At 31.0% G+C, this 72,089-nt stretch overlaps 5 protein-coding genes and 1 pseudogene across 5 annotated transcripts; 2 read left to right on the top strand and 4 right to left on the bottom strand.

The window, feature by feature from the left end:
• Positions 1-14,396: 14,396 nt before the first annotated feature.
• Positions 14,397-16,188, bottom strand: DREBA (DREBa transcription factor). Its single transcript, NM_001358347.1, has 2 exons — positions 16,078-16,188; positions 14,397-15,435 (listed from the first exon to the last, which is right to left on the bottom strand). Exon 2 carries the CDS (start codon positions 15,373-15,375, stop codon positions 14,740-14,742), a length of 636 nt encoding a protein of 211 aa, NP_001345276.1. The 5' UTR covers positions 15,376-15,435; positions 16,078-16,188; the 3' UTR covers positions 14,397-14,739.
• A 12,004-nt stretch (positions 16,189-28,192) lies between these two features.
• LOC100787580 (beta-amylase) lies at positions 28,193-31,058 on the top strand. Its single transcript, XM_003539834.5, has 7 exons — positions 28,193-28,360; positions 28,458-28,856; positions 29,425-29,589; positions 29,686-29,949; positions 30,026-30,235; positions 30,349-30,588; positions 30,690-31,058. The coding sequence occupies exons 1-7, from the start codon at positions 28,301-28,303 to the stop codon at positions 30,840-30,842; spliced, it is 1,491 nt and encodes a 496-aa protein (XP_003539882.1). The 5' UTR covers positions 28,193-28,300; the 3' UTR covers positions 30,843-31,058.
• Positions 31,059-32,332: 1,274 nt separating this feature from the next.
• On the bottom strand, positions 32,333-34,935 carry LOC100817006 (putative pentatricopeptide repeat-containing protein At3g11460, mitochondrial). The gene is made up of 2 exons (XM_041007486.1): positions 32,561-34,935; positions 32,333-32,477 (listed from the first exon to the last, which is right to left on the bottom strand). Exon 1 carries the CDS (start codon positions 34,737-34,739, stop codon positions 32,634-32,636), a length of 2,106 nt encoding a protein of 701 aa, XP_040863420.1. The 5' UTR covers positions 34,740-34,935; the 3' UTR covers positions 32,333-32,477; positions 32,561-32,633.
• A 13,106-nt stretch (positions 34,936-48,041) lies between these two features.
• On the top strand, positions 48,042-53,739 carry LOC100816477 (formin-like protein 3). The gene is made up of 6 exons (XM_041007189.1): positions 48,042-48,197; positions 48,725-49,270; positions 49,898-50,430; positions 50,549-50,745; positions 51,265-51,500; positions 52,248-53,739. Exons 1-6 carry the CDS (start codon positions 48,042-48,044, stop codon positions 53,112-53,114), a joined length of 2,535 nt encoding a protein of 844 aa, XP_040863123.1. The 3' UTR covers positions 53,115-53,739.
• Positions 53,740-55,292: 1,553 nt separating this feature from the next.
• LOC100787042 (uncharacterized) lies at positions 55,293-56,696 on the bottom strand. Its single transcript, XM_003539833.5, has 3 exons — positions 56,425-56,696; positions 56,092-56,297; positions 55,293-55,800 (listed from the first exon to the last, which is right to left on the bottom strand). Exons 1-3 carry the CDS (start codon positions 56,521-56,523, stop codon positions 55,623-55,625), a joined length of 483 nt encoding a protein of 160 aa, XP_003539881.1. The 5' UTR covers positions 56,524-56,696; the 3' UTR covers positions 55,293-55,622.
• A 10,225-nt stretch (positions 56,697-66,921) lies between these two features.
• On the bottom strand, positions 66,922-68,617 carry LOC100815947 (uncharacterized; annotated as a pseudogene).
• Positions 68,618-72,089: the final 3,472 nt, after the last annotated feature.

Genomic DNA, 72,089 nt, shown 5'->3' with positions numbered 1-72,089 from the left:
TACTTATCTTGATTGAGTCTTCTCTTGATTCTTGAATCTTGATTCTTTACTTGAATCTTGAATCTTGATCTTGATTCTTGAAACTTGTTTGACTCTTGATTCTTTGGAACTTACTTGACTCTTGATTCTTTGGTATCATCAAAATAATCTTGGAAGACATTGTTTCCACAATCTCCCCCTTTTTTATGATGACAATCTTGAAATCAAGAGAATACATACAAGTTTTGTTCTATCGTTCGCTCATCTCTTTCTCCCATTTTCTTTTTGAATTTATGCTTAATTTTAAAGCTTTTGAAAATATAATATCTTGATTTCTAAAATACTCATTTGCTCTCCCTCTTTGGCAACATCAAAAAGGCCAAAGTGCGTAAAATAAAACATACATGAATAATTCTAAAACATACATACAACACAATACCAAATGTAATTACATACCACTAGACATTTATATCAACAAAAAATAATTAAGTTTAACACTCATAACCATAAACAACCAAAAGCAAGTGAATATAATCATCATGTTCAGTCATACTAAGCAAATATAAGAAATACTAAGTGTTCAAATGTCATAAACATATAGCCAAATACAAGGCTTTAGAAACAAAATATAATAATTTAAATCTATGAGGATGGTGGTGGAAGGTCAAAGCACTGACGAACATAACTAGCATCCTCCTCAAGTTTTGTGATACATGTGTCCATCCCTGCAAATCGTGCATCCATGGCATCAATACGACTATCCAACGAGTCAAAGCGCTCTCCGACGAAAGTGTGGAGTCCATCCAACCTGTCAAGTATGTTATGCATAAGAGATGAAGAATCATCTCTCTGAGGAGGTGGTGATGGAGAGTGGTCTTCTGCGGCCTGTACTGGAGCGTCTTTCTTCATCCAAGACCCATCCCTCTCTTTGCGGTATCCAAAAGAGGAGACTACATTCGCACCGATAGAGAATGATTTCTTGACTTTGACAAAGGGCTCAGAGTCAAGAGGGACATTAAAATATTGTAGAAACAAGGTGATCAGATGGGGATATGGGAGTGGAGCATTTGATCGCAATGCCTTATGCATGCGATATCTCACAAGATGGGCCCAGTCGATTTGACGAACGGTTAAGAAAACCCACATGATTATCAAATCTTCCTCAAAAACCTGTGCAAGGTTGGAAGATCTAGGGAGTAGGATGCGCACAATCAAGTAGTGCATGATGCGGCATTCGAATACCAATGATCCGGCAAGAAGCCTTCCGGTCATATCCGCTTGGTTGGTACAAACCATCAGGTGGGCATCAGAAATAGAAAAATCAAACTTCCACTCATCATCAAGTGTACCCTCAAATGGTACACCATCATTGGATAATTGAGTGAGTTCAAAGAAAAGGGACTGGTCTATGACCATCTTAATCCCATAAACTTCGGAAATCAAGGAATCTTCTTGAATTTGCAAGTTAGAATAAAAGGTTTTAACCAATTCAGGGTAAAAAGGAAGTTTCATGGAGATAAACTGAATTAAACCAGAATTTTGAAATGCTTGAAAGCAATCGAACACTTCATCATCAAAGAAAGATAAGTCTACAAACTTAGGGTCAATAATGGAACGAGAAGAGAAAAGGGAATTGTATCGGATACGTTGTTCTTCCGAGGAAAACAACGTATGAGATGATATGGAGGGAGGAATTTGGCTTGTATGTGCTTTGGATGCTCCTTGGCTTCAAGTTTCAGTGACTACGGATGAAGTCAAAACGCATTTTCGCTTTTTCGATGGTTTTGACATTTGAAGGATTTTCTGGAAGTTTTGATCAGTGGAGATGAAAGAGAATGAAAAATGATGAATTTTGGGCTTTGTGGGATGTGATTTGGTTGAGAAATGAAGAAGTTATGTGATTTTGAAATTTGGGAAAAAAGGGTTCGTCGCGGAGAAGAAATCGCAAATGGCTGCGTTTCTGACGTTTTGAATTTATAGAGGGAGAAGTGCTGTAATCGATTACATAGATCCTGTAATCGATTACCAAAACTAAAACTTTTCATGTAATCGATTACAAGAAGTATGTTCTTCTGTAATCGATTACACATACTGGTAATCGATTACCAGAGAACTATCCACTAAAAAATCTAAGTAAAACTCATCAACACATATCATGGATAATACTTTCTTAATTAAACTATTTTGCATACAAGTATAATTCTTATCAAAAAATTCAATCATGTCAAATTATGCATAATTATTTCAAACATAATCATTAAAAATATATCAAATAAGAATTAATCAAGGATTGAAGAATATAGAACATAGGCATTATTAAACATTAAAAAAACTTTATCTTTGAGAAAGAAAATTAACTCAATCAAACATATAAGCATAAATTCACAATAGTAATCAATCAAGACAAACAAATAAAATTTTGTTAGTCATCATATAAACAAGTTAATTGAAGGAAAGTTTTAACCAACTTAAATTAAAAGAGAATGACTTTGATGTTACCTTTTTCACGATTTAAGTGCCTAGATCTTTAAAGACGGAAGTCAGACTTTTGTTTCTTTTTTTTTTTTTTTTTGCTTAATCTTCTTGAAAGATGTTCTCATCGCTTTCATAGTCCTTGGATAGAAGGTTGATCTCCTTCTCTGAACCATCGGATGAGTCATTGTCATCCCAAGCAATATACGCCTTCTTGGATCTTCTTTCTTCATGGCTTTTCTTCTCATTCTTTTCTGGCCATGATTCATTTGTGGGGTAGTGTACCTTTATGTGACCGGGTCGATTACACTTATAGCATTTAAGTGTTGAGGAACCTTCTTGAGATCTCTTCCCATTGTCGAAGTTATGGCGTCTCTTCATTCTTCTATTTTTGACGAATTTATGAAACTTCTTCACAAAGAGTGAGAAGTCCTCTTCATCATTAGATTCTTCTTCTTCTTCTTCTTCTTCTTACATTGAGGAGGAGGCTTTGAGTGCTATGCTTCTTTTCCTTTTGTCGGTCTCTTCATTTTGGTTGAGACGTTGAAGTTCCATTTCATGTTCTTGCAGTTTGCCAAAAAGAGTGGCAAGAGACATAGAAGAAAGATCTTTACTTTCAGAAATGGCAGTTACCTTGGGCTGTCATTCCCTACTTAAGCATCTCAAAACTTTGTTAATTAAATCTTCATTAGGAAAGGTTTTTCCTAAGGAGGCAAGGTGATTGACTATGTGTGTGAATCTTTTCTGCATGCTTTGGATGTTCTCATTAGTGTTCATCTTAAATAATTCATATTCATGTGTAAGGGTGTTGACTCTAGATCTTTTCACATCAGTGGTGCCTTCATGTGTAAGTTGGAGAGTATCCCACATCTCATTTGCATTTGAACATTTTGACACTCTAAAATATTCATCTATTCCTAAGGCAGAATTAATAATGTTTTTGGCTTTAAGATTATATTGGATTATTCATCTATCCTCTTCAGTCCATTTATCTCTAGGCTTTTCTGTTGTTGTACTTGTGCTTGCATCTACTATGGTGGGTACATAAGGTCCTATTTCTATTGCTTCCCAAATGTTTAAATCTATGGCTTCAATAAAGATTTGCATTCGGGTTTTCTAATAGTGGTAACCCTCACCATTAAAGATAGGTGGCCTATGGATGGAGTTTCCTTCGGGAAACAGAGAATTTGAGGAGGCCATGAATCTTGAAGTTGTGAAACTTTTCTCAAGATACGTGCTCTGATACCACTTGTTGGATCAAGTGGTCTCGGAATAATTAAGAAGGGGGGAGGGGTTGAATTAATTATGAACGTGTCTTGACTAATTAAAAATTTATCCTTCTTAATGTTACTAGATTCAATTAGGCTTTACTACTAAGTTATGAGAAAGTAAAGAACAAAAACAATAACTTAGACAAAAGTAAAGCGGAAATAAAAAAATACACAATAGAAATTAAAGAGTGTAGGGAAGAAGAAGACAAACACAAGATTTATACTGGTTCGGCAACAACCCGTGCCTACATCCAGTCCCCAAGCAATCACCGGTTCTTGAGATTTCCAATAACCTTGTAAAATCTTTTACAAGCAAAGATCCACAAGGGATGTACCCTCCCTTGTTCTCTTTGAACAACCAAGTGGATGTACACTCCACTTGAACTGATCCACAAGAGATGTACCCTCTCTTGTTCTCAGTATCACAACCCAAGTAGATGTACGCTCTACTTGTACCACAAAGGATGTACGCTCCAATGTGTTAAGATAAAGAATTCTTAGGCGGTTAGTCCCTTGAATCTTTGTAAGGGGAAACAAAAGATATCTCAGGCGATTAGTCCTTTGAAATATTTTATTTAAAGGGAAAGGGAAAAAGATATCTCAAGCGGTTAGTCCTTTGAAATCTTTTGTAAGAAACAAAAGATATCTCAGGCAGTTAGTCCTTTGAAATCTTTTTTCAAGAGGGAGAAGGGAAGAAGAAAAAGAATAGCACAAGTTTTTGGTCAATGAACTTTTCTTGAAAGAGAAAGTATTGAACAAAAACTTTTAGAAAGATGAAAAGAAATGAATGAAAGAAATCAGTCTTCTGAAATTTGTGCCATGGTCACATATTTATAATCATTTGATGACTCAAGTTAAAGTTTGTGACTCTTGGCAATTTCTTTAAAACTAATCACTTTTAAAAGTTGACTCTTTTGAAAACTAGCCACTTTAAAAATTGTGACTCTTTTTTGAAAACTAGTCACTTAAAGATTGTGACTTTGGAAAAACTCTTCAGAAACAAGTCACTTTAAGAATTGTGACTTTTGGTAATTTATTTTTCGAAATCAGTCACTGGTAATCGATTACCATCATAGTATAACTGATTAAACATCAACAGATGTGACTCTTCATGTTTAAATTTGAAAATTAAAACGTTTAGAAACACTGGTAATCGATTAGAAGTATTGTGTAATCGATTACACAAGTTCAAAATGATTTGAAAATGTTTTATCACAAGTTGTGACTCTTGAAATTTGAAATCTAACGTTTTAAAACATTGGTAATAGATTACAACTTTATAAATCAGTTTTAAAACAAAGTTGGCTACTGGTAATCAATTACTACCTTCTGGTAATCGATTACCTGAGAGTAAAACTCTTTGGTAAAAGATTTTTCTTTTTGAAAAAATCTTATGCTATTCAATGTTTTGAAAAAATCTTTTAATACTTATCTTGATTGAGTCTTCTCTTGATTCTTGAATCTTGAATCTTGATCTTGATTCTTTAAACTTGTTTGACTCTTCATTCTTTGGAACTTGCTTGACTCTTGATTCTTTGGTATCATCAAAATAATCTTGGAAGACATTGCTTCCACAACTCCGATTTTGCAGGATGTCCAAATAGTATATCCTTCACGTTAGGATACATCTTTAACCTTGGTAGTGGAGTTAATATCTTTGCTACAAGGCATCAAACCACAAGTTATGACTGAAATTTTTGTCACTAAATTGCTTGTTGTTTCCAACATTTAAGAGGTCACGAGGTATTTATTGTGACAACAACTCAACAGTGTTATACTCCAACAATAGTAGGAGTTCAACTGAGTCAAAGGTTATTGACATACAATTTTGGTTGTTAAAGAAAGAATTAAAAAAATACAAATATTTATAAAAACATATATAGGAAAAGATAGTATGCTACTTGACCCATTAACTAATGATTGACACTTTAAGCATGAGCATGTTGCTCATACATTGTTATTTTAGTTGTTGTCTTGATTTAGTGAGAATCTTTATGTTCTATGTTTGGATTTAAATTTCATGTATTTGAATTTCTGCTAAAATAAGGATTATGGGTTACAAGTTTATTATTCAACTTATTTATTTATGTGCCAAATTTAAATTACACTTAAGAACTTCGGTTGATCTTATTAAAGATTTAAGTTGGACTAGTTGGAAATAAGCATGTTTGAGATCAAATTGCATGTAATTTTCATGCTGCTCGTCCATATTGATCATTGAGTGTACTGATGTGGTGGTCATTGGGGTCTAGTCACATTTGTTGTGATGACAAAAGTCACGATGATTCCATTATTGATACATGAGATAAACTGGATTATTAAAGTGGAAGTCTAAAGATAAATAACTTACAAATGCGTGCCCAAGAAATTGTGATATAATTGTTACAATATGTAGTCCAACTGAGAGATTATTGGAATTTTATATTTCAATAATTAGTGTGAGCTAATATTATAAGACAATTATATTAACTATTTATCATTATTAGACTTTATTTTATGTGGTCAAATTAAGCGAGTCTATTAGATATAAGGTGATATGAGCTTAAATGACTAGATGTCGGTGTTGCCCCATTGAGGGATAATGAAAATCCTATTAAGTTAACACGCTCTAAGAATGATATGATTCCTAATATATCGAGTCATCTCACATAATTTTTCTTCTCTTTATCTAAAGAGTTACAAATATCCTATTATTGTGTAATAATGCGGCTCTAGTTATGGAAGAACCATAAAGCCATCAACTACATTATTCAATGATGGTGAAAAATGCTTTGATTAGAAGTCAATTATGAATTCAGATATTTTATTCTAACCCTTAATAATCAAATGTCATGTAGATCCAAGACCTATGATTTTTTTGGTTTCCACATATAAAATAAAAAATACCAAAATAAGAATTAAAGATTAAAAATTTTCAACAAACCTCACCAAGTCCTTTAAAATTGACAAATTTTCTCTGATATTTAATCCACTGAAACTTTAATTAAATTGTAGGCGGTTGTTTTTCATAGAAATTGGATGGTTGCCTTTTTCTTTCAGTGAGATGGCTTCTCGTGAGAAAATTTGTGAAGGTTTCAAACTTTTAATGGTGGAAATTGGCTATAGCTTGCTTAGCCTGGACGAAAAGCATTTCCTTGTATGATTTGTGTAGCCTTTGTTTCAATGCTTTGTGGGTGGTACAGAAGTTTGAGAGAGGAGAGAGAGAAAGAAATTACTTTTTTTAATTAAATATTAAATAATAAATTTACCAAAACAAACGAATTGATTGGATTTCTTATTCATTCAAATATTATGATGATGGTAGCTAATGTACTCATATTAAAAATCTAAAAGTGTATTAAAAAATTAAACCATATATATATATATATATATATATATATATATATAATATCATATGAAAGGAAATATTTTAATAAAGAAAAAAGTAATTAAATTTTTATCATTTATATTTAATTATATAATCTAAATTTAACTATTTTACTTTTATATAAAATACTTTTTTTATATAACATGTCTTTTATTTATATATAGATATATGTGGGAGAGAGAGTTTAACACAGACAGTTAACGGATATATTATGATAAGACGGGTTGATGTTTATTTACTTTCTAAAACCATAGTATGACCAAAACTCAAAGGCGGTACCTTCATTCATCACCAATGTGTTATGGTCTATTCAGACCAAAAAATGTTATAAAACTAATAATAATCTTTAAGAAAAACTTGCACCGGATTATGTGAACATTTTGACAGAAGTTTATTTGTATAAATTCATTTTTCTTTTTTATCGAGTGAGGATGTTGACCGACAGCTGATGGTTTCATTCAATTAAACGTGGTACTTTCGAAAATACTTCAAGATAAGACAGAGATGCTTTGTTCAGTAAAACCCATTTTTATGTGTAAATGATTAAATTAGATACGAGTCACATTAAATGCTTGTTCTCTTTAGATATGTTATTGTTTAAATTTTTTTTTAAAGTAAAAATTAAGCATAAATATAAAATAATTTATAACTAATTCACAATTTATTTAATCAATATAGAGCATTTGATGTGTGAAAAGTTAATATTTTTTTTGGTCGGCTGTGAAAAGTTAATATTAACTATATGTAAATGATTAAAATGCTTTAATTCAAAAAATCAAACTTAAAACAAACATTTAATTCATCAAATTTTCATTTAATAGTTATAAATGCTTTGATCTTATGAATGTGTGAAAAATCAACTACATCAATTTCGGTACCCTCTTGGCTCTTGCATCTCTTGCATAATGTATTTCATCTTATGTTGGAAATCACAGGTTCATTAATTATTCCTGATATAATCAAAATAGTGTATACAAATAAGAGATAATTTTCATGAGTTAATTTATGAAATGAAATTAAACTTAAATCTAAATTTTAATTAAAAATCAAAATTTATCTTACCAGTTGTTAGAGTTATATATTTAGTTTTAATTGTTGGGCCATTATTAAACCACTCAAATGTCAAATCTTATAAACTTTATGTCTAAAATCTTCATTCCTTAACATGAGATTATGAGTATTTTTTTTCATCAGTATATCTTTAATCGAAAGTTATGGATTAATCTCTTAAAATATTAAGATTCATTTAAAAAATTATTCTCTTTCAATATATATTTTTTCTTAAGAACGACCAGCTAAGGATTAAACCCATGATTACACACTTAAGGGATAAAATTATGTATCAATCTTTCATGTTAATTAATGATATGATTAAAATAATATATATAAATAAAAGATAACTCTCTTTCTCACAAGTTTACCTCGAGTTAAAGTGAGAAGTAACAGCGGTTTAGGGGAAGCCTGGTTGGATTGGAAATAATGTATAGATTTCTATTTACTGATGCATTTTTTGTTGATTTCTTGACGTAGAATGAATAGGTATATATATATATATATATATATATATATATAGGTCCCTTTTCCTAATATCCCTTTCTGTGTGGGTTTGGAAGAAAACGAAAGGAGCAGTTGGCATGGCACTATATAAGTAGTATATATGGCTGGAAATTAGCAGGTGGCAGACAGGTGTATCCGTGCATGCATGGGTTTCATCTCCTATCACTTTCATCGTAGCATATAATTTAATCGATTCCATCCCTTAGGCATTAGTGCATTACATTAAACTCTCCAATAAGGCTCTTAAGCTATAGCTGTGAACCTGTAGTTATCAATGTAAGTCAGACTAAAATAGTAACTACACATTAGTCTTGTTGTTTTCCCATACCATACGACCTGACCTGGCTATGCGAAATTCCTTGATCACTAACTTGCTTAATTAGAGAATATAGTTCGGTAGTAGCTAGAAACAATTAATACATAAAATATCATATAGCACAATGAATGAAAAAAATAAAAATAAAATAACAGCTACAAGATTATTTATCAATAGACAAGCAAATCAAGTCACTTCTCTCGTTAGGACGTTTACATTGTTTGTTAGTCTATCCACAAGTCTTTAATTCAGTTCCTCAATATATTCTGTAAGTTCTTATGGTTGAATTAATATGAGATGTTTTCCTTCAAAAATAAAGAATAACAACTACAAAAGTTTAATTACAGTACAATTTAACAGTAACAGTACCAATCCTAAAAATTAATAAATGGCCACAAATACAAGTTGACATAAATGGTTAAATATATGAAGTTAATTCCTATTTTTCTATCCATGAATGCAGGTTTGATACCTCCTAAATCCATTATAATCATGTTTAATGGATAATCCTCTTCATAGAGATCCCTTGTCTAGTGACTATAATTGAATAGTCGCGAGTTTAGGGGCAAAATTGTTTGCAATTTAGATCTTGCAATAACTTTTTAGGTAGACCTCTATTAATAGTCTTAACATGTCGTTAGGGTTACTGTTTGTAGTAATGGAAATATTTCCTTCTACCATTTCTTGTAAAATAAAAAAGGCCACAACACTAGTACTTTGATCCCGTAATTAAGGAAAGGTGGATCTTGAGTCTTGCCACTATGTAAAATAGTGAGTACCATGGTGATCATGATCCTCCACTAAGAAAAACTTTAAATACAAAACCGACAACGTAAGTTTCTATACTGCATGCCTTCGGTAAAAAAAAAATAGGGGAAATAATTTTTTTAGAAGAAATTAGGGGAAATTCTAATCAGTATTATTAGCTAGGGTACTAATTAAATATTTAGAAACATAAAATATTGAATGAAAAATTGTTTGAAAGTTTTAATTTAATTATTAAACATTATTTTTATTAAAGATTTTTTTCACAAGAGCTCTGTACTTCTTAATTAATACATCCCAATTCTAAAATTTACCAAACAGGACAAGTCAAAGAAGAGACGCAATGTTCAAATAGGCCTGACTTTAGATCACTTGCATCGTTTTAAGCTTTAGTTTACAGCTCATTATATGCAGGAAACCCACTTTGAGAAATAAAATGTCTTGTTCCCAGGACGCGGGAAAGTTATAGTATATATATTATGAACTCAATAGTTGCTAATGATATAGATTCATGCTGCAGACATATAAATTATTAACAAAAAAAGCGTCATGTGTATTAAGAAACAATATGGTAACTTGTGTTTATTTCAAAATTTGTTCTGGCCATAATGTCATTCCTAATATTTTTTTTTCGACAAATAATTAAATTATCATAATATAATATAAAAAGATGAAATCTTGACCAACTTGCATTCATCAATCCTCCTGCCCCTCCACTCTAAATTTTCAAACAAATTGGGTGGTGCTAAACATCATGGATTCTACCAAGCAAAAAAAAAAACGCATAACATAATCCCGTGGCGGTAGGATAAGAAACAAAACCATACATGCATGCCTTACACAATCTATGGTTAATTGATGCCGGTTGTTGGGATATACAGAAATGATGCATATAAACTGAATTATGTGTTCTTATTATATTAGTATTTTGACAATTTTCCATTTGGGTATGTATATAATGTTTATACCTTAAAAAATGCATATAATGTTTGTGAAATTTAATTATAAGACAAAAATCACGATTCAATTTTTCTTACAAACAAAAAAAAACTAATAAATTATTAATTATTATTTTTCGATAAAATAAAAATGAGACAAAAGTTGATAAATAAGATGTGAAAAAAGGAACCACGAATTAGCGTAATAGCAATGTCTTAAGTACATTTTATATATAATATGTCGGTCCTAAAATGTGTGACACATATGCGGGAGTAAAAGTACATAGTATAAATTCTTTAATGGAGTGGAGCCTTTGTGTTTTGATTAAATTGTTGTGGCGGCAGGAGAGTACTTTCTTGTCATATGACTAAGGCATGGTCCCAAGATTGAAATGAAGATTGTGGACTTTTATCGGAGTCCAAAGAATCAGGGACCTCTCACCTTTCTTATTGTTGACAAATGCTGGTACAAGTTTAAAAAACTAAAATAAAATATTTACATGAAGAATGGTGTATTTTTTATATATAGGAATCAAAAAGAAATATACGAGGATTTACTATAACTGATATATTTTACTTAATTATCTGAGAAAGATTTCTTGACACATGAAGAATGATGTATTTATTATATTTGAATTATAAGTTTTTTAAATATTTAGAAGCATCTGACAGAATATGTTTAATTTTGTACTAAGTATATTTAAGACACTTGTTAGAAAGGACTTTTATTCTTTACTTCTCCTATTTCTTTCTCTATTTTTTCTATTATATTTCGATTTTAAGATAAAATTAATTACTATATTTTATAATTATGTTTTTTTGTCTAATTTTCGAATACTACTGGTATTATCTTATATCTTATTTTCATATAATATCGCTTTAAGTATTTTAGTTTGTCTCAAAAATATTTTTCAATTTAACTTACAAAGAAAATGCTAATTATTTTTTCTAATGATATTTTCATTTATTAGTATCTCATTTAAACATTTAAATGGGTTTACAATTATATTTTAACTTTTATAATAAAGATATTTGGTTGGAGAATATCATTTCATAGTCATAATTTGTTTTAAAAAAATTATATGATTGCGCAATGAAATTTGAACTTAGAATCTCATATAAATTATATACTTTTTTTTTATCACCGAACCAACCTAATAGACTTGTATAATTAAATATTTTTTAGAAAGTGAAGGGTGTGACTATGTGAGTGAAATTTGTTTAAAATATTACATATTTCTTAATTATAAACTATTTTAAAAAAATAGAAATTGAGGAAATAAAAATGAATGCACTTCATCATATCTTAATTTACTATACTAAGAAAAATCGGCAGTGAATGTTGACTGGTCTAACATATTTCTAGGCTTTTCCACATAAAAAGCAATGTATTGCGCACCGAAAACAAATAAATAAACAAAAATTCCAATATTGTTTTCTTACACATTTGACATACTTAATCACTTAGCTCCTGGAAGCATTGAAAGACTCAAAGATGATTGCTGAGATTCTGAGGATTACATCGAACTCAATCCTTGACAGGTGGCATGGTTGGTGCTCCACATGTTTTTGTGTTGTAACTCGAGCTTGAGACATGTGCCTTCAACTAAAGGTTATTAGAAACACGTTACTGCCCCCATTGGATTCAAGTGGGCTTTCAATCACTGGGCCCAGTTGTTTTCGCTTGTCAGTAGAAGCCCAAGCAAGCAACTCCATAGTATCCTTTCACTGTTTCAGCTCATAGCACATTGGGCTATGCTCAAAACCATAGTGTTGAAGTGGTTGTTGTGGTGTCTTGTTAGACTGTGACTGTGTCCTCTTCGTGCTGTGTGACTTGGAAATTGGTTTCTCATCGGTGGTTGAAGAGATAACACTTGCAAGTGACACCGTTGTGGGAATCAAGTTTTGTTGATTAGAGGTTTAGTTTTTGGTCCTACTACTAGTACTATCTCGAGTGTTTCTGCTTGCAAATTAGCCAAGCCCAAGTGTTTCTTGAGATAAATTGCATGATTGTTTAATTTATACATTAAATCAATAGACAGGGAATATTTACTTGTTTTTGGTTAGTGTAATAATGGAATGGATTGTTTTTAGTAATCACCATAATTTGGATCACAGACTTTTTGGTGGGACTTCGAGATATTCTTACAATTATAAGTTTTGATCATTTAGGTTAATTATGAGATTAATTATCTATCTAAAATTTAGTTATACTTTAAGTTTATCATTTCTTCCTAATAATATATGTTACTGGAATCAAACTTGAATTTTCTATCTCAAACTTAAACTTAAGTATGTTATGAATTGAACTACACATATTAGATAGGGGATTGTTAATATGTGCGGCAAGATTGCACGTATAGAAAAGCCGTTATTAAATGTAAATAAAAACTAATTAATTAAGTATTAAATTTGGAATTATTTTGGACATATTAAATCTTTTGGGGTTAAATTGGGATATTTCTCAGTTGAGAATCAAAACTAATCTGTTTAAAAGGTCAACCTCTCCGGAGAATTGTACATTTGCGTTGTGGTAAAAAACTAGGTGTTGTGTATCATGACTAGGCGCAAATGCACAACATGTGGCACAAGCATGTGCGTTGAGCATGCATGCTTGACAGATGCTGTAAAAGGGCAAGTGCATTAGCTGTTTCAAGTAGTGAATAAGGACTGAATTCAATTACAAATCTCTAAAGAGCTCAATAATTATGATGAAAAGTTTAATAAGTCAAAAACTGTTAGGATATGAGTTCATCCGACTTTTATCCCACTAACTTAAATTTTAATTATGTCCTAGATATGTAGCTGAAGATTTAATTTACTATTGTAATAAACAGTTTTTTTTTTTTCATTGAATAACACTTTTTACCAACTGAGAACCCTAAATCCTTATACATTCCTAATTAAGACAGCACTAGGTTCATGAATCCTAAAATCTCATAATTATTGATCTCCAATCTTAGAGTATCTCTAATCACATTGCTTTATCTCAATTCAGACTCCTATTCCAATTTTTCAATTATTATTAAATATCTATTATCAACTATAAGCGGCCAGCTTATAGAGACATTAAGATTGGAGACAGGCAATTAATTTAAAACAAATGAACTTGAACTAGAGATTAAATTCAAATTACGTCAAGTTAGGTTGAGATTTCTTATCTCCTAATTACACAGATTTAATTGCACATAATGGAAAGAAAAGAGCTTTATTCATGGAAGTATCCTTTTCTTATATAGAAAATCTCATATAACAAGTGCATACCAACAAGAATAAGCTTTGTTAAGGGGATTGATTAAGTAGAATATGATAGAGTCATGCATAACATAGCTTATAGGTTTGAGTCTCGACTTATCTTTTTGGAATGAGTTAAATTAGTGTAAGTTCTTACATAAAGTACTCTGTAAACATCAACACGTTTCTTTCAACGGCATTGGAAGAATCCAAAACACAAATATTTCATATCTTGCTTTGTGCCTACATTCAGGCAATTGAAGACTAATTTCAAACTTCCACATGGGCTACCAATCTGTATAAACCAATGTTTTAAATTGCAGTTGTTGCAATTATGTCATAATCCTTGATATTGCAAAAAACTGCAGATAAATATGACTAATGTAGCTACAATTGTGAAAACTCAATGCAGCTGCAAAGACTAAATCTTGATGTTGTGACTGCAATTGGGTTGCCAATCCTGGCATAACCTAACCATCCATGGCTAATCCAAAGCGCTGGAAATAGAAATTTATATTAGCAAGGAAAGTAGTAGAAAATCAATAACCCACACTAGCAGGGAAACAAAGACTAGATAACATTATCCAATGTAAAATAGACACAATAAACTAGTCATCTATCATGCAAGGCAAAATACATTTCACATCTTACAACTTGACTGGATATCCAGATTGCATTAGGTCAATTCCTGAAGAATGGAACACTTCTCAACCAAGTCAATTTTACAACAGCTAATCTCCAGGTACTAATATCAAGATTCGTTCATCCTAAGCTAATCATCCACCTCTATGAAGGCTATGATTTCCAGCCACGGCCAAATCAGAGTATGCAAACCATACATCAAGACAATGAAAGATAGGAAGAACTGGTCCCTGATTCATCCTCCCCTTCCTCATGTTTCACACTTAAGGATAAGGAAAGGTCTTCCATGCCATCATCCTCTGCTGCATCTCCACCAGAATTGTTCCACAACATCATGCACTCAGACCTCTCTAATATCACCAACGCAGAACCGGATTCTTTAGCAGATGGAGAATTTCTTGACTGGTAAGCAGCAGCTGGAGAATTTCTAGACGGTTCCTCGGAAAAAGTTGAAACTTGAACATTGGGAAAGTTGAGGCGTGCACAGAAACCATACATTGCCATCGCTGCTTCATCATAAGCAAGAGCAGCGCTAATGGCAGTGGGAAAAGTACCCAACCAGAGCCTACTTCCTCTGTTTGGCTCTCGGATTTCAGCAACCCATTTTCCCCATGTCCTTTGCCTAACTCCTCTGTAATTACAGCGCAAGTTCTCAGGTCCTCCTTTGCCTTTCATACATCCTTTCTTTGATCCCTTGGCAGGGACCTTCCTAACCGGCTTCTCAGCTTCATTGTTAGACTCCAGCCAGGCATTATATTCTTTCCATTTCGCCAGTGTATCGGCCAGGGACTTAGATCCATCCCCCTTATTGTGGTTTTTCACTAACATGTGCATGCAAGTTGACCCTTACCGTCCAGGTAAAAAAAAATGCTAAAATAGCACTTGAATCACAACCTGCAAAATTAGAAACAAAACCAAAGGTTTGTACATGCAATATACCAATATTCATTTCAGAAGAGCACCTCCAATAAATAAGTTTAATTTTCATACACTACCAATGTAAAAAATTTTATATGCTCAATCAATCATAATTCATTATCTAAGTGATGATTTTTAAAATAGTTACTATAAAAGTTAACAAATTTACCATTATGTGACAGAATAACTTGTGATTGCGGGACAGTATCAAAAAACATACACTTTCTCAGCATCCTGATTGCATTCTAAACAGATAACCAAAATTGCTAATCTAAACATGATGTTGATTAGTAAGGCATGCATAATTAAACACCACTTCAAAGCCATTTCCATGTGTTAATATTATCAATATTCAATCCACTCATGATGTTTCACCTATGCAATTCTAGAGGTTCATCAATCCTAAAATGCAAATTTAAAGAAACATCACATGCAATGCAAACAACTGTAAGTTAATGTAGTCTCAAGGAAGTCAAAGGTTGAAACAAGTGACATTATTTTACCCAAAAAAAAGTAACCAAACAGAAAATCCTTTTTGAAAGTGTGCATAGAAATATAAGTTCTAGTTTGATAAATAAAAACAAAAAAGAAGGTGGAATTATCAAGTGAATAAGTAACCTCACTGGCGACCGAAATCTTCGTAATCTGGATAGAAAGAAGAGCGACCCAGAAGGCATTTGAGGAAGAAGTTTCTGTTTTTGCATTCAATTTGGAAACTTTGCGATACCCAGTTGGGGTTTGGAGGAGAGGGACCAATTAATAAGGGCACCGTCAATCATGGCATAATTCAATTGTGCCAAACCAAAGTAGGGTTCACCTGCATATATGCCAAAGGGGCAGGTCGGGTGCCGGTATTGTCTCCCCAATTCCTTACCCCACTTCTCAACATATTCCCATACCCATACCCGATACCCGATGGGTTTGAGTTTATTGTCTCATCCCCGTACCCGTCGGGTATCGGGTATCTCCAACCCCGTTCCACACACCATTTAAAAAAATATTTTTTTTGTAAAAAAATATTAAAAATTTGATTTTAGAAAAAAAATAAATTGATTGTTAAACATTTATTTTTAACTACTTATATATCAATAAATTTATTATAACGCGTGTGTCTACATAAATAGTTAAAAAAATAATATTAAATTATGTAAAAATTCTAAAATAAAATTAACTAATAATAAAAATTATATGTCTTTTGATTAAATTATGCAAAAATTCTAAAGATTTTAAGTGGCGGGACGGGTTTGGGTTCAGGGTCGAAATGGGTCTAATAATCCTATACCCGTACCCATACCCGACTTTTGGTTATCGAGGAAAACTCGAACCCGAACCCATACCCAGTCAACACAGGTATTACTCATCAAAGTCAAGACAGATTCGGGCGGGTACCGACAGGTACGGATTTTCTTGCGATGTCTATTCACCTGCCGTTGAATTTGCTAAACATTCTACGGCGATTCAAACAATAAACATCAAAACCTCTATAAAGCATCAGCTTGGGGTCAGGTATTTTTATATGGATATTTTTTAAAAAATCTTCTAGCACTTGATTTTCTGATGGTAGTTGTAAAAATTTGTATACTATCCATTAATAAGAAATTAAATCTAGAAGAAAAATACTCATGACCTCAACGTAGATTAGTTATTATTTTTAGCATAACTACTCCATACCAATATAGTTAGTAAAAAAATAAAAAAAATAATATTAAATTTAATTTTTAAATGATTATCAGAAAAATTAATAAATTTATTATATATAAAAATTTGTAAGTGAAAAATTTAAATATAAAACAACAATGAAATATTTACTAAAAGAATATTAAAACGAATAATCTTTTACTAAATAAAAGAAATAACCGAGTGTTTTCAAAATTATTAAAATAGGTCATTCATATTGAAATTTTATTCAAATATTTAAATTTAGGTTTAATTATTCATTTAATTCTTATATTTGTCTTTATTTTATGCTTTATTTTTATACTTGCAAATTCTACATTTAGTCTTTTTACAAGTAATTGTTTTCTTTTACTAAGTTGCGATATAATACTATTAAAATTTGTGTGATGTGGCTATATGGGTTCTAGTTGTTTTTCATGTTGGCTTGCTAAGGTGACTAGGTCGAAAACATAATTACTCTTTTAGTTCCTACTAAGGGTGAGCATCAGATGCTTTGGGTTAAAAAATTCAATATTGAAACAACCAGAGAAAGAAATAATTTGGTCCAATTTCGCCCAAGAAGGATGGAAAATATAATAAGAGGACATGTGCTCTTTCACATGTGGTTAATATGTGTGCTATTTTACTGATAACCAACGATGATTTACCATAAGTAACAATCAAGATAGTGAGTGATCCTTTCTTAAAAAACGTGATACCAAAGCTAAATAGGAATTCCCTTTCACATCCATTGTTTAGTGTTGTAAAAGGTTTTTGTGGCATAAAGGGAAGCTAGTTTGGCCTTCCAAGTAAGCAAGAAATCCTATTATATTAGAAGAATTTCATTATTCCCCATGGAAATGGAATTTTGGAGTAATGAAAACTTACAAAAGGGTGATCAATGTTTTCTGTTAGGATGGGATGCAAAAGGACATTGAAGAGTATGTGTAGAAGTGTAAAGTATGTTAAAGGAATAAGTATCAAACACTGAAACCAGTGGGGTTACTATAACCCATTCCAAACCAAGTATGGGAAGAGTTGTTTATGGATTTCCATTCTCGTTCCAAACCAAGTAAAGGAAGAGTCGTTTATGGATTTCATAGGCAGCTACTTACCAAAGTCAAAAGGCAAGGACACTATCCTGATGATGGTGGACAAACTTTCAAAGTAACACATTTTATCCCTCTATGTCATCCATATTCATCTAAGGGTGTGGCTAAAACATTCACTAGAGAAGTCACAAAGGCTCCCATGGGTTCCTCACTACATCATTGCTAACCAAGAGGTCTTCATGAGCAACTTTTAGAGATAATTGCTGAAGATGGAAGACATCAAGATGATGTACAAGTACAACATTGCTTATCATCCATAAACTCATGGGCAAAAAGAGGTAACTAATCACATAACTGAGACATGTCTTAGGTACTTCATTAATGACCATCCTAAGCAATGGTATAAGTGGAAGCTTGGGCAGAATTATGGTTTAATTCCTCTTATAAGTAATGCTTCTATTTGACTTGGGCCTTTTAAAAAGCTTAATGTATGTATGAGGCACCAACTGTTATCAAGTATCAAAAGGAGGGATCAATAATGTAGGAGGCAGATTAGATGTTGATGGAAAAGAAATACTATTTTAGAAAAGTTGGAAAGCTTATCAATCTATGTAAAAGCCCAAAATAATACTGCCTTTAGTTTGATATATAAAAAACAAATTGTGGTATTTTTTATTCTAATTATAAGAAATATATAAGCACTTTCAAATATATTAATAACTAATTTTTTTATAATCTTAATTTATTATGAACTCTATTAACGATATAACACCCATGTTTCATGAATAAATTATTCCTTGAATTATAAGTCTATCACTTAAACCCATTGCTTCATTGCGTAATTTTGGATTAAAATTTAAACTTATCTAATATTAACAATCACTTATTTTGGTAATATTAATTAAAATTAACTAATGTAATCAATTTTATTGTCCTGAATTTATTATTTTATATATATATATATAACCAAAGTTAATATGAAAATGCAGGTCAATAAAGAAATTAGAATTTCAAGTTGGTGAAAATGGTGTATTTGAAAATGCAACCTTATAAATCAAAATCATTGGCTAATTGTCATAATGAGAAGCTGATTTTGGGATTCCATGAGCCTTTGAGATCAAGGAAAATATTTGGAGTGCAACTTATCGATTAGAGTTATCAATTTTTTTTTATGACTCACAATAGTAACAACCCATTGCTTACGGATGACAATGAGACAAGGTAAACACGGCTACTAGCTACACGTTACCTGCCTTGTCAGATAAAAAATTTGCCTATATTATTCTTGTTACATGTCAGGTACTATTGTTTATAAAATTATCCACGAATTTTTATGTTCTTTTTCTTCCATAATATATGAGTATATAAGCTTTGTCATATGTTTAGGTAAATTAAATTATTCAATTAGAGAGGATATCTTAAAAAAAAAGTGTGTTACAGAATGTATTTCTACCACTTGTAAAATTATACAAATAATTTTAAAAACTACTTTCTATGACGTATAAATTCAAATAAAAACATATTTCAAAGCATAAATTCTTTATAAGCATATTTATATTATAAATTTTAATTATAATATAATTTATATATTAAAACATTTATTCACAACAAATGTTAAATTATATATATTAATAATACATGTGAAATACACATTAAAATACTAGTTATATTTGATGAAACCGAAATAATAAAACAAGAAAAAAAAACACAGATCTATAATGCCGAGAAGTAGAAGCAAGCCACCAATTTCCAATTAATCAAACCGACATTCTTCCTATGCAGACAAACAAACTTGGAGAAATCAGACGAAAACAAAATATCATCCTACACTACGCAGGATATGACGGAGGAGGAGTCGATTGCGGCGGTGGCGGTGGCGGTGGCGGTGGCGGCGGCGGTGGATAGGGGTTGGAGTCAGCTGGAAGCGTAGTAATGGGGCTGAGGGGAGGAGAAATGTTGTTGCAGGCAGCATCGGAGCATTTGGCAGCGTTGTTATGGTGGTGGTTACGGCGCATGAGGCTGAATCCAAAGACGATGCCGACAACGACGAGGACGGTGACGATGAAGATGAAGATCTTTGTTGCTTTCCCCACGTAACACATTTTCTGAGATTGTAACGGCCTTTTTTGCTTTTTCTAGCACCGTCTTGCTTCAGCTACGAGTGGGTCTCCTTGCTTCTTTTTTGTCTTCTTCTATGCCTTCTTGGGGGAAGCACCCACGCCTTCACATCAATTCATTATTTATTTCAATTTTGGATAAACACACACTTTGGTTTTCAAAACTGTAATAGAATCCACATTTTATTCAGAAATACTCAAGTGTCATATGGGTTTTTTCAATCTTTGGAGTGCACTTTATACACTTGTCAGATAATGTCACTCCATATCAATTTAAGATGAAATTTAATATAATATTAGAATAGATTTTGATTCTAAAACCTTGTCTTTACTTTGATGTTGCGACGAGTACTTATCATTTATGATTCACGCACCAAATCCAATAAATACTGACAGTGAAGGGAATATATTATATAACACCTTTATTTTACTCAATCAAACTATTAAAATTAAAAGAAAATTTATCTATTACTTTAATGTTACGGTTGAAAGATTTTCCTTAAAGTTAATGTGTTTACTTGCGTGACATATTGTCTATACGTATACGTTGTAGTGTCATGCGATAACTTAGAATTTTTAATAATTTTAATTTGATATAAATAAGTATTAAGTTTACAAGTTGTGTTTAAATACCTACATACGATAGTATTATATTTGCAACGGATGGATCAGAGGATACTAAATAAATATCAAGTTCCAAAAAACATTTAAAATCAAGTTAATGTTTTGTGTATGTTATTCTGTTTGTAAAACATGTTCGAATATTCTTCATAAAATGTGTCGAAATGAAAAAAGTGAGAGAATAATTAAAATCAATCTCTCTTTTCTCATTAAAAAAAAAACGTGTCAATTGTTATATCCATTGTAATCAAACCTCTTTTATTCTAAAGATATTGTAACTACTACTAAGTTAATTGTAAAAGTGTTGTTTAGAACACCAATTACTTGTTGAAGAAAAATATAAATATCAGAAACTTTAAAAAGTTAAACTTGGAAGAACATAATCAATTTGAAATTCTTATTCTTTTAATAAATAAATTAAATTTATGTTAAAAATAATGTAATGAAAATTTAATTTTTTAGTCAAGGTTTTTTATCAGCCAAAAATAAAGAATACATTAGAAAGAGTTAAAATTATTTTTTTAATTAACATATAAATTTATAGAATTTATTTATTTATTTTACTTATTCTTTCGATTATCTAAATAAATGATGACAACTTTTTCTACTTTTTTTCTTTCTTTTTTTCATTTTTATCTATTCATTCAATGCATTTTGTTATTCTATTTTTTTTTTAGTTTTACCCTTCTTATCTATTCAGTTCTCTTTCAGTAATTTCATTCCTCTTATAACCACTGGAAAAAAGTTGGACCACTAACCTTTAGCACATGCACAGCCATCATGATTCATGAAGCAGCGACATGAAAAAGCTTCAGATATTTGCGTAATTAAGTAATTTAGACTTGGTTTGGTTTCCTACCATTAATGCACTGTGCAGCTAGGAAAAGAATGAAAGAAGATACTTGTATAAATCCCACGTGTATTTTGTCTTCTTTCCCTTTTTAATTGCAATCGTGAATGGCCAAGTGATCTTAAATCAATCTCATTTCACCTCATCCAAAAACACCCAATGATCCAAATCAATTTCATCTCATCTCATCCAAATATACGATGCCTAGAATAATTATTGCACGATCCGGATTACTATGGTCCAATAATTTTCATATATAAGAAAAAACATCATTTTCATATACAACATAATTGATTTTTATTAATTCTGCCATCACCATTGTTAAGAATGGCAAACAAAATATTATATTCATAGATATCTATTGATAATACCTGCCATAGTTTGAAAATGAATAATTAAATAAATAGATAATTATTAACAGGATTTTTAGAATATAATAGATATGACTTAATTCTACAAAATTATCTATAAGACAAGGAATGTTTCTCTTTTTCTTTTCTTGGTGAACAACATTGGCTAGGCCCCTGGAACAAAAACAACTAAAACGCTCTAGGAAAAATAATATTGACTACATCAGCCAACAAAACTGATATATTATAGAAAAATCATATTTTACAAGCATATTTGCCACTTGATTAGGTTTGTTGAAAACATGCATCCTAACCAGTAAATTCCATTTATATTCTCTATCTTAATATTATTTTTAATGAATGTGAAACTTAATTTTTTTTAATATATTTTTCATATCAATATTTTTGAACTTAGTGCATGAATAATATGATAGATATGCCATTTAATAGCTTTATGATAGAATCTAATATCTTATTAAAATATAAGTTATTGATTTATCTCAATTCTATAAAATCGATGTCTGAAGTATATTGATACTTTTTCTAATCAATATTAAACTCGAGTATGTAGAGATGAAAAAGATTAGCAAAATATTCGTATTTGCAAGTATTCTCATACTTTAAAGTTATTCAAATATTTTTAATTATATATAAAATAAATATTTCTAATTTATTTTAGTGTGTATATATATATATATATATATATATATATATATATATATATATATATATATATATTAAATTACTGGTTTATAATACAAATATATGTAACAAAATTATCCTTTTAGTGTATATATATGTTACAAATATTCAAAAATATAAGGCACCTTTTGTTCAAATTTATATTTTACAAATATCTATAGATACCTGTAGATATATAAAATTAGAAGAAGAAAAAAAAGTATTCAACCCGCTTGAACTTTATCCATTTTACAAATAGACATCTTAAACCTTAATTTTGTACCAATTGATACTTAAATTTTTTTTTTTCAAATAGACATCATAAATTTTAATTTTATTTTAATTAATTATTAAACTTTACCTCTTTTTGCACGTAGACACGAATTTTAAATTTTAGTTTTTTCTTAATTAATTCTTAAAAACTTACCCATTTATAAATAATATACGTCTTATATTAAATTGGGATTAAATTACTAAAAAAGAAGAAATCTCAAATTGACAAAAAAAATTATTATTTGTAAAAAGGATGAATTTTAAACATCAATTAAAATCCAATTAAAGTTCAAGGTATCTATTTATAAAAATAAAATAAAAAGTGTAAAGATAAGTGATGATAAATTCAAAGTCATGGTGTCTATTTGAAAAAAAATAAATTATAAGAATTAATTGAAACAAAATTAAAGTTAAAAATATCTATTAACAAAAGAATTAAAGTTTAGAGGGTTGAATAATCTTTTTTATAAGGTCATCAAAGTTTACAAAAGAAATTTTATTAAATCAGTGAGGTAAAATAACATCATGCAATTAAAATAAAAACTCATCTCCAATATCATATCCTATGAGATGTTCGAACATCCAATCATACTAAGACACACCACACAATATGTATAAACAGTCCAAATATACATAGTGTAAGAAGGGAGCACAATGACAAATCTACATAACCCAAGATATAGGACCTTCATCTCTTGCTTTGAAAGATTATATCACAAAATAGTATATAAACACATAAGTCAAAGCTATTCCAAACAATATGAGACTTGACCTTTTGTGATATCTTTCAAAATACAACAATATTTTCTAGCATAAGCACTATCTTATAAATTAAAAATCAACTACATATCACACAAATATTAATGGGACAATTCTTAAAAGAATATATTAACAAACGATGAATATATACTTAGAGAGTAATAACTTGGTATCATTTAATAATTACTTCAAATTTTTGACATCTAATTTTATTTTCTCTTATCTATTAAAGATGTCTAACTCATTTAGTTCAATATGATATTTGAGTCCTTCTATATTTTTAATATTTGTCTTTAATTTTTATGGTTAGAAAAAAAAATTCTCTTACCTTTGAACATTGGTACACGTAACACCTTTATCGTACTCTCCCTTCCCCATCAATCCTTCTTAATCGCAATGTATGGGTCCATTAAAATTTGTCATAATTGTTTGTCACAATGATCGTTAATTGTGGTTCTAGTCCATTTGAAAATAAAAATTAGCTAGAATAAATATATTTTACACTAACATAAAAAATGCAAGAGAAGAGGGAAAAATCTACGACCGTAAGAAATGAAGGTGGGTCTAGGTTTGCTTGCATTGAAATGAAAACCGATAGAGAAAATGGAAGGCGACAATGGGTGTTTTCAGTGACGGAGACTTGCGTGAAGCTAATAATGGTGATCTTACGGTGAAAGAAAGGACACGAGTAAAGTTGGTATATGTTGTAGTAAGGTTACCTTTATGTCCATTGATTTTTATTTAACTTTGTTTTGAAATGTGACTTTCAAAATTAAAAAGAAAGATAAAGGAGTTAGAGTTACTATAAGACATAGCAATGGACCTGGATGGTCTACATTTTCTAAGAACTATACACGATCTCTATACCTTTAAACATCATTTGTTTTGGAGCAAGAGTTTTGCTTACCAATGTTAGGTTTTATGAAATAGATTTAGTGATTTTATAATTTTGTAATACGTTGATCTTATGAGAAACTAATTTAATAAATAAATCGTTTAGATATGATGACTAATTGATGATATAATCTTTGGTAGTCTAAGTATAAAGAGTTTACGTGCTATAAAAAAAAGTACAAAGAGTTTACTTCATTAAAAAAAAGAAGTAAAAAGTTTACTCTCAATTAAGCTGGTGAATTAATAACTAATATGTCCATGAATAGTTAACTACATGGCTTGCATGCTTACAATAATAATAATAATTACCAAATGCTCACGTACTGCATAATCCTTCACTGAAACTCTAACCCAATATTGTTACTGTTGATGCTTTGTTTATTTCAGTGAAAATGGAAAACAACTTCATGATATTTAGTTTAACCATCCTTTGGAAAAACATGAGGGGAAAACAAATGGAAGCTTGCATGGGAGTCTCGTGTCAACTTCATGTTGCGAGTTGTACAGAAAAATAAAAGAAAAAGATTGTATATAAAGAGACTCTTATTTAAATCACATTTTATTCTTTATTTAAGATATTTATATTATTTTATACATATATTTTATTTCCTTCCACTTTAATTTCTATATAACTAAATAAAAGAAAAAAAGTGTCCTTAATTTGCTTTTATTTTCTTCTTTATTCAACAACTTAGAAAAAATCTCATTTTTTTAAAAAAATTCTTCCTTGTCTTTCTTTTTTTACTTCGTTCCATAAATTAAACTAAACATATCTTAAAGTCAGCCGTATATGTAAACTTTTTTTTTCTTAGCTCAATCAATCAAAGGTTGATTAAAAGAAGTGAGGACACGTCTAGTATCTAGTATCAAATTGAGAGCCCTATAAGTTAATTGTTACACGTGACATTTTTGGTTTCTTAACATGATGATTGAAGTGATATTTTTTTTATTTTTATATGTAGATAATCTTATTTTATATAGTCCAATCATAAGGTCTTGAGAATATCTCATGTCTAAGTTAAAAAGCCACGTCCATTTGGTACGGTGTCCACATATTTTTTTTTAGCTTATTACATCATTTAACCTATAAGTCCGCGCGGCACACACACACACATATAAATAATATAAAAATTATCATTAGTTAAAATAGTCTTAATTATATTATGTTATAAATTATTTGTCATAAATTCAAAATATAATTTATATATATATATATATATATATATATATATATATATCTCAAAATAACTCAAAATATTTATTTTAATTATAAAGTAATTTATATATTTAAAAGTATTTATTTTTTTTACAAGTTTTAGTTATATGAAATAAATATTTATCTTATATTTATATATTGTACAAGACAAAATAATATATATATTATATGTATAAATTAATTGTTAATAATTTTTTTTGAAAAGAATTAATCGTTAATGATTAAAATGTGTAAATAACATTTTTATAATTATTACGAAAAACAATAGTTAAATGGAAAAACTTCATTGACAAGTGTTTAGCCAAAAATCATTCTATAATATGGATTTTATGTGATAATAATGTTACAATATATAGAGAAAAATCTCATAGAAGCTAAACTCTCCTTACTTGAATATATTTGGTAGATTTGTTGTGGGAGAAGGAAAAAAAAAAGCAATAAATTCGTTGATAGATTATCTATGCAATTTATCTTAAATTAGATACACTAATATATAAATATATCGTGTGAGAGATAGATAAAATATAGATGCATACAGATGATGTATCCTCATTGTGATGTCATCCTTTGCTCCATCCAACCTCCACTACCTCTTTCTTTCCTCATTCATTTTTCGAGGATAGCCGCGTTGCGAACAATGTCGCTGTCAACCACCATGGTAACGCCTTTAACGATGATGTGGAGGGTGAAGAGTATGACCATGAGGATCCATGATGGCCTTCACATTGTTCATAGGTGGAGGATGAAGAGTATCACTATGAAGATCAGATAAATTCAATGGTGAATTAAATAAATACTATTTATTCTTAATAATAAATAGCATTTACTGAATTTTTAAACTCTTTATAAATTTTAGGTAAAATTCTATTTTTTTCAGTTTTTAATTTTGATTTTAATATTCTTTTAAATTTATTAACGAATTTAGTCCCTCATGTCAAATCTTATAAATATGATCCGTAAGTCAAAATTTAAACGTTGACTATGAGGTAATAGAGTCAACGTTTCTTTCTCTCAGACAATGTTTAAATCTGGACTTGAGACTACATTTATAGATTTGATATAATTAAATGACTAAATTTGTGAACAAATTTAAAGTGAAACTAAAATCGAAATTAAAGACAATTAAAGGATAAAATTATAATTTTACCTAAATTTTAAAAACTCCATATAATGTACAAGAATCTTGTCAATATTATTATTTTAAATAATGCTTTGTGATGGGTTGAAATTTATTAAAAATAATAAAATTATCGTTAATTTTTACAAAAAAAAAAAACAAAATTTATGTGGTTTTGAAAATCTAAAAAAAATAATTAACCAAAAAATTATAATTAAGAGAGATAATCAAATGTGCCAAAGTTCATGTAAAATGCACTGCACACCAAGCTCGGGCACTTGCTTGGCATGCCTGTAGACCTGCATGCGCATCATTTTGACTATATCGTTGGCAAATCTGCAGACCAATTAGGGGGCATATGAGTGGCCTATCTAAATATATAATATATAATATATAAAGTAAAAATAAAACTCATATAAATATAAGTATTTTAATTTATGTGAAAATAAATTTTATATATTATATTTTAAAATATAATATATAAGATTATAAAGTTATAAAGTTATAATAAATTAAAACAATAAATTTTTAATTTTTAATTATTTTCATATAAAATTTATATTAATATTATATTTTACATCAAATATTTAAATGAATATTTGAGTGTAATGGTAAAAAATGCTTCTTATTTTAAGAATCATGGTTTTAGTTCTTTCTTAAACATTTTTGTAAGTTCTTATTTTTAAAGAAAATATTGATTAACTTTCTAATTTAGTCAATGTTTAAAATTTAACAGTCAACATGTTAAAAAGAGATGAGATAGTATATTTTGAAATATAGGATACTCAAATAGTGAACTAAGATATAAGAGAACTGATTTAGTGTAATATGCAAAATAAGAGGATTTGATTTTATAATTAAGCCTTTCTTTTATAGATACTTCCATTTTATTTTTTATATATACAATTATATAAAGTATATGCACTAAAATCAAAGGCAACAATGTTTTTTTTCATTAAAAAAATGTTTTTTTTCATAGCATAACGCCTCACGAACCCACTGTCATGTTTGTTAAATATTGTGCTAGGGGCAAAAAATGCAGTTAGCAACGGCTAGTTCCCTATTACTATTACGTTATACTTTTCTCTTTTTTTAGGTCTACAATTATTCTTTCTTTTTCATCTATAAAAAGCCCCTTGTATCGTGACTTCAAACAAGCAGCAACTTCTTCGTAGTATCTCCTTTTCCATCTTTCTAGATATCAGAGAACTTTGGAGCTCGCTTAGGTTTAAAAAAACACCACGCAAACGGCAAGATGGCCACTTCCGACAGAAACATGTTACTAAATTATGTTCCAGTTTATGTGATGCTCCCAGTAAGTCATGCACATAAGACATAAAAACTAATAACTTCACTTGTATCTACACATGCTGATCATCTTGCTTTGTTGTTTTTCTTTCAAACTACTTTAGCTCGGAGTTGTCACTGTTGACAATGTTTTTGAAGACCCAGATGGCCTTAAAGAACAGCTCTTGCAGCTTCGAGCCGCAGGTGTTGATGGGGTTATGGTTGATGTGTGGTGGGGGATCATAGAACTGAAGGGGCCTAAGCAGTATGATTGGAGTGCCTACAGGAGTTTGTTTCAGTTGGTTCAGGAATGTGGCTTGACACTCCAAGCTATTATGTCATTCCATCAATGTGGAGGGAACGTAGGAGATGTAGTTAACATCCCAATTCCCCAGTGGGTGCTTGACATTGGAGAATCAAATCCTGATATCTTCTACACCAACCGCTCAGGATTCAGGAATAAGGAATATCTAACTGTTGGTGTGGACAACGAGCCTATATTCCATGGAAGAACAGCCATTGAGGTGAACTATATAAATCATAATTAACTTTTGTATAACTAATGTTTATTTTTTCAACTCGATTTCCAAGCAAAAAATGACCACACTATTGAACGTATCATCTGTAGATTTGCCTTCCTTAAATGCATGTGACCATAAGGTGCTGATCTTATCTGCCTCATAATCCAGTTTTCGCCAACATGCTGCATTACAACTTAGAAGGATAGTATTATTGATATTAATATACTAAATAAACTAGAGAAACTGATTCAGTCTATCAGGTAGATCGTGTCAGGTGTAGGTTTAACTTCAATAATCCTACCCCAAAAAGATGCTAACTAAATCAGCCTTGTTACATAACCCTCTCTTCATCAATATATCACATCAATCACATGTATTAAGTATAATATCAAATATCAAATAATAAAACAAGAAACAGATTCAGTATCATATAGTAAAACATGAGAAACAGATTCATTCTGAGTCATTGAACAACCATTTACTGTGTAACATGTTACAAACTTCAACATGTACACTACAAGAAGAATGATCTTGGTTACTAAAGCATGTTTAAATTTGTTGCTGTATGCAGATATACAGTGACTACATGAAGAGTTTCAGAGAAAACATGTCAGATTTTTTAGACTCTGGACTTATTATAGACATTGAAGTTGGGCTTGGCCCAGCTGGAGAGCTCAGATACCCCTCTTATCCACAAAGCCAAGGATGGGAATTTCCTGGTATTGGAGAATTTCAGGTGAGTCTGGTCTCAGCTTTCAAACAATTGTTTCTCATCCAAACTGGGATTTGATTATTTGAATACCTAAAGGATCATAAAAATGAAATTCTGCAGTGCTATGACAAATATTTGAAGGCAGATTTCAAAGCAGCTGTAGCAAGGGCTGGCCATCCTGAATGGGAACTGCCAGATGACGCAGGCAAGTACAATGATGTCCCAGAATCTACTGGATTCTTCAAATCAAATGGCACTTATGTCACTGAAAAAGGGAAGTTCTTCTTGACCTGGTATTCTAACAAATTGCTGAACCATGGTGATCAAATACTAGATGAAGCTAACAAAGCCTTCCTGAGCTGTAAAGTCAAATTAGCAATCAAAGTAAACTTCATAACACCTCAATCAACAGTCCCCTTCATTTTCTGTCAGATGATTAGCCTCTAACCATGATCAACAGGTATCTGGAATTCACTGGTGGTACAAAGTTGAAAATCATGCTGCTGAGCTTACAGCTGGATATTACAACCTTAATAATAGAGACGGATACCGTCCCATTGCAAGATTGCTGTCTCGCCATCATGCCATTTTGAACTTTACATGTCTTGAGATGAGGGACTCAGAACAACCCTCAGATGCCAAAAGTGGACCACAGGAGCTTGTTCAGCAGGTAATGCATTACAATTTTCTCTAGTTTAAAGCTTGCTCTGCTTGTTAAAGATGATGCCAAGTGTAAAGGCTGTATTATAGCGGTTAAATTGCCAAACATGAACACACACACAGGTATTGAGTGGAGGTTGGAGAGAAGACATCCAAGTTGCTGGAGAAAATGCACTTCCAAGGTATGATGCTACAGCTTACAACCAAATCATACTGAATGCAAGACCACAAGGTGTCAACAACAATGGCCCTCCAAAACTAAGCATGTTTGGAGTAACATACCTTCGTCTATCAGATGATCTACTGCAAAAATCAAATTTTAATATGTTCAAAAAATTTGTGCTAAAGATGCATGCAGATCAGGTGAGCAGCCGTGATGCATGCACATGAAAAGATAATATTTTTAACTTTCTTCAGTTTCATAATTACCTTGTTGCCTCCTAATCATTTCCCTAAAATTGCAGGATTACTGTGCAAACCCTCAAAAGTACAATCATGCCATAACACCATTGAAGCCATCTGCACCAAAGATTCCCCTGGAGGTTCTTCTGGAAGCGACTAAACCAATACCGCCATTCCCCTGGCTTCCAGAGACAGACATGAAAGTTGATGGTTGATTTCCCAATTTGATGCCAAGAGTAACTAAAGAATCTGCTGGAAATAATATCTACCAATATAAATAAAGCATGCAGCCACCGTAATCTGCTATGCTAATAATAATGCCATGAAGTAGCACTGCCTAAAAAACATCTACACAGTACTCTCATGCGCACTTTTTATGTGTGTATTCCTATCTACAAAGTTAATAAACTATTTTATCAGACTTGCATCAATCCTGAATATCGCAATACAAAAATCTACATCTCTAAAATGGAGAAACTTGCTCACATAGCATATTTTGAGAATCAACTTACAGCAGCGTATAATCTTGTACCCTTATTATCCAAATGCAATTAAGTGTTTAAAGAATTGAACCAAGTCATATGAATTGAAAACAAATTCTTAATCTTTTAAAAATTATATGGGCCCAATCCTAATGACTGTAAATTACATCACAAGTACCTTACCCAGGGAAAAATATCTTATTACAAGTTAGCTTTCCATGACAAATATAGAAATAACGAAATATCTAACATATGAGAAGAATAATTAACTTCTGTAGACAGATCTTTAATTAAAGGCAAATCAAAATTTTATGACATATATTAGGAATGACTCTTTGGCATACCGAATACCTATGTAATAACGCATATAGGATCAAGTTTTATGGAATTTGGGTTTTTTCCTATATTGACTATTCCATTGAAGTATTTAAGCTTTAACCGACATTATTTTCTTAAATTCCTTGTCTTGCACAAGTTTTTTGCATGAGAACTAAAACCACATGACTAGTTAAAATAAAAGCTTCACGTTCATTTGCAGAAAACTATCAGGTAAAAACATTTCCAGGTTGGTCAAGGTAGGGGATAGATAAAATGATTTTGGCCTTCAATTGTAATTCATTACATAAGTTTGAGTCCACTTATCTAATATATACTTGAATTTCTTAGCTGTATTTCATTTTCATGTTTCATTGTCATCTTATTTTAGCTCTCCCTTCACTCCATTCTTTAACCTATAACTATATGTCATTCTTCCTCTTTCTCTCCTGACTCCTCTGTTATTTTTAACATGTCTCTGGTATTCTAAAATCCTTCCATTCTTTAGTTTTTCCATCTCAGTTGTCACTATAATCAGGTATACTATATACTTAGGAAGCATTTGGTTTGTGAATATGTTCCTCTTTACATTTTGTACTTCACAAAAATTTACAAAATGTCACATTGTTTTCACTTTATTTCCTGTTAAAATAGAGACAAGGCACAAAAAGAAAAGTTGGTATGGAAAAAACAAAATAACAACTAATAGAGTTAGAGAACTTACTTGGCCATGGCTACTAGGATGCACAAAGAAACACATCTAGAAAATGATATAGTAAATGAATATACTATATCCATCTATTTGAGCACAAGACAAACGGTTGGTATGTTAAGGCATGGTGTCTGGTGAATGTGAGTTTGGCAACCTTGGTACAACAGCCAGGAGGAGTTCACTTCTCGTGTAAAAGTACTAGGAAACAAGGGTTTGTCATATAATGAGAAAGCATATCCTAATATTAGTGTATGGAGGCAAAACAAGACACTTCAGATTACAGTTATAGTCTGGTTGCATCTGCAATGCTAACGATGATGCCACATTGTGGCAATTCAAATTTAAACATCCTAAGGTATATGTTCATGTCAGATAAAAAATCATCAACTTTATATACAGTAGCTTCTCTTTCAAGCAATCAAATTTCCATTTAACAAAAATTTTGTATTTTCATCATTTTTGAATTTTATCTACTACTACATCAAACTTCCATCAGCTCACCAATATCCACCACATGAGCATAAGCCATCTCTAAAATGGTGAAACCTACAAATATCTCGCATAATAATCTCCCGATTTGTGAGCTTAGAAATCATTTTTATTACCGTGTGGCAATCTCCACACACACGAAGATTCTTGGTTATTCTGATAGTGGTCCCCGGACCAGTATTAATAAGAGCAAAAGCAAGTGCCAACCTCTCGCTATGATCCCAAAGCATCTTCTCCTTTATTTCTTCCTCAACATCGTAGAGAACTAAACTGGTGTCAGGTTTGTATCCAGCTTTCTTCAGCTGCTCATTCAAGTCTTTCAATTTGGCATAAATATCATCCGACTGTTCATGGGAAGTATCCCCAACAAAAAATTGATGAACCATCTTATTTAGCTCAACAAAACTGTAACTAGGTGGTTTCCTCAATCTTCTTTTTGCCACCAATGCCCTCACGTTTTCAACATCTTCCCACCGTCTCTCAGCAGCATAGATGTTGGAAAGGCAAACATAGCCACTCACTCCATCTGGATTCAATTCAAAAAGCTTCTGCGCCGAGATCACGGCTAACTTGACATTCCGATGTAATCTGCATGCAGAAAGAAGAGCAGTCCACACATCCTCATTAGGTTTCAATTTCATATTCTCTATAACTGCATAAGCTTCATCTAAGTACCCTGCTCTGCCAAGTAGATCCACTAAACATGAATAATGAGTTGGTCTAGGCTCCACACTATAGTCTCTAGTCATTTTGTAGAAAATCTCTTTACCCTCGTCCACTAATCCAGAATGACTACAAGCCGATAAAACTGCAGTGAAAATGCCCTCATCTGGTGTCACACCTTTACCTAGCATTTCATAAAAAATGGAGATGGCCTCTCTCCCCCTCCCATGAATTCCAAATCCAGTAACCATAACCGTACAAGCAGGCAAATTTTTCTCAGGCATCTCATCAAACACACGACAAGCACAAACCAAACTTCCACAGTTAGCATACATGCCAATAAGTGCCGTTCCCACAACAACATTCACAACATAACCCCTCTTAACAACATATGACTGCACAGTCGCGCCCAACCGCAATGCCGAGATTTGATTACAAGCCGCAAGCACAGAAATAACAGTCACCTCATCAGGCACTGCACCTACTACAACCATCCGACCGAAAAGCTCAAGAGCTTGAAAAGCATCCCCGCACTTCTCATACCCCGAAATCAAAGAATTCCACGACACAACATCCTTCACTCTCAACCCTTCAAACAACTTCCTTGCACAAGACACAGACTCACAATTGCAGTACATGTCAATAATTGAATTCATCAGAAACCCATTACAGACTCTCCCACTCTCACCATTCCTAACAACATAACCATGAATCTCTTTCCCCACCTTCAAATCCATAACATCCCCACAAGCAGAGAGAAGAGCAAGCAAGGTGGTCCTATCTCCCACAAAACCATCCCTTCTCATGTCCCCAAAAACCTCAAAAGCACCCCTTGCCTCCCCATTCTTCACAAACCCCGACATCATGGTGTTCCAAGAAGTCAAGTCCCTCACAAGCATTCTATCAAACACAACCCGCGCAGCTTCCACGTCACCAAACTTAAAGTACATCGAAAGTATCGAGTTGCCTACATAAACATCCTCCTCCAACCCACCAACCACCACCAAAGCATGAACCTTTCTACCCATTTCGCGAAGCAGAAGGTCCCCACATGCCTTAAGGACAAAAGGGTAGGTGAAGTTATCAGGCTTTTGTCCAAAATGCAGCATTTTGAGGTATAGAAAAAGGGCCCTCGAGGGAGAGTTGTTGCAGGCGTAGCCCCTGATCATGGAGTTCCAGAGAAACGAGTTCTTGAGGACGATTTGGTCAAAGATGTGTTGGGCATAGGGCATGTGGCCGCAGACGGCGTAGCATGCGGCGAGCTTGGTGGCGAGGTAGGTGTTGCGGCGGAGGGTGCCGCCGGTGGTGACGTGAGCGTGGAGTTGTAGGGCTTGGGTTAAGGATTTGGAGTTGGTGAGGGATTGGAGTAAGGTTCCACATTGTAGAGAATCGAAAGTAGAGGTGGAAGAAGGTTTGGGAATAAGGGTTGCTGTTGTCTTAAGGAGTGACATTGAGGTTGAGGGTGTCTTCCATGAATCATAGACGAGAATACAGAGTAAAGGGTTGTTAAAGAAATGAATGAAAAAAGCTTCAAAGTGTGTGGAGATGCGGGGTATCGATCCCGGTAATTAAGGAGTCCCTTACATGCATACTTACATATTCTTTTGAATTTAAGAAGTGTTTCGTGTGTAATGTAGCAAGTTGTCATTGATGAGAAAATAATATATAAATGTACTAACCATATATTTATAGGCGGTTGAGAAATTATGTATAGTAAAAAAAATAAAGATTCAAGTTTTGTTCTCGTTGATTATTTATAGTGGATTTCTTTTAATGATCTATGTTAGTTTGTCCTGCTATGTTACAACAGATGATGCATTTTGGTGTTGTGTCTAACCAGCATGTCAGAGGTTGGTGAAATCCTTGACGATGTTCACTTGTTTTGTCGAGTGTTAGGGATTGTTTGGAAGGTACTAGAATCATCTTAGCAAGATTGAGAGTCTTATGTGGTACTCCAAGACATATATCATTGTGCTTCTATGAGTGTTTCGTCAAGATAAGATCAACTCATAGTCTCATGTAACTTTCAATCAACCTTATAGGCCTGTGATGAATGGTCATATATAATTTAGTTACTTAACCTTTCATGGGGATACTTGGGGTCATCCTAGTAAGATCAAGCCAACTTATTATATTTAATGATAATTTTTCGAATCAAACATATCAAAGAATTTAATGAGATTAATACTATATCCTCTTAATTATCGTAACCTTGTACCATATTGATGATTTCTTCCATCAAAACAAAACACTGATATTTAATATTTTATTACAAAAGTTGTTATGTATGGAAATGAATTTAGAGAATTTAAAATTTTTCAATTAATAATTATTGAACAATTGGTCTCAATAACTTAAGAGAGAGGTGAATTAAGTCTTAAAAATTTTTCGACTAACAAGTTTTAATTCCCTTTTAAATGATATGTGATAGATTTAGAATATAGAAGAGAGAATTGCAAACTCGATTTATACTGGTTCGACCACTTCCCGTGCCTCCTACGCCCAGTCCAGTCCTCAAGTAACTTACTTGAGATTTTTCATTATCCTTGTAAATCCTTTACTATCTTTGAATACACTTTGGGATCCCTCACCCTTATGGTTGAGTTTTTCACACGCCAAGAGACAAACAATCTCATGATTACAACTGAGTTTTATAAGATGAACAAAATGATTTCTCTATTTTAAAGCAGATGATACAACTTAAAGTTCTTAGAAGAATTCTCAATAATTTGCAAGAGTTTGACCAAAGATGTTTAGAGAGGTTTTGAAAGTTAAGTTCTCTGAAAATTCTCTTATTTTTGAAGTAAGGACATATATATATATATATATATATATATATATATATATATATATATATATATATATAATATATATATAGGTCCATTGTGCCTGTTCAAAACAATTTGAAGAGATGTATTTTTTTCTGAAACTTTTTCACTGGTCATCGATTACATGACATTTGTAATCGTTTATACAGTCATATCTTTGAAGGGTTGTAACTTTTCAATAGTTTTTCTTAAATTTCTTTGCTGGTAATCTATTACATGACTCTTGTAATCGATTACACAGATCAAAATGCAAGTAATTTTGTGTCGTTGGTTCATCAGTTCAAAATTTTCAATATGTCATTTTCACAAACTCTAATTGATTACACGAACCTGGTAATCGATTATCAGTTCAAAAAGAGATTTCTAAACTGATTTAACTTTAATAAAAAAATTCTGACAGTAAAGATTTTGGGGTCAAATTATAGCAATCAAATTGAGATTCTTTTAACAAATTTACTAAGTCCTTATCTTAGATTTTCTTGATCTTGTTCTTTGACTTGATTTAATCCGTGTTCATCAATAAGCAAACTTTTGACATCATCAAAACCTGCATATATATATATATATATATATATATATATATATATATATATACACACACACACACACACAAGAATTATTAAATTAGTTAGGATTTTTTATATACTAGCAATTGCCAAGGAAAGAATGGCAAGATAGTTTTCTTTTCACTTCCAGCAAAAAAAAAGAAGATAATTTTTGGCTTTTTTTTACCGAAAAGGAGTATTTTTTCTTCATTTTGTTTTCTAAATGGAGGTTGTTTTTGAATTATTTACCTAGAGGGGTAAGTTGTAGTAGGTGTTATGATTTCTGAGTTAGAAGTCGTAACATCTATTACAACTTTAATTTTTTTTTTATTTTTTTAACTGAAGTCGTAAAATTATGTACGACTTCAGTATAATTTTTTAATTTTATGACTTTGATGTCATAACCTTTTTTTAAAAAAAATGCCAAAGTCGTAAAATTATTTACGACTTTAGTGTAATTTTTTATTTTATGAAAAGTTTTTTTTTTGTATAACAACTTCAAAGTCGTAATACTTATTTTTTAATTTGGAAGTCGTGAGCTTGGCTACGATTTCATTGTGTCTTTTTTATAGATTTTATGATATTATATATTATTTTATAATATTACGAAATTTTAGACATTTCTTTATTTTATTTTGTTTTGTTTTCAATTTTTTTAAATTGCTAAAAAAATTATTTATTTATTAAATAAATAATTTTAATTTTACTTATTATTAATTTTATTTAATATGTTGTATATTTTTTATGTTTTTATTTAATATGTTATATATTTTTGCAATGTTTTATTATTTAAAATATATTATATCTTTTTAATATTATTTTATTTAAATATTTTTATCGTAACACCTTTTATGATTTATCCTTTTAGGTAAACAATTCAAAAATTACCGATTTAGAAAAAAATAAAAAAAATATCCCTTTTATGTAAAATACCCCTTTTTTTCAAATTTTATAATATTACATATTATATATTAGAATATTGTAGCTCATATTATTATTTTAGGGTTTAATGTGTTAATAAGTTATAACATATTTAGTAAAAGATTATATAAATTTTAAATAGACAAAATATTTAAATAAAATAACTTTAGTTTTAAAAAATCATGGTGTATGATAAATACAACTTTAGTTTTTTTTAAAAAAAATTACGACTTTAAAGTCGTACGACAAAAAAAATATTTACATTAAAATCATAAATAATTTAACAACTTTAGTTAAAAAAAATTTAAAAAAATTAGTCATAACAAATATTACGACTTCTAACTCAGAATTCGTAGCACCTGTTACGACTTACTCCCTTTAGGTAAATAATTAAAAAAAAACTCATTCAGAAAAAACAGAAGAAAAAAAATACTCTTTTTGATTAAAAAAAAGGCAATAATTTGCTTTTTAAATATAGGAGATGAAAAAAAAAATTATTTAAGAAGTGTTTAAGTTCCCAAGATTCACTTAACACATCATTTACTATGGAATTGTTTCCTCGACCAATGACTTACCTTCTTGTGTGACTTACTAGCTTTTTCTTTTATCTTTGTGAAACCTTAGATTGTGATGGGAAGAATAATGCATACACCATAATTATTAATCAGTATGGTAAAGTAACATTCAAAACAATTCAAGCTGCCATTAATTCTATAAGAAGCAAAAATATCGATGGATCAAGGTTGGGTAAGCTCACTTATGTTGAAGTGGACTATATATGGATTAGAGGATGATACTTCAAAGTGTGTTGTTACATGAGGAAGAAGCTAAATCATTCGTAATTAGAAGAATTTTCTTTAATGTCTTTTATCAACAAAGATTGACAACTTACCGTCTATATCTTAAAAATTTATTTTTTTCTAACTTGGGTTAAGATTGTTTGCGTGATTAAGCTTAGTTGGGCAAGCTTTATATGGTTAATCTATTTATAATAGATTAAGAAATGTAGTAGTTTGTCATGTGAACAATCTTTTATACTTTAATAAATAAAGTGAATGTTCCGTTATTTATGTTATAAAACTCATCTTAGGTTTAGTTAAAGTTTTTAAGAATGTTTTTTATGGTTTGCAGAAAATAAAAAATAAAAAATTCCATGTTTAAAGAAAAATTTGTGATTAGTTAATTCGTTAAAGGATCGAAAGTAAAATCGCCAAGATTGTAACTTGTGGGATACGTTGAGCTAGCAATCTTGAGATCAAATTCTTTGATGTACATTCTATTTACTTAAATTAGGAGAGATAAAGTGAGATTTTTTCCGAACATATACACGTAAGAACACACGCTCTCATATTCCTTTTTGTAACAATTATTTTTCTTTAATAATATATATATATATATATATATATATATATATATATATATATATATATATATATATATATATCCATATGAAACTTTATACATATTATATTTATCATCCACACACATGCACGTACACACACTATGCTATTTAATACTTTGTCATGAAAGATATTAATTATTTAGTCAATTTAATTTATAAATTTAAGATTTTTCAATTAATAATTACTGAGTTAGAACTTTTTGTTTATAATTTTTGCAATTGCCAAGGAAAGAAGTTAAAGATTTTTTTTCTTCTCAAAGGTAAGAATAAATACATTTTTTTATTATTAAAAAAGGTTCTTATGTTCTCAAAACTCACTTAGATCATCTACTATTCATAGATTCTAATGGGATATGGTAAAGTAGCATTCACTTAAAAAAGTAACATTCTTAAAATTCACTTAAAAAAGATCATCTACTATTACATACACCATAATTGTTGGCCGATATGGTAAAGTAACATTCAAAACAATTCAAGCTACCATTATTTTGTAAAGAGCAAAAATGATTGATGGTCAACATTCACATAAGAGGTGGCTTATACTTGGAAGTTGAAATGCCAAGATTTATAACATCACACATAGTGTTTTTTTATCATAAAAAAATTAAGTGAATACAAGGAATATTCCATGCTTTTAAAATAATACACACATGCATACTCATAAAGGTTTATATTTCTAAAGAAAAATCATGCATCATTTTAGGAGATAATAGCTTGACCACAATCCTAACTCCTAAGTTTCTAGGACCACAAAGGAACAAGCACTAGCGCTGCACTCACTTCATTGCCACCTAATGATATAACAATCATTTTGATAACTCTATAATATCCCTTATTTCTAATGTATTAGTTATGTAGTTGCATAACTAACTCATATAATAGTGTGAAACAATTGTATAAATTGGATGATAAAAAAAGCAAACCAATTGTAGCAACAATGAGAACAAGAGTATATAAAGACAAATTGTTATAACTTATTGTTGTTACATGAAATTAGAAATTATCTTAAACAAAGATTTTATCTTATTCATTTAAAACTCTTCAATTAATTTGATTATGAAAATACTTATAAACTTTTCATGTTTTAAAGGTCAAAGGCTAAAACACTTAACTCTAAAATAAAACATCGCATGACATACACACACATACACAACATCATAGTAATCTAAATCTCCTCAGAACATACATATAAACATAAGTCACACTATAAGGATAAACTACATAAACTTTGAGTCAATCAACACTATAAGTAAAACTAAAAAAGAACAACACAAGAAGAAACACATTTTCACGTCCAAGCATGCCTATCCACGATGTCTCCAAGGAAAGGATTCACCTCCTAACCATTTATTTCCACGAATACAAAGTTCGAGATCATCACAGTCCCAACCACATGTGCTAGAAGCAAGGGTAAGCTTACCGAAAACAAGCATACTTATAACGGGATAAACTTAAATCATTTAAGCATGACCTACTATCATCACTATAAAACATAACATAAAAGAATCACACATAAAACATAAGTCTTAGAATCCACATAACAAAAAATATCATAGCAATCATCATATCAAGATTCAATTATCATACACCATGATTTGTCTATCAAACATCATCATCACTAGTCCATCAATCATTGACACCAAAGATAGAATTAACTCCATGGAGATTTCACATTTTGGGCGATTAACCTAAGTACATCATTTAACATAGTCGCATTCAATGATCTAACCATTCGGGGAGACTCGAATTAACCTTGCAGATGAAGTGTGATTTTATCAAAAATAGATAAGCATGGATAGTGGTTGTTAACAGATTGGTAAGTGTATCAATTTTATCACAAGTAGTAAAGATTAAAATGAAAGATCGAGTGTCGAGTTCACATGGACTTTGTTTGTACTTGCGTTGATAAATATACAATTTGTAAGCAAGAGAAGAAGGAGTAGAATAGAACTAAGAAGAAAGAAAGAAATTAAATTTAAAAAGGCAAGAATAGTAAAATAAACAAGAAAAGAACAAAAGATGATTTGAGAATGCAATGCCTAACTACCCTTGATGCAATATTAATATTTTTCTCTATTAACTGCTTTCCCAATCTCTACCCACATCTACTAATATGCTCAACTTTGATCCCTTATGATGAAGAGCCTAATTTATGTATTCTCTCCCAAATCCCTTTGCAAAGATTGAATCATAAATAACATTAAGTATGAACATGTATGTAGAGGCATAACAAAGTCATTCTATCCCTAGTATTGCAATGTTGAGATATTTTTTCCCAGTTCTTTAGACATTACCATTTTCCAATGTATAACCCTTAAAATAGATGCATGGATGGTCAAAGCATACAATGGAGATGAAGAGCAGAAAAAAGACAATAAATTGAAATTGTATTAATAGATAAGAAGAGTAGTTACATTGCAAGGGCATTGGTTGTTAGGCTTCCAACAGAGGGGGGTTTAGCCTCTCATAGTCATGAGAGATTTTACAATTCAGGGCTAATAAAAGAAGGGGTTGGATGACTAATAGAAAAAAAAATAGGGAATGGCTAGGAAAGATGATTTCTCCTAAGGGATAGGCCCAAGCTTTGGATAGTTCTGAGACTCGGTGTGTCTTTTCCTTTTACTTCCTCCTCCTTATATAGGCTTTAGGTAGTTTAATTTTCACGCTGACTTTGTGCTAAGTGTGCCTTTGGGCTTCGTTGTGGACTTTTTCGGCACTAAGCCTGAACTGTGCGCTAAGCACGGGCACGGGCTAAGCCTAGGTGGCACGCTAAGCGAGCTGTCCACTTCTTCAATTTTTCTTCTACTTTTTGCCTCAATTTTCATTCAAAGCACTTGAATTCTTCTTCTCTTGACTTCTACTGATAAAAAATAACAAAGATGTTAATTTCTTCATTATTTCATTAAAAACAATAATAAAGTAAAGAAATTACACCCATTTATTAGCCAAAATTGATTATCAAATTAGTTCATATTTCGTTGTTGTCAGTGGCTTACCTCAGCAAGATTTGCAAAAGACCTTAACCTATCTACGAGTATGCCTAAGCATCCATTCTATAGATCCTATCACCGTTAGCTACCACTAACAACCTCTAGCACTAGGTTGAAAGCTTTTTTAGTAACCTCAACTTATGTGCTTATTCACAACAATAACAATTGAAATTGGACTCCTTAAGATCTAAGATATGACACCTCCATACCTACCATCTCACTCATGATCAATCTCAAGGATCTAACTTTCACCATCAATGACAATCCATCTCATATGTACTAAAAGGGTCACTAATTTCCCTGGGAAGTAGTTCTCAACACCTTAACATGTCATTTCAAATCAAAACATAGGAATGATACTTAGGAAGATAGCCCACTATGCGAGACCCCTGGGGTATTTTAGTGAGGCGGGGGTTCTAGTATGGAACTCACCCTCCCAAGTATACTATTTTCTAGCAACAATAAAAATATTCCCAAAGGATATAGTTAACTAATTTTCACACATATGAATGGTTCTCAAAACAAGATTATCATCCACAATAATCATATGTTATCATAAATTTATTACCAATTTCAACACCATAAGAGGTTATAACATCATAGATTTATTATTCATATGTTTTCATCACAAACATGAACCCACATATAGTTCAATAAACCTAATAAGACATTCTAACACCTTGAATTCTTGCAACAACTCACCAAAAGCTCATGTTAATGTGAATCTTATGATCTCAACATAAAGTCAACTCTAATCATAGAACAACATCATTTCAACCACATCTCATATCATCGTAAATTTATTAATATCTCAAAACAAATAATTTACACAAAGAAAACAAGCATGAATCACATCCACATCAATAACTGATTTTCTGAACTTAAAATTGATTATTGGACTCAAAATTGGTCACTGAACTCAAAACTAGTCATTGGATTCAAAATTGGTCATTAGACTAAAAACTAACCACTAGACTAAAAAACTGGCCAATGAACTTGAAATTGGTCAGTGAACTCGAAATTGATCATTAGACTCAAAAATAGTCAATAAACTCAAAACTGGTCATTAGATGTGAAATTGGTCAATAGACGCAAATTCTTGAGAATTTCAAAATTCTGTAGAATTGTCTCTCATAGCTTCCAAATCATCCTAAAACAAACTCAAACCATTTTCTATCAATTTCAATAAACAACATCAAAACTCTTTACAAATAAGAATATTTAATCAATATTCATCAAATAATAAAAAAATCCAATTTCAAAACTCAAAAACTCAAATGCTCAAACTTTCATTTTTAAACAACATGAATCATTTTCCACCAACATTGAACCAAATCCGCAACAACTTAAACATATAAAAAGGATATAGCTTTTCTTATGTCTATAGAACTAAAAGGGAGCTTTGTGAAGATGGAGGAGAAAAGGATGAACTTGGGATCCAAGGGAGGAGCTTTCCTCCACTCCAACAACAAGTCCATCTCAACAACATCACCCCAAACCTAAAAAAAAACGCAAACGAAATCAAAACCCCAAAAATCAAGTTTTTCATGAATTCCCATAGATGCTCTTTGAGAAAACAAAAATGGAACAAATGGAGGAAGAAGAGAGGTCCTTACCACATTAGGAACAACCCAAAAACAACAAGGAGAAGAGAAATGAGCTTCATTTTCCACAAAGAGGACTAAAACTCAAGCTCTCAAGAGAAGGATTGTCTTGGAGAAGAGGAAAATAATAGAGAATGATATTTTAATTTAGGTTTCAGATTTACAAGGACTTTGTAAGGAGTTTATGGCTTTCTTACTTTTTTCTCTTCATATCCCACACTCCACTAACCTCACCAACCTCCAACCTCTTTCTCATGACTCAAGGTCCATCCATTTATGTCTAAACACTCTAAAATTCATCAAAACACACACACAACATGACATATACATAACATAGATATAAATATAACAACCCATCATCTTATAATTAATTAATTATGACACTTAAATAAAATTTAATTACTTTTATATTCTAATTAAAACACTTAATCATACACTATGAAAAACATAATATTACACAAATATTTTTTCTCATAGGTTATCAAAATATTTTATTTGATTCAATGGGATTCCATTACTTTAAAAGATTGCTACATTTAAGGTGAAGTGGACTTCATTTTTGGTGTTAGAAAATGTTATTGTTGGTAATTATATAAGTCATTTTTTTTAAAAAAAAATATATTGAAAATGAAATGATGAAACATTCATTTTTCATTTTTTTTTTACAACTCAAGAACGAAATTTAACAAACAACCTAAGAGTTTGTATTTGAAAGGGATTCTCTTATAGGGGATGGTAAAGTGAATTTAGGAAAAACATGATGTGGTTACTCTAGAGTTATATTTCATGAAAAATAAATTCTTATGTGATAATTCTTCAAGAATGAAATGCTTGGAACTTCACTATCAATAGTAAGTTTAAATAAACAATCTCTTAAAAAAAGATAATGCAAAACTAATGATCATTATGTTTTATGTGACTTGAAAAATTAGAAATTATATCATTCAATGTTTTTATTAACAAATGATTTTCTATTGATATTTTATATTTTAAGAATTTTTCATTTTTTCTTAAATTATAAATAAACTCTTGTAAGAATAAGCTCACTTATGTTGAAGTTGATAGAATATTTTAATCGGATAATTCATTTATTTTTCGGAAATTAAAATACTTCATGTTTAAATTATTGGATAAAGAATTTAAAGAAAATTTAAATTTTGTCATTTTATCAAGGAATTTTAATCAGCATAAAAATTTGAAATTTTTGGTAAATATTAAAAAAATTCAATTTCTTTTACGACTCGCTCCTTCTTCTCTATTCTCTAAAAAATAAACTCTTGTTCATTGCTCTTGACGCACACCTCTTGCTCCCTTGTGACTAGAGACCCTCGACATATATGTGTGATGTGATCTTAGATGGGATAATATTGTAACTATATATTACAATCACTTCATCCTATTTATCACTATTTTACGAGCCCTTTACTATTTTGAGTTTTCACTTTTTATTATTCTTTTTTTTTTCTTTTGTTAAAAGAGTTTTCAGTATCTTTTTCCCTGTTCCAAATACTTATTAAATGTTTATAGGGATTTTTAACATAAAATTCATATCCTCGCCTGGATTACAGGATCTAATTCAATTACTTAAATACGTAAATTATTATAAATTTTCTTGTGTTTTTATCTTTTATAAAATTCATATCCTCGCCTGGATTACAGGATCTAATTCAATTACTTAAATACGTAAATTATTATAAATTTTCTTGTGTTTTTATCTTTTATTCTTACATATTAAAAAAAAACTTCAGTATAGATATATTAATTAATATCTTGAAGTTCCAATTAATCCTCCTCCAAATATGAGAACTGCCTGGCCATTGGGCTTAAATAAATTTTTTATATCTAGAAAATAGGTTGTTTTTAGATTATTATCTAACATTTATTTTTTGTTAAATACCTACAAAAATTTTATATTTCAACTTAGTATTGATCGTTAGTCTCATTCTGTTAAGGGATGACGTGATAAACAAAGTGTAATATCATCAAGTCTAACCACTTGACATGTCATTATCATATCATCAGCTTCAATGACGTGGCAATAACGTATCAGTGATTAAGTTTGATGATGTGACACTACGTATGTTACAACATCACTTAACAGAATGAAACTACGACAAGTACTAAGTTGAAACATAAAATTTTTTAAATAATTATTTGACAAAAAATGAATTTTTAGATGGTAATATGAAAACGATCTATTTTTCAAATATGAAAAACATGTTTAAACAATATATAATTGGTGTTCAACGATCTATGGTTAATGTACGCATGCAACATGTATGCCATCCTTCACTATTTTTTGGACCCAAAATATATATATCATTTGATCTTCTCTTTTAGCTTTATGCATATATTAAATGTACGCATCTTAGCTCTTTAATTTCACCTTTAATATTATCTTATTAAGCTAGTTTAGTTGATTAAACATGATAAATTGATAGGTGAGTTATTAAAAATATTAACAATGTTTTTTTATTCCTACCAATAAAAAAATATATTATTCATTTAATATATTTCTTATTTTGAATGAGGAATTATCTTAAAAAAATAAATAGGATAAAGTTTCTTAAGTTTATATAAAAGTAAATTACATATATTTTCATCAAGTTATTTTAATTAATTTTTAATTTTTTGACAAGTTTACAAATTTATTTGATCAAATAAAAGTGTTTGAGAAACGAGTTTTTCTTATTGACTTATAAGATTTGGTTTTAAACATAACTTAAATTTACGATTATCATTTTTATTTTCAATAAAATAATAAAATTTATCATTTTATCTGAAATTAAATTGTTTATTTTGATAAAATTTCTCTATCATTTATTAAGTAAAAAATTGTTTTTCGATTTGGCTTAAATATGCTTTTATATCTGAAAAGTAGGTCGTTTTTTAGCTTAATATATAACATGCATTTTTTGTCAAATAATTACCTGAGAAATCTTTATGTTTCAACTTAATACCTGTCATTAGTCTCATTGTATTAAGTAATGATGTAATAGACGAAGTGACATTGACATGTTAGTGATTAGACTTGATGATGTGACACTCCATCTGCCACGTCATCACTTAATGGAATGAGATTATCTATAGGTACTAAGTTAAAACATAAAAAAATTTCAGGTAGTTATTTAACAAAAAAATAAATGTTAGATAGTAATATGAAAATGACGTATGTTCTAAGTATTAAAAACTTATTTAAGCATACTCAAAATTACATATAAGCCAATAATATATCAATACTATAAAGTCATGATGATGCCATATAAATAAGGTAAGTGTAAGGGCAATAAAATAAAAACAAATTAGTGTAGTGGAAGCATCTAAAAAGGTAAAAAAAAATTAGTTATTCATTTAATTCCTATAATTTTTAAATTTATCTTTTTTAGTTCTTATAGTTAATAAATGAATTTTTTAATTCCTGAAGTTTAATAAGTAATTTTATAAGTTTAGTTATCCTTTTTAGTCCCTATAATTTTTAAATTTATCTTTTTTGAGTTCTTATAATTTTTAAATTTATCCTTTTTAATAAGTAATTTTTAAGTTTAGTTATTCATTTAATTTTTTGCCGTTAAATTTTTTTAATTTCATTAAATAAAATTTTAACAACAAAAAACTTTCAAGGATTAGGATATAAATGTGGGGGACTAAAAATATTCAGTTATTAAATATAGAAATTAAAGGAGATAAGTTTACAAACTAGACTAAAGGAGTAATTAAAAAAAAAACACATTGGTTGGGGAGAAGGAAAGCAAAAGAAAACAAACATCCCAAGTCCAAGACATGATGACATCATGGTTCATGGTTGTCGCACAATGTTCTCCCCACGTCTCTATTAGGACTTTCAATGCATCGTTGTCTTTATCTCTTTCTCTCTCCTCTGACGCCCCCTCCTCCCACCACCCAGCACAAGAAACAAACAACCTTCGAATGATCGATTTTCCCAGCTACACAAATTCTTGTACTGGTATTACAATTCATCAATAACATTTAAAAAACAGAAAAACGCAAAAATAAAAATAAAAAAATCAAACTTTCAACGTAGATTCAAAACACTTGTTATACCTTTGCATGAATTGGGTTATATATGCTCTCACGTACGTAACGTTCATTTGATTGGTTATTATATACATGTACCTTATCAAATATCAACCCATTGTTCAGCTTCATCAAATTTTGGCATATTCTCCTTCTCTCTAATTATATTGTCACATTCAAGATCCTGATAATTCCAAACTTCGTGGGTTTGTGCAAAAGTTGAGCGATCTGCGAAGTTTGGATATCAATTTTGGACACAAGTTATATTCATTATATATTATTCATTCATTTGGAAGCTATATATAAAGGCTGTTTGAGAATGTACAAGGATTTATATGTTGGAGACTTGAGAGAAACTTTAAAGTTCAATGAAATATGAGACGGGAATTACGCGTTTGGATTGATGAAGTTATTAGAAACAATAATATATGGAATTTACAAGACGCAGCTATGCGGTTGTTTATGTCATTCTCCTTTGTGCGTTGGCCCAAGGGGGCTCAGAGGGGAAGGGGGGGAAGGAAGAGGAAATTTCTATAGATGGTGGAGGAGCTTTCTCATCATCCATTTATGTTCATGGAATTAAGGTATTTTTGTCCCTTCTTTGGAATTTCTCAGCTGGTGTTTTGTTTGTTCATGATTGTGCTCAGGATTCTTTCTATTCTAAAAAAATGTTTGATGGCCCTTTTTAAATTTATGGCTTTGAATTTGATTGTCATATTCATCTGTTTAATTTGATAGTATTTGGCTAATTAATTAACCACCAAGTCTCTCTGGTTGGTAATGCTGTGTGTTTTTGCATTGTGGTTATGCAGAACTTCCCCTGCTTTTAGATCTTAAATTCTATATTAAACTGATTCAAGCATGCGAACTACATGCATATTATGTGATTCCTTGGTTGTAGGGTTACCTGTTTGTATATCAAACACAATGTCTAAGATCACTTCATTATGAATTTTGTTAAATCTCCTTTAATTTACCAATTACTATGTTAGATAGTTATATATGACTTTGTAAAATTATATGGCAACTGGACACATGGAATTATAGACATATTGGTTAAAATCTTTCACACTATAGTGAATGGTGCTATTGTCTTATTTGGTTGATACAGGTTGAAAATGAGTTGAAACATTGCAGGAAAGAATTGATAGAGAGGAACAATGATGTCAAAACTAGTACTTCTCCTGCTCCAGTTTCAGAAAAGGGTAGCTCTAGATATTTATTGACAAAGCATTCTGGATCAACCTTGGGTGTGGAAAGTGGTCATGGCAGAAATTTGATTGCTGATTCACCACATAATGCACCAAGCCCTTCTGCTACTGCTGAATCACCAAGTCATGGTCCAACACCAACAAGTTCTCCATCATCACCATCTCAATCATCACCAACTCCAAGTCCAAAAGGTGTGGATTTACCACTCCCTCCAAATATGTTTGTGCCATTTCCACCATCACCCCGTGTACCTCATCCTCCTCCTCAAAATTTTCGACCTATAGTATATGCTCCTGTTCCTTCACCACCTAACAATGAAAACAAAAAGAAGCAAACAATTATTTTAGCCGCCGCTTTATCAGGAATTATAATCTTGATAGGCTTGGCCCTCTGCTATCGTGAAGCAAGTCGCAACAAAGGTGACAGAGATGACAGGCCTTTGCTCGTATTAACCTCAAGTGATTATTCTGGTGGTATGCTCTTGTTCTTCTTTCTACATTAACCTATCTTTTTAAAATATAGGTTAATTTCTATTCACTATCAGTATGGTTATCCAATAAATAAATCATGCCAGGTATATATGATTTTTAATATAATTCTTGTAAAAATCAACAAACTTATCATATATGACAATTTGTATTGTGATTAGATGACAGTGTAAAAATACTTTATATTGTGAGTGCATACACTATTTTCTCTTTATAATGTATGAAACCTGAAGAGTGAAGAGCCAACTCTTAAATTGCCACATCAATTTCTTGAAAACTTGAATTTATATCTTTTAGCCCCCCCCCAAAAAAAAGAATCAACATTCTTACTTCTTGATTAAATGTGTTTTCAACTTTTGTTTTTTTAACATATCATTTTTAATCAAGAGACTACAAAAACCATTATTCTGTCATTCCTCCTTTTGCAATTAACTTAAGGAATAATCAATGAATTCTTGGGCTACCACAACAAGTTTTAACACATTCTTCTATATAACGAACCAATGAATAATCAAATATTTTTTTGAGGTATTAAATTCTAGGATCTTAAAAAGTTTAAATTCTGTGTGTGGGTTATCATCTAGTTACATACAATTGTGAAACATTACACTTGGTCCTTCAATCAATGCTTCCATGTTAAATTTTTTTCTTCAGGATCAAAGAAGGTTGTTCGATTGGGAGATGCTGACAAGGAAGAATCTGACATTGGCAATGGAAAGAAGCCTTCTAATTTTAGAAATTGGTCCATTAAGGGTGGACATAACAATGGCTCACTGGTTGAGACAACAGCATCAGAAGGTGTAGGACAAGTTCCAATGCCTCCTAATGGAAAGCCTGCCCCTCCACCTCCACCTCCCAGACCACCACCACCACCGGCTCCAAAGCCGCCACCGCCTCCTGCTCCTCGTGCACCGCCACCTCCAAAAGGTGCTCATCCTCCACCTGCTCCTCCTAAACCAATGGGAGGTAAAAATCAAGGTCCACTACTTGCTAAAGAAGGAACTTCAAGTGATGGTGATGCTCCAAAACCAAAACTAAAGCCATTTTTCTGGGATAAGGTTAATGCAAAACCTGACCAATCAATGGTGTGGCATGAGATCAGAGCAGGATCATTCGTGTAAGAACATTAACCCTTGTCAAAGATATCAAAATTTCATTGAATGGGCAAAGTAGAACATGTATAGCACTAGCAGCAACATTGCTTGCACTGATTTATCTTTGTAACAACTTCTCAGGATCAATGAGGAAATGATGGAGTCTTTGTTTGGCTGCACCAACCAGAATAAAAATGAACCTAAAAAAAATTCACCACATGTTGATACTTCAGTGCATTATATTCAGATTATTGACCCTAAGAAAGCACAGAACTTATCAATTCTTTTGCGAGCTCTGAATGTGACAACAGAAGAAGTTATTGATGCTCTTAAAGAAGGTGACTCTCTCTTTCTCTCTTGGGGAATGACTAATATGAAAGGGCAAGTAGGAATTTTTGTGTGATTAGTGATATAACAGTCTAGCTCCAATTAAGTGTTTATTGGGCTTAAGTGTATGGTTATTAATTTCTATTGCAATTTTGAGCCCATTCCTGATTCGGATTGGTATTTTTCTGGCATATGGGTGATATTCCTGACAAATTAGTTTAGGCCCACTGATTACTGTTTATTAACATTATATGATACCTATAAATTTCTAATACTATGCTCTTTCATTTATATGTTCTTAGGACATGATATACTTTGACTATGAATCTATGATGATTATTTGGTGAATGAGTTAGTACTCGTATTGAAGTTAGATTCATAAGGGTATATTCCCTCGCGTTATGATTTGTTTCATTAGTTTTAGCATTAAAATATCCAAAACTATTTAATTTTTTTTTTTTTAGCATTTCCCTGAGATTAAGATTTGCATTTCTTGGCACGGACTAGTTACAATATGCTGATTGAATCAGGTAATGAGATTCCAGTGGAGCTCATTCAGACGTTGTTGAAGATGGCACCTACAACAGATGAGGAATTGAAGCTAAGGCTATTCACAGGACAACTCTCAGAACTAGGCCCGGCAGAGAGGTTTCTCAAATTGTTGGTTGACATTCCATTCGCTTTCAAACGTCTTGAATCTCTCATGTTCATGTTTATGCTTAAAGAAGACTTCTCAAGCATTAAGGACTCCTTTGCCACATTAGAGGTGAGACCATGGCCATATATGCTTGGATTAATTGAAAGGAATAGAATGTTATTAACTTTCACCGTTTTGATTATTTAAAATATAATCTCAGGGAAAAGCATCCCTCTTTCTTACCCTCCATCAGTGATATGGTAGGGGATTATGATTTGACTCCGTTTTTCCTCTCTTCCACCATGAAAATATCTAAACAATAAAATGATAACTTTAGTTCATTGCATTTTATTTTACACTGTTTCATTCTATCCCATGTCATTTCATTTTACTTACCATCAACAGTGGAGTTAAATTATTTTAATCAGGGTGACCAAATAAAGAAAGATATGTATTTAGAGAATTCTAAGAATTTTGATAGTATTTTTTGGGTCAAGAATGAGTTTGCGAAAAATCAAAAGAGAGAAGGAGAAAAGAAAAATTATTACATGTCTTAAACTATCATAATCTCGACCAATTTTTATTTACCTTGTAACCGAGTTTTTCAATTACTAAAAAGAGTTAATAAGACTCAATTACTTGTATCACACAGACATGAGAGACTATGACCATACAAAAACTCATTCAACTATTTCTAAGAGTAGGGTAGAATTTCTCATTAATAAAACATCATTTGAATTTCAAAGTTTGCAATCCTTCTATCAATAATCATAATGACTACAACTCTACAAGTACATTACAATAATAGACACCATTTATTAGATTAACAAACTAAGTGCTGCATGCTGATCACTACTTCTTGCATCTGAATAACAGGTTGCATGCCACGAACTCAGAAAAAGCAGGCTATTCCTCAAACTACTCGAAGCAGTTCTCAAAACCGGCAACCGCATGAACGACGGAACCTACCGTGGAGGCGCACAGGCATTCAGGCTCGACACCCTCCTCAAACTCTCCGACGTAAAAGGAACAGACAGCAAGACAACACTCCTGCACTTCGTCGTCCAAGAAATCATCCGCTCCGAGGGAATAAGAGCCGTGCGAACAGAAAGAGCGAGCAGAAGCATCTCTAGCGTCGGAACCGATTCCGACGAAGGAACCGAGGAGTCCGAGGAGCATTACCGCAGCCTCGGACTCCAGGTGATCTCCGGGCTCAGCAATGAGCTCGGAGACGTGAAAAAGGCCGCGCTTATAGACGGGGATGCGCTAAGCAGCTCCGTCTCTAAGCTTGGCTACTCCATGGTGAAGACTCAAGAATTCTTGGACAGGGACATGAAGAGCATTGAGGAAGAGAGTGAGTTCCAGCATTGCATGGAGAGTTTCATGGTGAGAGCGAGGGAGGAAGTGACGTGGCTGGTGGATGAAGAGAAGAGGATAATGGCTTTGGTTAAGAGCACTGCGGACTACTTTCACGGGAACGCGGGGAAGGACGAAGGGCTACGTTTGTTCTTGATCGTGCGTGATTTCTTGACCATATTGGACAAGGTTTGCAGAGAGGTGAGCGAGTCCACCGTGAACTTAGCCAAGGCTGCAAGCAATAGCGCCAAAGAAGCGACTAGGAGTTCGGTTTCTTCTTCCCAAAACTCCACAACTCCGCCTGTTGATCTTCATAGAAGGCTGTTTCCGGCCATTGCGGAGAGGAGAGTAGATTACTCTAGCTCTGACGAGGATGAAGAATTTTAATTTCAATCTCCGTAGCTTCGATATATTGATATGGTTTGAAATCCCGTGGGAAAAATTAGATGCAGTTCCATGTGTGTTTTTGGTGTTGTTTTTCAATCAGAATTAATGTTTACTTTTTTTGGTCATTTATGTTGACCTTTGATGTAAACTTTCATTAGGCAGATTATCCAAGTGAGACTCCAATTCTAATAGAAGAACAATACCAATCAAAAGCATTCAGAGAACTGTATCTAAGTTTTGTCCCTTACTAAATGACACCAGCTAAAGTATTTGTTGGTCTTTTTTTAATGTTGAGGTGTTGTTTTTTAATTAGAGGGATGGAAAAAGGGGATGGATGATGTGGTTTTAAGGTTATGTAAGTGGTTTTGACTAGAAAGATTGTTGTTGTACTACTTCATCCAATGGCAAGTGGGGCTGCTTGCATTAAGGAAACAGAAGAAGCCTTGGCTTGGTAATGAATTTCATGTGTGAAGTTGAATCTGATTTTCTGAAGGGATGTGTGTATTAATTATCATAGCATTTCTGGGTGGACTCCTGATCCATGTTTAGTCATCTAATGTTTAGTATGGTGTTCTTCTTCAATATTCAAACTCTCTGTGTTTCTTATTTAACCCTTTTTTTTTATTTATCGGCAAACTTCTTATTTAACCTGTAAACATGGAAATGAAAAGATTACAAGAATGAAGGGGGAGTAACAAACGTGAGTGAATTTGTTGTTAGTTTTTCTCCCCACTGATTTAGTTGATGTTTGTTTTGTGTTGAGTTAATTTGTACAAAGGGAGGAAGTGTGATAGTTTATGTAATCAAATCTCATGTCACTTTGCATGTTTCATTGTTCATTTAATTAAAAAGAGAGAAACTAATCTATACAACAATCACGCATTATTATGTACGGTAATTTACTAATTTTGTTGACAAAGTACATGGAAATCAAACTCATTAAAAATGACATATCAGCCAAACAAAATTAACAACAGAAAGAGAGAAAGCATGCTATTTAAGAGAGATTTTTTTGGTTTTGGATTAGAATAAAGGAAAAGGGAATGACATTCATAAAAATAGCAAAAGGATACTTCCTTGGTTCTCTTTTATAAGAAAAAAAAACAAATTTTTTTGTTTTCTTTTGTAAGTAAATTTTGATCATTTTTATTTTATTTAATAAGATTATGTTTAAAGTATCTTTCATTTAATAGAGAATTATGCTTAATATTAAATTCCAATTAAGAAAAAAATTATTTTTTAATTAAAAATAATAAAATTTAATAAAATTAACTATAAAACTATTTTTTTTTTCTTATAAAAAAGAACAAACCAATTATTAGTTTAGAAATAAACATTTTTGTTCTCTGTCCTTTTGCCATATCTCATTCTATCTAATTATGAGTTGCTCCATATGTGTTCGGTTTGTAACGAACAAAATTATTCTAGGCCATTGGATATTTGGAGCAGTTCAATTAAATAACAAATTGTATTTCACGTGGGGTTGTACTTTTCCTTCTGTTAGAAGTTCCATGTAGGCGAGGCCAAATCAACAATCATGGATTGAGATTCTGAAGAATAAATATCTTTTAGAAATTTTGTACTTTTATAGAAGGAAATAAAAATTTTCCAAAATAATTGAATATAAAATTACTATTTTTTCATGATAAATTATGGTAAATGTGCGCTTTTTTAAAAAAATAATAAATGCATTTTTTGAATTTCTTTCAAGAATTCTATTCTGAAGATCATCTTAATTATGTTCAGAAAAGTATTTTAAACAGGGACGAAAGATTCTTCGTACCAAAGGCGACCTTAAACAATCTTGAAAACACATGATGGTGGTCCTAACAAATTTATAGGCCATGCCTAGGTGACTTTTTAATTGAAAATTCCAACTGTTTTTAGAGGAAGACATTTTTATTTTCTCTTTTTGAGGATTGTAAACAAGAATGCAACTCCTATATTTAGTATTGCATGCGCTTATATAGAAAAAAGAATGAAAGAAAACGGCTTTTTTATCCTAAAATAAATGTAAACTAAAACAACGGGTTTAGTTTCTGGATTGAGTATGAGTTTTTTTTTGTACATTAGATTTTTTTTTGTTAGATAGTATTATGAGTTTGTGAAGATGAAGAATATAAATAAAATAAAATAATCTAAAAAGTAAAACTAAAAAGATCTATGCTTCTAGCTTCAAGGGAAAAAAAGGGGAAAAATTCATATAGCAAGTAGCTAACACCCAAGATCTATGGCACCTAAAATTTTTCTACAGCCAGTTTCATAGGATGATAGCAAATTCAATGGCTATGGCCTAATTAAAAACAACTTGAACTATGATAATAATGATACAAGTCAATGCAGAGGGTAGTTTGGTCATCTAAAAAACGGTTGCATGTTTCCCTTTTCTAGTACAAGGAGCATTAAAGTCTTCCTACACATTTTGCAAAGTCACACTCATTTTTAGGAAAGCTCCAAAAGCACTAAAGCATAAATGAGTGACTTCTAGATGCTTTTCTTACTCACTAATTAATCCATAGAGGCAGTGGCAGAAACGTAATATGCAATACAGAATAGGCCATGAACAAAACAACAGATTCCACCAATGGACAGGAAGTGATGGTGTGAGAAACCACAGGAACCATCTGACCTATTGTTTGACATGGTCCCTATCACCAGCATGGACAATCCAATGGCCAGCACAACCCTGATCAACAACACAATCAAAATGAGAGAAAAAAAAAAGGATATATAATTAGTGAATGATCCATGCATGGTGGTAATCTTTGGTTTGTGAAGTTGTTGAAAATTTCATATTAATTAGAGATATGATATGATCAAAATAGTAAATACAAATTTTAGTCTAAACTCAATCCAAAAAGTTCAATTTTGAAGTCAAAAGTTACTTCTACAACTTTATTTATATACACTATTTTGATCATATCACTAATCAATATAAGATCTTCGAAACCAAAAGCAAGAGTAAGAGATACACTACCAAGTTAAAATAAGGCAAGCAGTTGAGAGTTGCCTATTGGAGGAAGCCTTCTCAAACTCTTGTTGAGAACAAATGCAATTGCAGCCACCAAGCAAATTGGCTATAGCATGGGCTAGTCCCAAAAGCACTGCTGCACCCAACCCTAACATGAAGGCTTGATGACTTGGCTCTCTACACTCAAATATCCACAATCTTAAGTGCTTAACCTGTTTTGTTGAAAACAACAATGGGAGTTTTGACATAGATTTCACAACATTAAAGTTGTCTTGTCTTTGTACACATTTCTTGAATTAATGCACTTGACAAAATAGAGCTAGCTTCAATTAAGCATACCTTGTTTTGTGCTATTTCAGCCTCGAAGCCAAGAATCCCAGCTGCAACATCCATGACTAAAATCAGGAGGCACAGAAAAATGCCTGCTACTCTAGCCATTTGTTGGAGAAGTTTTCTTCTGTCCAAGTTGTTTAAGATCAGAAACAGTGGGGAATTAAATGTAGTGTATGTATATGATTATATATAAAGAATAAAGTAAGTGCACAAAAGAATGAGATTGGTAGGAGGTGGCCGCTAAAAGCTTCTTTTGTCAACAAAGTGCAAACTTTAAATTTGCTTTTGTTGTTTACTTTCTCTTCTTTTTCCCCACTCTTGGATTCCTTTGAAAGAGATGCCAAGGTAGAAACCAGCTCATTCTACAGCGTGGCTATGTCTATAGGCATTTACTTAAATATGAATAGGTGCGTGAATTTCTTGACTCTTTGACTATTGCCTTATATATTTTATTTAAATGTTTTTTATTCTGGTAAGTTAATGTTTTTTTTTTATCTCTTTAAGTTTATTTTTTTAATTTTAATCCTTGTAAGTTTAGATTTTTTTAATTTTGGTTTTCGTTAGATATTTTGTAATAGTTCACAGAGTGAAGCCTACAATTCAAAGTGAGATTATGAAAGTGGTCTCTGCTAGACGTTTGGCAAGTGTATCAAATGTCTAAGTAGTAAAACCTCGGAAGTCCGAGTGTCGAATTCACATGGATTTTGTGTTGCACTTGTATTGGATAACTTTCAATGTATAAGGGAAATATTTGAAAGAAAGAGTAGAAGAAATAATAGGAACAAAAGAATCAAAAACAAAATATGTAAAGAATTCAATGAGATGCAGATGTTAAGACCTAGCATGCCTAGCCTGCCTTGGATGTATGAATTTTATGGTTTTTCTTTATCAAATTAATCGGATCTGTTCTACCCAAATCTATCCATTTACTTATCCCTGATGCCTCACGATAACAATCCTATTTTATTTACCTATCTCTCAAATTCCTTTGAAAAGACTCGATAAATAAAATGCATGAAGAATAGATTCTAGATGTTTGCTAAATGCATGAGCATAAAGTTACCATTCTATGCCTAGCAATGATTACCTTATGATTTCTTCTCTTTATTGTTCTATTAGAAGTTATCCTCTCCCGAACAATTAACCTCTAAAACTAATGTATGCATCTTTTCTTTAGACCTTATTAGAAATTATCCTCTCCCGAGCAACTAACCCCCAAAAGAAAGTAAAGATAAAAATGCAAGATGAAATAGAGAAGAAAATAGAACAGAAAAACCTGAAAAGGAATCCTCTTGCATTGATAAATCTGAAGTACACCATACATCGTTTGGCTTTTTAGGCCTGTCAGGCCCTAACTAGGGGATTAGCCACTCATGGCCATTGAGGGGTTTTACAATGAGAGAGATGGAAGAAAGAATGGATATAAATGAGAGAAAGGGAATAGAAGAGGAGTTCTCAGGCTTAAGGTAGTGATAGGAGTGTTGTGAGACTTGATGTGTCGTTTCCCCTTGGCTGAGCTCTCTATTTATAGTTGCTGGAGTGGGTTTTAGGCCTTCGTAGGCTCGCTTAGCGTGTTCAGATCGTGTGCTTAGCGAACTCCTCTCGCTTAGCGCGTGCCGCTTCTGTTGGATCGTGCGCTTAGCACGTGTTGCGTGCTTAGTGCGTTCTGTTTTCATTTGTGTCGGCTTAGCCTATGCTGCGTGCTGAGCGAGAGTAACAGATTCTGACTCTCGTGCTTAACGCCTTACTTAGTGCCTGTCTTCTCTAGCTCGTTTAGCACGAGGTACGCGCTAAGCGAGAGAATGGGCTGGGCCTTTCCGATTTTTTTTCCATTATTTCCTTCCTTATGCTTTTAACACCTCCAGACTCCAGTTTTTATATCTGCAGCCAAAATTCACGAAATATCAATTCTTTAACAATTAAGTACAAATAACTATTAAATAATTATTTTTAAAGCCAAATTTGCTTAATTTTCTATTATCAAAGTATAATTATTTAGCAGTTATCAGTCTCTTCATAAAATATTAAATTAAAAATCAAAATATAATAATAAAAATATAAAATTTGTTATAAGGTCCTCAAGTTTGAATTGCAAAGAAAACAAAAATCAAATTTGATTGACCAATATGATTGTATAATCCACATAACATTTCACGATTTGACTGTACATAATACACATTAATGTGAGTTATTTTAAAGTCACTTGGAAGTGTAACGACCCGCCTCGTTGCTACGATATCACCACTTTAAGCTGCGAGAAATTTCAAATTTTAAATGAAAACTCCGTTAATTTGCTTATAAAAAAATGAAAATAAATTTTCCTTCTTTCCTCGATATACATTCACCAAACAACACACCAATACTTAAGTGGATACATATATATTAGTATAGTAACTCAGTACACATCATTCACATAATGGAAATTAAACTTGTTCATACATATAATTCAAATATGTGATTTACATCTTTAATTCAACAAAAGAATCATGGAACCAACTATGGAGGAGTTGATTAACAAAACATAACTCTCTCCCAAAATAATCCCAACGTCATCATGTCGACTCGACGGCTCCTCAACAAAATCTCACTTCTTGCACCCTACTGCTGTCATTCTGCTCCCACGAACAAGATTCGCAATCATCACAGGTATCAACCACACGATACAAAATTACAAGGGTGAGTTCATTATAAAAAGAATCAATGCTAAATCCAAATAATCACAATTAGCAAGAAAACATAGGAAAACATCATGAGCTTACACAACATTCATTATTCAACACCCACATTCAACAATTATTCATCATCCACATTCAACAATTATTCATCATCCATCCATGGATCCAATCAATACTGCTCAGAATGATGCATGCACCTAACCTCAACTCTCAGATGTAATGTGATACGTACCATCAACCAAGGAAATAGCCTAAGCGTGTCCATACGACACCTCACTTAGTGAAACTATGCAGTAATTGTCGAGGCCACCCAGTCATGCACCGTAACTCCCCCCCCCCCCCCCCCCTCGGTGATCAGCCTGGGCCACAAGGGAGTTTCCTATTAGGTGACGCACCCCCTAGTACAAAGTACATACTATTTCCTGTGTCATATAAGGCATGAAACATGGGCACCATCAAGTACAATGATCATGGATGAGTTAAAGATCCTAAGCCATCCCCTCAGAGATGCTTAAACTCTTTAACCACTCTATTTTCCCCCACCAGGGACATCCGACAAGGTCAATGCACCCCCCATGAACATACATAACATACAACGTATGAACGTGAGCACCATCAAGTACAAAGACCATGGATGAATTAAAGATCCTAAACATCCCCTCAAAGATGTTTAAACTCTTTAACCACTCTATTTTCTCCCACCAGGGACATCCGACAAGGTCAATGCACCCCCCCACGAACATACACAATATCCAACGTATGAAACATAGGCACCATTAAATATAATGATCATGGATGAATTAAAGCTCCTAAGCATTCCCCTCATAGATGCTTAAATTCTTTAATCACTCTAGTCTCCCACACAAGGGACATCCGACAAGGTCACTGCACCCCTCATGAATATACATAACATGCACATCTCAATGTATTTCCAACATCATCAACATTCCATTTCAATATCATTCTCAACATAAACATCATTTCATCTTAATGACGTTATCAACAACAACAGCAATAACCTCATTTCATATTCACATAATCATCAATAATAACATCAATTCATGTTGACATGATCTTCATTAGCAACGTAATCTCAAATCAATATCATCATAAATATCCACATCATCACATATCAATTAATGTCATCAATAGCAAGATCAACAGTAAGTCGCATTCCGCATATACATATATTTTTTTTTTCATGCCTGAGATTCACACTTCCCAGGTCTTCAAACAACACAAGTCAAATAGGGACAACTATTTTATTCATCAACAATAGATTTACCGCATCCCATTCGTCAAAAGCATTGTTTTCTAAAGAAAAACTCAGCATACAACATGGAAAGACATGTATTCCCTTAGTTAGGTTTCCTGACCCTAACTATGGTATCAAAAATGGTAAATTTTATAATAAAATCCCCTCATCTATCATGTGCTCTCCGTCAGTTCCTCTTTGCGTTACTCAGAGGTCTCTCTCTCGTTCATGCTCGTCAATCCAAACGCAAGTCTCTATATGTCAAATTGAAGGAAAATCAATATAGATTTCAAAAGCAAGGTCAATGACAACATTCGGGGTTAAATACCCCTGTCAAAACATAAAGGGCTAAGGGGTATTTCGGATTCTACAAAAAGGAAACATTGTTTTGAAATTCCGATCACGCCAATGTGACCGGGGTTCAGTGAATGCCACAAAAATAACCTCAATGTTATAACAAGATAACTTTTACAATGTCTCATTCTCTATGGTTTTCAAAGGGAAGTGTAAAAACACCTTAATACAGTACCCAACACACAAGAAACATTAAGAGGAACTCAAACTAACTAGGAGAAGGGTTTAGGAATGAAGATTACCTCAGAGAAGCTTTAAAACGGAGGATTTGGGAATTTTCTCCACCGAATCCTTGAGGAGGATTCTGAGAATTCCACTCCGATTAAAGTGTTCCTCTTGGTGTGGGGGTTCAACGGCAGCTCAGGACAGCCACCGGTGGTCTTGGGTGGTGAAAAATGAGGTTTTAGGGTTTGGGTGGCGTTTTGGAGAATAGTAGAGTGAAAAATCGTGTTTTCATGCTAAGGACGCATATATAACCTGCAAATCGCGCTTAGTGCACCTCTGGGTGCTCAGCGCCATTCCCTCTCTGTTGGAATTGGGCTTAGCACACATCTCGGCACTCAGCGCCATTCCCTCTCTGTTGGAATTGGGCTTAGCACACCTCTCGGCACTCAGCGTCATTCTCTCTCTGTTGGAATTGTGTTTAGCGCGCCATTCGTGCTTGGTGAGAGATCAAAATTTGTTATTTTCAAAATTCCAACAGTCATACTGTGAAAAAATGTCTTAGGAAGCTCTAGGCAAAATTTTAAGACGATCCAACAGTTAACAAATCGTAGATCGCGATTTTACTGAACTAAGTTTAGGCAAAAATCTAAAATCTCATAATTTCAACTTAGTTCAACAAAATTCCACATAACTCAACATCCATATCAAGAAATTTACACATGACTAACTCAAGTCATACCTCAAATCATTTAAGTCAACCATATAGTTAAATAACAAGATAAATACAATTAAACATTGATTTATAACTTGTAATATTTCAGGATGTTACAGGAAGTAATAACTATTAAAAATAATTATCTTAATTCAAACAATAATTTATGATTGAATAATAATATAAAATTGTGTGTATTATGAATGCATATGCATTAAAGTCTCCTATTTTTTATTAACACATGTTGGTGTGAATCTATCTCTCTTTGAATTTTTTTAAAAATAAATAAAGACACCTGTCCCGTAGTAGAGATAGTAACCTCTCAATTCTTATATATAAACATATTTTTTTTATTATTAGTTGATTTTATTTATCAATTAATTTTTAAAATTATTAATCAATTTATCTTAATATTTGATAAAACATGATTTTCGCCTATATATATTCCTTAAATGTAATTAATATTTGATTTTTATCATTATTCATAGAATGTAATATACATAAATAAAATATTCTTTTTTATTATAATAAAAAAGAAACATTTCCTATTACTCATCCGATCACAGTAACTAAAAAATTTGGAGGAGAAATTTTTTTATTATATATAAATTATATTAATTTTTATATTATTAAAAAAATTAAAATCAATTAAAAAATCCACAATATAAAGCTTATTTATTAATTAGAAATAACTGAAGAACTATAAAAAAATTTAAAAAATAATAAAAAATAATTAAATGCGATTAATATTAAATACAATGATAAAATTAATTTTTACAATATTATTTTTCTGAAGTCAAGGAAGCTTGTATAAATAAATAAAACTACTTAACAAAATCTAAATTTCGATTTTCTGAAATGAATGCATTGTTATCCCAATTAAAATATCATTTAGTTGATGACAATAATTAAAAAATTTAATAATGATAGAAATGGAAAAAAATTATAAAAATCATTTATATACAATTACACATGATTGCCAACTAAATTAAATGCTAATAATTTTCGTAACTTTCAACCTTTCGTAACTTTCCTCTAAAAAAAACTGTGTTGGATTCCATTTAGGTGGACTTTTTTTTTAGCGAAATATATATTTCCTTTGTTACTAATTATAATATTCTTTTTTAAAAATTTGTTTGTTCTTTTATATAAAATTCTTTTTTAATTTTTAGGTGCATTAATTATTTTCTCTTCAAATATTAATGAGAAACAATTAAGTGGATAGAAAATTATAAAATTAATAATTTTAAAATGATAGTATAAATAGTTAACTAATTTAATGTGATTAACTAAATTATTTTTCTTAAAGAACATAAATGAGTCTTGTAATTAAGAAAGGATGGATATTTTCTTAAGGGGAACATGAAAATTTTATTGTAGTGAAACATGCAGATTATGAACATCCTCAATCCAACTTATCTCTTTACAAATAAAAGCAAAATTAGCTAATTGATGGGCAAAAAATCTAAGAGATACAATATATTCCAAGACACAGTCACTTCTAAGAAACATAATCTTCTCTGTGACATGTTTGAAATCCATTTTTTTATTTTATTTTAGAAGCACATATGACAGAAAGGGGACCGGTAAGGGTTCAAATATTTGACATTCCAATTGGTGTAGGAATTCGATTGAGTGTATGAGAATCTGTCTCACAAAGTCACGATCTATACTATTCTTTCTTTATTCTCTTCTTGCATAGACCATGATAGAGATAGTCAAGTTTAGTTTTAAGTATAAAGATGAAGTTTTTCTAATTTTTGGATTTTTTTTAAGAAAATACCTTGTAGCACACTATTTGATAAAATATTTTATTGAGGAAATATTATATGAGAAAAATATAATTTATATGAGAGTGAGAGGATTAAACCTCAATCGTATAATTAAATATGATAAATTAAAATTTAATATCATATGACTTTTTTACATTAAATTTAATCCCTACATGTATAATTATATGGTCCATCTAACTCTCCATATTTCCTCTTATAAAATAAGTGCTCATATCTTATCAATCTATAATCACTAGCCGTTTATTTTTAAAAAAAAAAATGTAGAAGACACAACGGAAATTATATGGAAAAACATACATTATATTAAGAAACCTTGTATACAGTGGTAAAGTATATATATATATATATATATATATATATATAGTATGATAAATTAAATCAAACTACCAGAAATCATGATTATTGTAGAATAGGAGAAAGATAGGTTTTTTTTTTAAATTATAATCACTACCTGTTTGTTTTTTTAAAAAAAATGTAGAAGAGGCAATGAAAATTTTATATTTTTCCAGATAATCATGAAAAAGTATACATTTTTTCTAGGTTAGGAACCTGTTTTTGAGTTACAAAACAATGACCTTCATTTGCTGAAAAGATGAAAAAAAATCTTGTGAGAGCAAAGTAGAATCTTTTATCAAGAGTTAAAATCTCTCACCAAAACGTAAAGAATAATACAAAACTTGAAGCATACCTTTTTTGCGTTTCAAATCCACGACACTTACTTTTCTTATTGATTCAAGATCTATACATACAGAAACGGAAAAAAAAAATTAAACAATGATCAAAAGTATAGAAAAGGTTTACATGAGAAGTAGAGTCTACCTAGTTTGCATTACTCTTTCTCAAATATGTAGAAAAAGAATCCCAATTGATTTCACGATAGTTCCAACAACCATAAAAAAGAAATCAATACAACCATAGAAAAGAATATAAAAGGATTTAGGAAGCAGAATCATATCATGCATACCTTTTTTCTGAGATTTATGATTTGTCATATATATTCAGCCACGCCACCCTCACCATTAAAACCAATGGAAGTTATCCGACGATTAGCTGCGGCATCCCTTCCTCACCATCACCGTCACATTCTTATTGAACTCAAATAAATGAAATAAAGTATAAATTTTATGTTGAAAAGTCAACTGAGTTTTAAATTAAGAAGGGTAAAATTTGGTCCAGCAAATATTCCGTCACCATCTTCAGTTTTTATCTTCTATATCTATATAGGTTCTTATTTTTTAAAAATTGTATAATCACGTTATAATTCAATTTTCTCATCATGTGAAAATGCAGCAATAAAGTATAAATTCAGTTATTTATAATTTACGTTAGAAATTATCAATTTTAATTTGATCAATTTTAGAAATTCAGTTTTGTCAATCTATAATTATTGGCCGTTTATTTTTTTTTTTTTTAAAATGAGATATTGATAATAAATATTGATTGATTGATTAGTTTTAATTGATGCATTCGAATTAAGCTTCATTGATTTCATAGAAAAAAAATAAAACTTGCTTGTACATTTTTATTGATGATAATTTTGATTTTTATTTTGTTTGATTTCACAAGAAAAAAATTAATTATGATTAGGGGTGTAAGCGAATACAAGTCACTTATGAATCCGAATTGACTCAAATTAATCCAAATAATTTGAGTTGGATAATTTTTATTTTTGAGTCATACCCGAACTCAATCAATCAAATTTATTGAATTTTGGGTTGATTTATGTGTTTTAATATATAAATCTCCTGGCATGTTAATTTGTATTAAATTATTATTATTAATAATATATGCAATATATCAGATTGACTATTAATTACATAGACTTATCGATAAGGGTTTGATTGATTTTGATAGAAAAAAGTATTTGAAACCCTTCATCACCATATTTATTGAAACTTCTTATCTCAAATATTATATACTTAATTTTTTATCCCCATGATAAAATAGATAGATTTATCATGAAATTTTCTTTTTAATAAAAAATCTAACAAAAAACAGTTGTATCTGATTTATTTAATAATAATTTTAGCTTTAAAAAAATATTACATTAAAAAACATACAAAATTAAATGTTTTGACCCATTGATCAAACCTAACCCATTTACAAACAGATTAATTTGAGTTAGAATTCATTTTTTTTCTTAAAAAATTGAGTCAAACCAATCCTTTAAATTTTTTTTAGTAAAGTTACAAATTTAACCAAACTCAACCTAAACCAATTCACTTATACCTCTAATGAGACCTATTATAACTAGTGTTTAACATGCAAATACCTGAGACTATGAGCAATCATCTTTTATATAATATATTAATTAATATCAATATTATATATACATATGTATTATCCATAAGAATAAAAACACATAATATATTTACAATAATTCAAGCACCTTGTCCAATAATTTGGTCAACATGTAAGTTGGACCACATGATAGCTAAATCGTAATATGCGTTTCATAATATAATAACATAACACTGAATAAAACAATAAATGCCACCAATTTCCAGTAAGTGAGATCGATGAGAAACTAGAGATCTTCTTAACTTTTGTTTGCTAAATACATGGCACAATCAGCAATTATGTTTTATATAATATTTTAATTAATATCAATATTATATATATATATATATATATATATATATATATATATATATATATATATATATATATATATATATTATTCATAAGAATAAAACACATAATAAAATAGAATGTTTACAATAATTCACGTGCACTATCCAATAACTTACTCAACATATAAGCTGAACCCCACAATAGCTAAAACGTAATATGCGTTACATAATATAGTATACAATGAATAAAACAACAAATGCCACCAATTTCCAGTAAGTGATTGTCTGAGAAACCACATAGATCTTCTGAACTTTTGTTTGCTTTGCTCCCCATCACCAGCGTGCTCAACCCAATGCCGCACAAGATCCTGATCATCAATAACACAATCAAAAGGAGAAAAGAAAAGAGTATAAGTTTAATGAATAACAAACCATCAATTTCATCCATAAAGTATTATTCTCTGTCCTAAATAGTCTTAAAATAAGCAAAATCTCTAGAAATATTAAAAATCATAGTACTGAATAGTACTCCAAATAAAAATCTTAAAAATTTGTCCTAGAAGAGAGAAAGATACATTACCAAGTTGCCAAAAGGAAACCCACTCTAAGTTGCTTACAGAAGGAAGTCTTCACAATGCAAGGGAGGCAACATAGAAAATTGACTATAACATGGGCTACTCCCAAAAACACTGCTGCACTCACCCCCAACATGTAGGCTTGATGACTTGTCCCTCTACACTGCAATATCCACAATTTTAAGTGCTAAACCTGTTCGGTATATACAACTATGAAAGTTTCCACATCATTGAAATTGTCTTTGTACACATTTCTTAAATGCAGTTCCCAAATAGAGCTACTAGCTACATATATGCATACCTTGTTTTGTGCTACATCAGCCTGGAAGCCCAAAATCCCAGCTATAACATCCATTATTAAATTTAGAATACACAGAAAAACACCTGCTGTTATTCTAGCATTATCCATCTGGGGAGGCGAGTTCCTTTACAATTTTGAGATCAGAAACACTGGGGAAATAATTGTATGAGGAATGGGATTTTGATAGGTTCTGAGATGAAGAAATGATTATTTTTAAAAGCAATATTCACAGGTTTATGTACATGTACATTATATACAAAATCCCGCCTAAATAAAAAGAGAAACAATAAAATCTAATTGATCCTATAATTAAGGTAATTTGAAAAGTCTAAATTATATTGTCTTAATTATGGTAATTAAGAAATTCTAAATCATTGTCTTAATTAATGTCAACTAAAAAAGTTTAAATTATTGTTCTAATCACAATAACTAAAAAAATTAATGATTGCAACAAATCAGTACCGGCCTATATGATTAGTGGTTTTTTTACACAGGAATAAACTTATGGCATTTTATTAAAAACCAAAGCAACAATACAAGAGGGGATACGATTAGTGATTTTAAGAATAAAGATATAACCAAATTAAATTAAATCAAAATACAATTAGAATTTTTCCAGTATGTTGTGAGAAACCACAGGAACCATCTGACCTATTGTTTCACATGATCCCTATCACCAGCATGGACAATCCAATGGCCAACACAACCCTGATGAACAACACAATCAAAATGGAAAAGAAGAAAGGTATATATATATATATAAATTAGTGAATGATCCATGGTAGTAATCATTTGGTTTGCAAACAAGTTGTTATTGGAAACTTGATATTGATTAGTGATACATAGGGGTGTGGATATAAATTGGTTTGAACTGAACCAATACCTAACTGCATCGAATCGGATTAGTTTTTAAACCAAACTGGTTTGGTTAAATAAAATTGAACTATTTTATCAAAAAAGTTTCATTCGAACTGAACTGGTTTTAAAATTGATTTGGTATATTTAATAATTGACTTTTTTCCTAAAATCAAAATATTTATAAAAAAATAATTTGAAAACTAATTTGAAATTAGTTCAATCTTCAATCTAGTTTTTAAGATCAATTCGATTTCAAACTGATTTTAAAAATCAGTTCTCACATTTGGTTTAAAAATCAAACTGTTTAAATCAATATGGAACTGTTTGGTTCGGTTTTTTCTCCAAACCAATTTTTGCACAACTCTAGATATAACAAAAATAGTATACACAAGTTTCGGTCTAAACTCACTCTAAGAATTGAAATTACATTTTGGAGCTAAAAGTTATTCCCTTGTATACACTATTTTAATTATATCAGTAGTGAATACTTCAACGGACGAAACAGAGAAAGGTATGCACTACCAAGTTAAAATTAGGCAAGCAGTTGGAAGCCTTCTCAAACTCTTGTTGAGAACAAATGCAATTGCAGCCACCAAGCAAGTTGGCTATGGCATGGGCTAGTCCCAAAAGCACTGCAGCACCCAACCCCAACATGAAGCCTTGATGACTTGGCTCTCTACACTCAAATATCCACAATCTTAGGTGCTTAACCTGTTTGTTGAAAACAAAAATGGGAGTTTAACATGGATTTCAGTACATTTAAATTGTCTTGTCTTTGTACCCATTAATTTCTTGAATGCACTTGACAAATTAGAGCTAGCTTCAATTAATTAGCATACCTTGTTTTGTGTTATTTCAGACTCAAAGCCAAGAATCCTAACTGTAACATCCGTGATTAAAATCAGGAGGCACAGAAAAATGCCTGCTACTCTAGCCATTTGTGGGAGAAGTGTTCTTCTTTTCAAGTTTAAGATAAAAAAAACAGTAGGGAAATAAATGTAGTGTGATGGTCATTATCTTTAACAAGATATTTTAATTAGTTTTTAATTTTTTTAATAACTAAAATATTAAGTTTTTAATTTTTTTTTAATAACTTCTGACGTTTTTTTAAACTTTATTTGAAGTAACAATCTTTAGAACAACAGTTTTAGTTTCTAACCTTTTATATTAATTTTCTTCAATTTTTATTCTTAATATATTTATCAAATTTTCTTATTACCCTTTTTAAAAAAGAATCATAATTTCATTATTTTTTATTATTTTTATACTTTTCAACCGTTAGTTTATGGAACATTTACAATTTAATAAATTAATTTTTTAATTTTTAACTAATTTTGTAACTTCTAGCTAACTTTTCTATTAGTCTTGTCAAACATATACTATATTTTGAAAGACTTAATTTATAATGTTCTTTGCATTAATTATTTTTATAATAGAATATCCCTAATTAAAATAAGAGAGAGAATATATTACAAACAATTAAAAGAGAAAAAAAAGTATTAATTATGACAATGACTATGTCCGGCAAAGCATTTTTTTAATCTTTTTTACTAGTTAAAAAATTTATTTGACTGTAAACTAGCTTTTGTAGTAACTTCTTAATATCTTTTACTATTTTTTGAAATGTTACTTGAAGTAGTATTTTTTTAAACGTTAGCTTCTAACTTTTAACTTTTTATATTTTCTTTCATTTTTATTATAAATATATTTACCTAATTCCCCAATCGTCATTTTTAAATAAATTATGATTTTTTTTGTCTCCTTACACTTTTTAATTACTCTAACAACTAGTTTAACTGAATACTTATAATTTAATAAGTTAATTTTCAGCTTTCAACTATCAGCTCACTTTTCAGTTAGTTTTATTAAACATAACTAATGATAGTTTTGAAAAAAAAAATTAAGAGAAATTTATTGTTATTGACTAAATTAACTATTTTACTTAATCTTGATGAATTACGAAATTGAGTCTTATAATAGGAACAAAGCAAGTATATACAATAATAATTGGATTTAAAATAAAAACAGAAATAAAATATTCTATTATTAACTTAAAAAAAAACATTTCCTATTGCTCATAGAATCAATATGGCTAAAACGTAATTTTTTATCATAAGATTGGAGAAAAATAATAAGAAATTTACACAAGTCACACGGTCTACTAAATAATTGAGCTAGATTTATATTCATCAACTCAGTTAGACCTCGTAGTATCTTACTCAACAGTTATTATAAACTCTTGTTCAACAACTAAGCTAGACTCTATGATAACCGGTTGAACAAATTAAATATACTAGACTCCAACTCAACAATTGAGCTAGACCCCGTGGTAGCTAAAAGGTAATATGTGATACATAAAATACAATGACTAAAACAACAAATGCCACCAACTTTCAGCAAGTGATTGTCTGATAAACCAGAGAGATCTTTTGAACTTTTGTTTGCTATGGTCCCCATCGCCAGCGTGCACAATCCAACGCCGCACAAGATCCTGATCAACAACACAATCAAAAGGAGAAAAGAAAAGGCCGGATATAAGTTTAATGAAGAATAAACCATCAATTTCATGGATATAAAGTATTATTCTCTCTTCTAAATAGTTTTCAAATAAACAAATTATATAAATAATCTCTAAATATATATTAAAAATCATAGTGTAAATAAATGGTACCCGAGAAGTTAAAAATCCTTAAAATTTGTTCCTAAACATTAGTAAATTGACAAATATTCAATACTTCAAGAATTATTTACATAATTTTATTAATTTAAGTACTCTAATTAGAAAAGAGAATAATAATATAGTTGACAGACCAAAGTGAAGGTTTACTCTTTGGTGAATGATACATATATGTTGGTGTTCCTTTGGTATACAAACAAGGAATTATAGAAGAAAGAAAGATACACTACCAAGTTACCATAAGGCAAGCCACACTGAATGGCTTACCGTTACAGGAGGAAGTCTTTACATTGCAAGGGAGGTAACGTAGCAAATTGACTATAAGATGGGCTATTCCCAAAAACACTGCTGCACTCAACCCCAACATGTAGGCTTGATGACTTGCCCTTCTACTCTCAAGTATCCACAATTTTAAGTGCTTAACCTGTTTGATATATATATATATATATATATATATATATATATATATATATGAAGGTTTAACATAGAATATTCCACATCATTGAAATTGTCTTTGCACACCCATTTCTTAAGTGCACTTCATAAATAGAGCTACTAGCTACATGGATGCCTTGTGTTGTGCTATGTCAGCCTGGAGACCGAGAATCCCGGCTATAACATCCATGATTAGAATCAGAATACACATAAAAATACCTACTTTTCTAGCATTATCCATTTGGTGGGAGACGAGTGGTTGCTTAAAATTTTAAGATCAGGAACACTGGAAAAATAATTGTATGAGAAGAATGGGATTGATAGGTTCTGATAAGAAAAGGAATGATAGGTTTTTACTTTTGGTTTGCACTAGAGGCACACAAGGCTCAATCACACAATAACTGCAAAATAATTATCACTACTCTCAATCATACAACAATGGGAATTTAAATTTTGAGCAAAGTATGTGAGGTCCGGTGTCAAAAAGACTAATCACACAGATAAGTTAAAAATAGCCTGGAATAAATGAGAAAGGCATGCATGCAATTCTCAAAAAGACATGATTACGAACTTATGTGAAGAGAGAGTTACAATTATGTGATATCACATGACAAAGAATTGTAATTCAATTTTTGGTTTCAACAACAAAAAAGAATTGTAATTCAATTTTTGGTTTCAACAACAAAAAACGGAGTAGCAGCGAAGGGAAGTGTATGTGCGGAGTGTAAAGTGTTCTTCGTATCTTTGCCTAGGAATACATGCAGTGCAAATTTTTTTATTATTTTTTGTTATATTTTATTTTGTAAAAATTAAATTTAAGCGACAATTGTAGATAATGTGAAAAGATGTAGACCATTGATATAATTAAAAGTTAAAATAGTCACACTTTCCTCTAAAGTACACCTAGTGCACGTTAGAGGAGCTATTCCAAAATGTTATTCTCACATGGTTTTTTTATTTTAGGTAATAATAAGTATTCATGTAGGTATTAATCTGCTTTCATGCTCACGCGATATTTTTTTTTTTTTGTAATTAAGATATGAATCAAATATTTTGTAGATATTTAAATGATTTCACGTAAAATGATTACTTAGTGTGATAATTTCACTCTCCTTTAAACATTAAATAAGTTTCATTGTGAATAGTAATGGATTTTCACGCAAAAAATCACTTACCTAAAGTATTTTTTTATTTTGTAATTTAAATATTAAATAACAAGTTTTTTATATAGACATTTATGTTTTTTTCTTCTAAAAAACATGAGATTAATCTCCGAGCAAATAGAGTACCAACTAAGA

Source organism: Glycine max, chromosome 12, assembly GCF_000004515.6.
Source record: "Glycine max cultivar Williams 82 chromosome 12, Glycine_max_v4.0, whole genome shotgun sequence".
In the NCBI taxonomy this organism is placed as follows: Eukaryota; Viridiplantae; Streptophyta; class Magnoliopsida; order Fabales; family Fabaceae; genus Glycine; species Glycine max.
Note: the sequence above shows the minus strand (reverse complement) of the source record. Positions and strands in the feature narration are given on the sequence as shown.

Bases quoted from the DNA above. Each gene is read 5' to 3' on its own strand.
- DREBA (NM_001358347.1), bottom strand. From the start codon at position 15,375: ATGCACATGTTAGTGAAAAACCACAATAAGGGGGATGGATCTAAGTCC.
- LOC100787580 (XM_003539834.5), top strand. From the start codon at position 28,301: ATGGCCACTTCCGACAGAAACATGTTACTAAATTATGTTCCAGTTTAT. The intron at 29,950-30,025 runs GTAAACTTCATA...CATGATCAACAG, and splicing joins AAGTCAAATTAGCAATCAAA to GTATCTGGAATTCACTGGTG. The intron at 30,589-30,689 runs GTGAGCAGCCGT...CTAAAATTGCAG, and splicing joins TAAAGATGCATGCAGATCAG to GATTACTGTGCAAACCCTCA.
- LOC100817006 (XM_041007486.1), bottom strand. From the start codon at position 34,739: ATGTCACTCCTTAAGACAACAGCAACCCTTATTCCCAAACCTTCTTCC.
- LOC100816477 (XM_041007189.1), top strand. From the start codon at position 48,042: ATGGAATTTACAAGACGCAGCTATGCGGTTGTTTATGTCATTCTCCTT. The intron at 50,431-50,548 runs GTAAGAACATTA...ACAACTTCTCAG, and splicing joins ATCAGAGCAGGATCATTCGT to GATCAATGAGGAAATGATGG. The intron at 51,501-52,247 runs GTGAGACCATGG...TCTGAATAACAG, and splicing joins ACTCCTTTGCCACATTAGAG to GTTGCATGCCACGAACTCAG.
- LOC100787042 (XM_003539833.5), bottom strand. From the start codon at position 56,523: ATGGCTAGAGTAGCAGGCATTTTTCTGTGCCTCCTGATTTTAGTCATG. The intron at 56,298-56,424 runs GTATGCTTAATT...TCAACAAAACAG, and splicing joins CTGAAATAGCACAAAACAAG to GTTAAGCACTTAAGATTGTG. The intron at 55,801-56,091 runs GTAGTGTATCTC...GTTGTTGATCAG, and splicing joins GCTTGCCTTATTTTAACTTG to GGTTGTGCTGGCCATTGGAT.